This window comes from Phyllostomus discolor, chromosome 11, assembly GCF_004126475.2.
Source record: "Phyllostomus discolor isolate MPI-MPIP mPhyDis1 chromosome 11, mPhyDis1.pri.v3, whole genome shotgun sequence".
In the NCBI taxonomy this organism is placed as follows: domain Eukaryota; kingdom Metazoa; phylum Chordata; class Mammalia; order Chiroptera; family Phyllostomidae; genus Phyllostomus; species Phyllostomus discolor.
The window spans coordinates 49,918,420-49,990,508 of record NC_040913.2 but is presented as its reverse complement, the minus strand read 5'-3'; the positions used below and the strand labels follow the sequence as shown (position 1 = coordinate 49,990,508).

Here is a 72,089-nt window from a genome sequence, read left to right as displayed (position 1 = left end):
AACCACTCAGCCTTGACAGAGTGGAGACTCCTGCAGCCCTGAGAGAGAGAATCACCATGCGGCTTTAGCAGAGAACCGCCACTTGACTTTGGCAGAGTGGCGACCCCTCCCTCCCCCTTGCAGTCATTGTGCAGGGGGAGAAGCACACGGCTCTGGCAGAGTGGGGACTCCTGTGGCCTGGGGAGAGAGGACCACATGCCTTTGCCAGAGTGGGGACCCCTGCAGCTTTAGAAGGGGGAACCACCGCCTGGTTTTAGCAGAGATCCCGGCGACTCAGCTGAGGGTGCCAGGAACCCAGGGAGGTCTCCAGTCGAGATGGAGTACTAACTGGGAATAACCAGAGGACTGCCTGAGCCATGGACTTCTATTTCCTTTCCTGAGATATGGTACTCTGGACTGGGCAAAGGGGGAAGGAAGGAAGGACTGTGTCTGTTTGTGGGTGTTTTAAGGACTTGAGGATTTTTGATAAAGACATTAGGCCACTACTTTAAGTTTGTATAGCATTAAATAAACATTTCCATTCCTTTTCATGAATCTCTGGCATTGAGAGACGTCTTTCCTCTGGTGGCAGACATAACGGACCTGGGGGCTTCTTTCAGTAATAGTATATCGTCCCAGGCCCCCCTTGTTTGCTCTGTAACACTCCCTCGGTTCCTGGCACCATCAGCTGTGTTGCTGGGATCTCTCCTAAAGCCGCATGGTGATTCTCTCTCACAGGGTCATGGGAGTCTCCACTCTGGCAAACCTGCATGGTTCTCCCGACACAATGGCTGCAGGAGTCTCCACTCTGCTAAAGACCGAGTGGTTCTCCCTGCACTACCCCAGCTGCATGGTCCTCCCTCCAATGGCTGCTAGAAGCGGGGGGGGGGGGTCTCCACTCTGCCAAAACTGCGTGGTTCTTCCCCTTGTTGGGTTGGACAGGATATGAAAAGGTTAATTAATGCCCACAGCAGGTGCCAAAGAAAACTGCAAACTAAGCAACCACCAAAATCTTCCCAGCAACAAGTGCTTAAGTGGTCAGCCATTCTCAGTCTGCCCTGGAGACTGCAGTGCCCAATCCACCTAAGACACAAGCCTTACCCACCCAGATGTATAAAAAATCTTCCCACTTTACCCCGGGTGCAACTTCTCTGGCCCCCCTTACTCTGGACCAGAGAACCTCACCTGGAAGCGCAGCCCCAATAAAATCCTGATTTTGCCCCCTTTGTGGCTGATTTGACTTTCTTCCTCAGTGGAAAAATCTGACACCCCCAATGGCTGCCACGTCTTGGGTTAAATCCTCATGCCAATCTTCCTCTGCAGCCCCATTTCTGAGTCCTTCCACAATTGGCTACACTTGCCAGCACTCTCATATCCTTCCAGATTTACTGGGCTGCCATCATGAATCTCGGCAGGCATGGCCCCATGTCATGAAGCCAATCTTCTCCACACTCCCACACAGGTGTTGTAACTCAGGGGACCTGCCCCCAGTTACATCTTGGTGGCAAAGTTACTTCCATTCCCCTGGCTCAGAGCCTGGCCACAGCTATTTAACATATCTATGTAACCAGTTAAAGGTTACATAGATATGTTAAATGACCATGCCAGAGGTTAGCTGTCAAGCTGTTGCTATGCAAAACAGCTCTCAATGGCTCTGCTCCATTTGTCCCTTCCCCCAACCCATACCTGTGGGAGGGGGGCGGTGCGGGGATGTGAGGACATCCTAATATTTCCTGAACACCTTGAGTTCTGGACCCCATTCCAGATCCCTATTTGGGGCCTCCCTCTTGGCTGCACTTTGTTACAATTTCTACTTTTTAGAGACCCAAAGCAGCCTTACCTAAGTTTGCTTCTGTTGCTTATTCTATCTTAAGCCCTTAATTTGTTTCACTGTCTCCAGCTTTAATAAACATACTCTTAAAAAATCACCTGGGCTTTTGTTGTGAAATCTTTCCTACACAAAGTCAAGAACCCACATGTGGGATGAGAAAAATGGTGGCAAGGTAGGCGGGAGCAGAGCCCAGTTCTCCCTATGCCCAGCTGGAACACCTAGCGAATCTTCTGAGGAACAGAGAGAATAGCCAATGGAATCCCAGCTTATCTTAAGTTTGGAGGCTAAAAATTGTAGAGGACATTGAAAAACAGATGGTGAGGAGATTGTGTTGGGATGCTAAGGTTCCTGGGATCTGTGCAGGGACCTAGGCTGCTGTGGTACACCCTCACCCCGACACAACCTAGTGCCTGCCGCAGGATACAGGGTGGATCATTAGATCACCAGCTGTCTCCTCTACCAAAGTAGGGAGGGAAGCCTGGGCCCAGGAGGGACCTGGATACTGGAAGTCGCTGGAGGGAATAGAGACAAAGTGGGAGACACACAAAGGTGGTGTACACCTGCTGGGACTGTGGATGCCGGCTAGGCCATTACCAGAGAAATTGGGGAGCCAGGTGACACCTTGAGAAGGGAGAAGAATTGGGACATGTCGGACCCTAACCTGGATAGTCTCCAGTCTGGTTAGAAAATTGGGCTCTGTAAAAAGCCGGGCACTTGTTAAGAACAGTGGGCTTTAGCAAGAGACTTTTACTCCAAAAAAAAAAAAAAAAAGAAAGAAAAGAAAAAATAGGCTCTTAGCCTCTTTGTAAGGGTGATACAGGGTGTAGCCAAGGGACCTCTGAATAGGGATTTGTAATGGGGGCCAGAACTCAGGGTGTCCAGGAAATATTAAAAAATATATATAGAATGTCCTCACCCCCACAAGTCTGAATTGGGGGATGGTGCGCATGAAGCAGGGTCATTGAGAGCTGCTTTGCATAGCAACAGTTTTGCAGCCAACTTCTGGCATGCTCATTTAATATAGCTACAACCTTTAACTAGTTTGGTGGATATGTTAAATAGCTGGGGCCATGCTTTGAGAAAGGGAGATGGGAGTGACTTCATTCCATGAGGAAAGTGGGAGGCAACTCCCTTGGATTACAGCACCTGCATGAGAGAGAAAAGAAGGAAGGTTGGGGACCATGCAGCTTTGGGGTGCTCCCTTTTGCCACATGGCTTATGAAGCAGGAGAGACCTTGCTGGAAAGGAAAGGGGTGAAAGGATGTTTGCTGGTGGGCCATTAGAAGGTGCCACATGGTTTTGGATTAACTGAGGATCACAGCAGTGACACAGTTGCTGGTGCCAGGAACTGAGGGGCTACCTGAGCCATGGAATTCTACTTCTTTTCCTGAGATAGGGTACACCTGACAGAGGGAAAAGGAAGGACAGTGTGCATTTGTGGGTATTCTAAAAGACTTTAGTATTTTAAAGAAGACATTAAGTCATTACTCTAAGTCTGTATAACTTTTTGAATAAATAATTCCTTTCCTTTTCACCAATCTCTGGCAGACATCTCTTAAGAGATGTCTTTCCCTGGCAGCGGGCAAGGCAAACCTGCAAACCCAGTAAGGGGGGGAGGGACCCCTGGAGTACAAAGAGCGGGTCCATTTGGTAATAGTATATTGTTCATTCCCTCCCTGCCTCTGTTCTGTAACATAAGGAACTCTCCTGCACAGTGACTGGCTCGCCCCAGGGTGATTTGAACTATCTGCCTACACTTGGCTCAGGCAGCTGATTCAACCTGCTCCCCAGAGGCTGATTTGAGATGCGTGCCCAAGCTTGACTTGCACTGCTTGCCCAGATGCTAAGTGGTGTAGCTTGCCTGGTGGCTGACTACTGCTGCTTGCTGGTGGTAGGCTCCTATCATGGGGGAGGGGCTGGCAAAGAGCAAGGAGGTGGTGTACCGCACAGACCTCTGTGTAACTGGTGGATTAAAGGTGTAGACCTGGCCTTGGTTGGTGTGGCTCAGTGGATTGAGCGCTGGCCTGTGAACCAAAGGGTTGTTTGTTCAATTCCCAGTCAGGGCCATATGGCTGGGTTGCAGGCCAGGTCCCCGGTAGGGTTAGTGTGAGGGGCAACCACACATTGCTGCTTCTCTCCCTCTCTAAAAATAAATAAATAAAATCTCTTTTTTTAAAAAAAAAAAGGGGTAGGCCTCGCTCAGATGGACAGTGGGAGCCTGGTAGCTCACAGAGGACCTGGACTGGAGACTGGGCAACTGAATATTGTGGCCCAGACCTGGTCCCCATCTTCCCAAAACCATAGGAAGGGAGAAAAGCCCAGGCCAGCCCCCCTCTTCCTGTCACATCCAAGATGACCAGCAGAACTCACTCAACCAGTTTAAAGTCAGCAGGAGGCTTATTTTTTGTCTTTCCTCTTTCTTTTTTTTTTTTTTTCTGCCCCCAAGTGAGACAATAAGACCTGGATTTGGGAAATGTCTAGAGACAGATCCAAAGAGGGAGCACAAGGCTAACCCCCAAAACTGAGAAACTGAGACAAATTTCACTTGCTATCCCATAGAACTATCATTTTATTGTATATTTGTATTACTATTATTTTTTCATTATTTGTACTTCTCTTATTAGTTTTTATTTCTCTTCTTTTTATTTAGTTTTCTTCATTTTATTTCACTGTTTACTTGCATTGCGTAACTGGTTTTCCTTATCCTTTCATATTGTTTTTCATTTAATTTTTTTATTGTTGTTCAAGTACAGTTTTCTGCCATTCTGCTTTTCCTCACCCCAGACCTCTCACCTCCCTCCCCCATTTCCACACCCCCTTGTTATTGTCCATATGTCCTTTATAATTGTTGCTGTAAGCCCTTCACCATTTTCACCCATTATCCCTTCCCCTCTCCCTTCTGATCACTGTCAACCTGTTCTCAATTTCAATGTCTTTGGCTATACTTTGCTTGCTTGTTCATTTTGTGGTTAGGTTCCTGGTAATAGTGAGATCATATGGTATTTGTGTTTCACTGCCTGGCTTATTTCACTGAGCATAATGCTCTCCAGTTTCATCCATGCTGTCACAAAGGGTAGGAGCTCCTTCTTTCTTTCTGCTGCATAGAATTCCATTGTGTAAATGTACCATAGTTTTTTGATCCATTCATTTACTGATGGGCACTTGGGTTGCTTCCAGCATTTGGGTATTGTAAATTATGCTGCTGTGAACATTGGGGTGCATAGGTTTTTCTTGGACTGGTGTTTCATGGTTTTAGAATATAATCCTAGCAGTGAAATTGCCAGGTCAAAAGGCAGTTCCATTTTTAGTTTTCTGAGGAAATCCATACTGTTTTCCATAGTGGTTGCTTCCTGTTTCTCCTGTTGCTTCCTGTTTCTCCCTTGCTGCTTTTAAGATTCTCTCTTTGTCTTGGTATGTTGCCATTTTAATTATGGTATGTCTTGAAGTGGGCCTCTTTGGGTTCCTCTTCATTGGGACTCTCTGTGTTGCCTGAATTTGTGTGACTTTTTCTCTTATCAAATTAGGGAAGTTTTCCATCATTACTTTTTCAAATAGGTTTTCTATCCCTTGCTGTTCTTCTTTTCCTCTGGTATTACTATTATACGGATATTATTACATTTCATATTGTCTTGCATTTCTCTTAATCCCTCTTTATTCTTTCTGAGCCTCTTTTCCTTTTCTTGCTCTTTCTGGGTGTTTTCTTCTACTTTGTCCTCTAGGTTGCTGATCCAATGTTCTGCTACATTGCTCCTGCTTTTGATTCCTTCTACTGTGTTCTTCAGTTCAGAAATTGTATTCTTCTTCATTTCCTCTTGGCCCTTGTTGATAGTTTCTATTTCCTTTTTCGTGTTGATATAGTTTTCAGTGAGTTCATTGTAGCTTCCCTGTAGTTTCTGGTAGCTCATTGTGAGCTCATCGAGCTTCCTGACAATCATTGCTTTGAACTCAATATCTGATGGTTGAGTTGCCTGTATTTCATTTAGCATTCTTTCTGAGGCTTTCTCCTTTCCTTTCATTTGGGGATTATTTTTTTGTCTTCCCATTGTTTGTGAGACTCTTCTTGTTAGCCTCAGCTTCTCAAATTGATCTGTTCTGGCTCCCTGGGTTTATGGTGTGAACTTCTGTGGTAGAATACCAGGGAGACTCAGTGGTGCTGTTTCCTTGATCTCCCGAACTTACTGGTCTTGGGTTGTCATTTAAGTTGGCTCTGTATTTGTCTTTGGGTTTTCATTGTTTTTGGGTCTTTTTTTGGTGGGTCCTTCCCACCAGCTGGTTAACTGAGAGTCACTCTGTCCACCACCTCTTGTACTTTGTTGTGCTGGTGAGGGCAGGTTGTGTTGAAGCTGGTTCTTCTGTGTGTACAAGGTTTTGAGGATTCTCTCTTGCTCTTGTTCAGTTGTTTGTCCTTGGTAGTTTCTCCACTATTTAGTTGTATTTCCAGATAAGTCCTCGATTGAGGTTTGTGTGGTTTCCACTCTTTCCTTCACCTTCTTCTGTTGTCATCTGTTAGTGGTTCCTTTGTTCTTGGGTTTCCTCTTCCAGAGGGTATTCTGGTGTTCATTGCTTCCCCCTACTCTTTTTTGTGGAGGGGAAGGCAAAATGGTTTAAGACAACAAGAGAGTATTCTATGATATTTAGCAGCCAATAGAGAAGAGATAGGAGATCCTCTGGCTTTGTATAGTGTTAACTGTGATCTTCCACCCAAATAGCTGATTTTTAGAAAGGATGGAAAGAAGATAAGGCTCTTGTTGGGGAAGGAAGAATTGTGAGTTGGATCTAGAAAGCAGTGAGGTTGTGGGAGGTCAGATTCTGAGGTAAGGTGAGAGTAAAGGATAGTAAATAGGTGTAGTGTGTGAGAGAGCAGAGTTAACCACTACAGTAATAGAGTTCAGGAAATTGTGAAGTGGGCTAAGATCTGGGAGGGGTGTTGTGAAGTATTTACAATTACATGAAACAGCAATTATTTACAGTAATATTAGAGCAACAATCATATGACAGAATCTATGAGATCTACATAACAAGAATAGGGAGTATAGAATCTTGAGTAGTGTGCTAAAGAGACACAGGTGAAGTGAAGGACAGGAAAGTAGCAATATACTATGAAAGAGAGATAAGAGGAAACCTGTCAAGTGACACCATATAACCAGCCAAGACTATACAGCAGACTATACAGAAAGCAGACTATACAGAAAGAAGAGGAATACAAAAATACTATTAAAATAAAAGATGTAAGAATAATGAAAAAATAATAATACAAATATGCAATAACTTGCAGGTTCTGTGTAGTAGCAAAGTGAAATTTGTCTATCTCAGCTGTTGTGTTGCCCCTTCCTTGGGTCCAACTCTAGTCTTTTCACAGTTCCAGGTGTTGTTTTTTTTGTTTTTGTTTTTGTTTTGTCTCACTTGTAGGTATTTTAAAAAAAAAGCAAAGAAGAAGGGAAGAAGAGATAAAATTGGAAAGAAAGGAAGATGGAATAAAACAAGAAAGAAGGAAAGAGGAAAAAGAAATGGAAATGTAAAAAAATAATAAGTAAAAATAAAATATTATTAAAAATAAAATAAAATAAAATAAAATAAAATAAAATAAAATAAAATAAAATAAAATAAAATTTAAAAAGCCTCTTGGTTTCAAAGTGGCCAGACCAGTTTTTCTGGTCTTGCTGGCTGCAGCAGGATGAGAGGCTATTGGTATAGTTTTTCCTCCTTCCTGATCTGCAGTCCGTCAGCCTCATGCTCACTCCCCAGAGCTATCCTGGCACCTCTCTCCAGGGCCTTGGGTGTGGGATCCAGGCCTTTCCCTGGGGTTTCTGCTGTGGGTTGTGGTGCAGGCATGTGCGCTTGACCAGGCTGCCTCCATCCTGTGGGTGCACACCCTTCCCAGTGCTATGGGGGTGCGCAGGGTCTTCCACACAACCTTGTGCAAACCTTGAAATCGCTGCCTGGCTGGGTGGCAGGGAGGCCAGAGTGACTACTGCAGGAGAATTTCCCAAACAGTGTCTGTCTTTTCACTTTTTCATTTTGAGAAATTCCACCTACTCAAGCCTGCTGCTCCATACAATGGCCTGACCTCTCCCACAGCCCAACTGTCAGGCCAGGCTGGTGACTATCGAGGTCAAGGCCCGTCACTGTGTGACTCTCAACTCTCCTCAGCCATATCCACAGACTCTGTGGGTGTTCACAGGCCCTGTGTGTTTGCCACTTAGTCCTTATTTCCCTCTTTGCAACTTCAAGCAACCAGGTCTCTCGCGGTGCTGCTCAGACCTTGTTTGGCTGGGGAGGGAGAAGTTGCCCCAGCTCTCTCCCAAGAGCCCTGTGGCAGACCCTGGGAGTGCCAGGCCTGGGGCTGCAGCTGCCCTGGTCCCCATGCCTGTTCCTGGGACCTTATTGTCCTGAAGCATTCTCCTTACTGTCTGTTTTTTTGGTGTCCACTACAATTCTTGGTCTCTTATTTTCATATATGCTGAGGTACTGTTGGCTGTTTGCTCTTTTACTCCATACATCAGCTAGGATTTTCTCCTGTGTGTAGGGAAATGTGGAATCTGCTCCCTCCTACCCCGATGTCATCTTCCCAGATTCTCAATATGGACATTTTGATGATGTCAATTCTTCCCATCCATGAACATAGTACATGCTTCCATTTGCTGGTGTCTTCCTTAGTTTCTTTCTTCAGTGTCATGTAGTTTTCTGAGTACAGGTCTTTTACCTCCTTGGTTAGGTTTATTCATAGGTACTTTATTTTTCTTGTTGCTATATCAAATAGGATTTTTTTCCTATTTCTGTTTCTGACATTTCATTGTTGGTGTATAAAACATGCCTTTGACTTCTGAATATTGACTTTGTTTCCCACTGTTTTGCCAATTCGTTTATTAGGCTGAGCAGTTTTTTGGTGGAGTCTATAGAATTTTCTGTGTACATTATCATGTCATTTGCAAACAATGACAGCTTTGTTTCCTGTTTTCCAATTTGGATGCCTTTTATTTCCCTTTCTCATTTGATTGCTGTGGCTAGGACTTCCAAAACTATGTTGAATACAAGTGGTGAGAGTGGACAACCTTGTCTTGTTTCTGATCATAGTGGGAAAGTTTTTAGTTTTTGCCCATTGAGTATGATGTTGGATGTAGGTCTCCTATAAATGGCCTTTATTATGTTGAGGAATGCTCCCTCTAGTCCCACTTTACTGAATGTTTTTATCATAAATGGGTGGTGTACCTTATCAAGTGCTTTTTCCACATCTGTTGATATCATCATGTGATTTTTGTTTTCTTTTATTTTATGTAAGGTATTATGTTTATTGATTTGCAAATATTGTACCATCCTTGCATCCCTGGGATGAATCCTACCTAGTCATGGTGTATAATATTTTTCATGTATTGCCGGATGCCATTTGCAAATATTTTGTTGAGGATTTTAGCGTGTAGTTCATCAGCGATATTAGCCTGAAATTATTTTTCTTTGTTGTGTCTTTATCTGGTTTTGGGATTAGCATGGTACTGGCTTCATAAAAACAGTTTGGGATCTTCCATCATTTTGGATTTGTTGGAATAGTCTGTGAAGGAAAAGGATTAGCTCTTCCTTAAATGCTTTGTAAAATTCTCCTGTGAAACCATCTGGGCCAGGGCCTTTGTGTGTCAGATGAATTTTAATTACTGTCTCAATTTTTCTGCTGTTATTGGTCTGTTTAGGCTTTCTGCTTCTTCTTCACTGAGTTTTGCAAGATTATATTTTTCTAGAAATTTGTCCACTTCACCTAGTCTTTCAAATTTCTGGCATATAGTTCTTTGTAGTAATTTCTTACAGTGCTTTGTATTCCTGTGGTATCCGTTGTAATCTCTCCTCTTTCATTTCTGATTGTTTTTATTTGGGTCCTCTATCTTTTTCCTTCATAAGCCTGCTTAAAGGCTAGTTTATTTTGCTTAGCTTTTCAAAGAACCAGCTCCTGGATTTAGTGATCCTTAGAACTGTGCATTAGTCTCTATGTCATTTAATTCTGCTCTGATCTTGGTTATTTCCTTCCTTCTACTTGCTCTAGGCTGTCTTTGTTGTTGTTCTATCAGTTCTTGTAGGTGTATGGTTAGGTTGTTATTTGAAATGTTTCTATTTTTTTTCTGGTAGGCCTCCATCACTATAAACTTCCCTCTCAGGATTGCCTTTGCTGTGTCCCATAAGTTTTAGATTGTTGTGAGTTCATTTTCATTTGTTTCCAGGAAGTTTTTGATTTCTTCCTTGATCTCATTCTGACCCATACATTGTTTAATAGTCTGGTATTCAATGTCCATGAGTTTGAGTGTTTTTTAGTTTTTTCTTTAAGGTTGGTTTGTAGTTTCAGTTCCTTGTGGTCAGAGAAAATGCTGACATGATTTCAATTATCTTGAATTTGTTGAGGCTTGTTTTGTGTCCTACCATGTGGCCTATCTTTGAAAATGTTCCATGTGTATTTGAAAAGAATGTGTATTTTGCTTCTTTGGGATGAAAAGCTGTATATATATCAGTTAAGTCCTTTTGATTAAGACATTGTTCAATGCCACAATATTTTGTTGATATTTTGTTTGGAAGATCTGTCCATTTTTGATAGTGGAGTGTTAAAATCCTTTACTATAATTGTGTTGGTGTCAATATTTTTTTGAAGTCCTCCAAGATTTTCTTTATGTATTTGATTGCTCCTATATTGCATACACATATATTTACAATATTTATATCTTCTTGATGGATTCTTTCCTTGAGTATTATGAAGTGACCTTCTGTGTCTCTTTTTGTGGCTCTTGTTTTGAAGTCTGTTTTGTCCAATATGAGTATTGCTACCCTGGCTTATTTTTCCTGTCTGTTTGCTTGGAAAATTTGTTTCCAACCTTTCACTTTCAGTCTGTGTATGTCTTTTGTTCTGATCTGGGTCTCTTGTAGGCAGCATACATGTGGGTCATGATTTCTTATGCATGCAGGTATTCTATGTTTTTTGATTAAAGCATTTAATTTGTTTAGGTTTAAGGTTATTATTGATAGGTACTTATTCATTGCTATTTTTTTATATCTGCGTTCCTCTCTCTCACTCTTTTCCTTTCTTTTCTTAAAGCACTCCCTTTAGCATCTCTTGCAGAGGTAGTTTGGAGGACGTGTTATCTTTGAGGTTTCTTTTGTCTGGAAACTCCTTAGTTGGCCTTCCATTTTAATTGAGAGCTTGCTGGATAAAGTAGCCTTGGTTGCAGGCCTCTGGTTTTCATTACTTGGAATATTTGTTGCCATTCTCTTCTGGCTTGGAATGATTACACTGAGAAGTCAGCTGCTAGCCTTATTGGTGCTCCCTGGTATGTTACTTTCTGTTTTTTCCCTTGCTGCCTTTAAGATTCTCTTTTGTCTTGGAATTTTGCCATTTTAATGATGATATATCTTGAAGTGGGCCTCTTTGTTTTCCTCTTGATTGGGACTCTCTGTGTTTCCTGGATTTGTGTGATTTTTTCTCTCATCAAATTAGGGAAATTTTCCATCATCACTTTTTCAAATAGGTTTCTATCCCTTGTTCTTCTTCTCCTTCTGGTTCCCTATCATATGGATAGTATTACGTTTCATGTTGTCTTGCAGTTCCCTTAACACCTTTTTATTCTTTCTGGTCTCTTTTCAGTTTCTTGCTCTTTCTGGGTAGTTTTTTTACCTTGTCTTGTAGCTCACTGATGTGATCTTCTGCTTTATCTAGCCTGCTTTTGATTCTTCCCACTGTGTTCTTCAGCTCAGAAATTGTATTCTTCATTTCCTCTTATCCCTTGTTGATAGTTTCTATTTCCTTTTTCATATTGATATAGTTTTCAGTGAGTTCATCGTAGCTTCCCTGTAGTTTCTGGTAGCTCATTGTGAGCTCATTGAGCTTCCTGACAATCATTGCTTTGAACTCAATATCTGATGGTTGAGTTGCCTGTATTTCATTTAGCATTCTTTCTGAGGCTTTCTTCTTTCCTTTCATTTGGGGATTATTTTTTTGTCTTCCCATTGTTTGTGAGACTCTTCTTGTTAGCCTCTGCTTCTTAAATTGATCTGTTCTGCCTCCCTGGGTTTATGGTGTGAACTTTTGTGGTAGAACACCTGTGATATTCAGTAGTGCAGTCTCCTTGATCTCCTGAGCTTACTGGTCTTGGGCTGTCATTTATGCTGGCTTTCTGTATGTCTTTGGGTTTTGAAGGTTGTTGGGTCTTTCTTTGGTGTGTCTTTCCCTCCAGGTGGTTAACTGAGGGTCATTTCATCCACCACATCTTGTATTCTGTTGTGTAGGTGAGGACAGGTTGTGTTAAAGCTGGTTCTTCTGTCTGCACAAGGTTTTGAGGCTTCTCTCTCATTATCATCTAGTTGTTCGTTCTGAGTAATTTCTCCACAATTTAGTTGTATTTTCAGATCAGTCCTGTGTTGAGGTTAGTGTGGCTTCTGCTGCCTCCTTCACCTTCTTCTATTGTTATCTGTTGGTGGTTTTTTTGTTGATGGGTTTCCGTATCCTCTTCTAGCAGGAATACTGGTGTTCATTGATCCCACCTACTCTTTTTTTGTGATCAGTTGGAAGGGGAAGGAAAAAATGGTTTAGACAGTGGGAGTGTATTCTGTCGTATTTAAAGTACCAACACATAGAGTAGGGATAGATCCTTTGGATATGTATAGTGTTAACCTTGATATTTCACCCAACTAGCCACTTTTTAGAAAGGGTGGAAAGGAGATAAGACTCTTGTTAGAGGGAGGATGGATTGTGAGCTGAATCCAGAAAACAGTGAGCTTGTGAGAAGTCAGATTATGAGATAAAGTGAGGACAAAGAATAGAAAGTAGGTGTAGTGTATGAGAGAAAATAGTTAACCACAACAGTAATAAAGTTGTGGGAGACAGTTAAATGGGATAAGATTTTGGAGGGGTGCTGTGTAGTATTTACAATTGTATGGAACAACAATTATGTAAAATAATACTGGAACGACAATCATACAGCTGAATCTATGTGAACTGAATAACTAGAATAGGAATAACTAGAATACAACCTAGAGTAGGGTGCTATTGTAACACAAGGGAAGTGAAAGCAAGAAAATTAAAAATACACTGTTAAAGAAGGAACAAGGAAAACCAGTCCAACAATGCAATTAAACAAACATATAAAACAAGAAAACTAAACAGAAAGAAGAGAAATAAAAAGTACTAATAAAATAAAAAATGTAAGAATAATGAAAAAATAATAATAGTACAAATATACAATAACTTGCAAGTTCTCTGGAGTAGTAAAGTGAAATTTGTCTCACTGTCACAGTTGTTGGGATATCCTTCTTTGGGTCTAACTGTTGTCTTTTCACAGCTCCAGGTTTTATTGTGTCACTTGTGGGAATTAAAAAAAATGAAGGAAGGAAAAAGGAATAAAAAAAGAAAGAAAGGAAGAAGGAGTTAAAAAAAAAAAAACAGCCTTTGCTGGCTTTAAACCTGCCAAGCCAGTTCTGCTGGACTTCCTGGCTGCAGCAGGCTGAGGGGGATTGGTTTTGCTTTTCTCCCTTCCTGAGCTGCACTAATCACACTCTTTGCAGTTACCCAGCCTCCAGCCTAGTTCCTCAGTTGGCTCCTGGGCCCCCAATGCACTTCTGTATCCAGCCTATGCCTTCAGTCCACCAGTTGTGCTGTCCTTGAGGTGCATCAGTTAGGGGCAACTCCCACACCATCTTCTCTCTCTTTGCCGTCCTAGATAATAGGGACTCTCAGAGTCTCTTCAGGGTAGTTCAGCCCCTCCACTGAGTTAAGTCTTTCTGGGGATTGCTTGATCCCTGCAACTCTCCTCTGCAGGGGCATCTCCGCCTTCTTATTAAAGAGCCAGTTGGCCCTGTAGGGTGGGTGCGCCGCTGTGGATGCTGTTGCAGATGCTGGTGCGCACCTCCTTGACTGCTGTGCCTGGGGCGCTGGGGTTGGGTGCGAGATGCCTCTGGGCAATGGGGTCAGGGGTGTGCCGTCCCTGGGGCTGCCTGTGGGCATGAGCACTGGGCATCTGCTGTTGGGATGGGATTGGTAGCCACTGGGCTGGGCCTAGAGTTCCGGTGCACACCATCCCCAGGGCTTCAGGTGTGAGCATGCAGCTTCCTCTGCTGCTGTTGCCAGGTCAGGTGCATTTTGGTGGGTGTAGGGGTGCAGGAGGCAGGGACAGCTGCTGTGGGAGAATTCCCTAAACAGCCACTGAATGCCTCTTTTTTATTTTTATTTTTGAAAAATTCCTCCTATTCAAGCCTGCCACTCCAAACAAGTGCCTGGCTTTCTCACATAGCCCAACTCTCCAATCAGACTGGGTACTATTCACATCAGGGTCCGTCACTGCCCAACTCTTCCCAGCCAGCATCCACAGTCTCAATGGGTGCACATCATCCCTGTGTTTGCCACTTCATCCTTATAGCCCCCCTGCAATTTCAAGCATCCAGGTCCTTCCTCGTGCTGCTCAAACCTTGTTTCACAGGGGAGGGAGTCATTGACCTGGCTCTCTCCCAAGAATCCTTTGACAGACCCAGCAGGTACTGGGCCTGGGCTTTAGCTGCCCTGGTCCACATGCTGGTCCCAGGGACCTTATTGTTTTGAAGCACTCTCCTTACCTTCTGATTTTTCAATGTCCTGTACAATTTTTGGTCTCCAATCTTCATATAAGCTGTGATACTGTTGGCTGTTCACTCTATTCCTCAGAAGATTGGCTAGGTGTTTCACCAGCGTGGAGAGAGAAGTGGACTCCACTCCCACCTATTTCACCACCATCTCTCTTGCTTCTTGATGTAGGCCCATAATGCTTTGAATTTCCCTCTCAGGACTATTTTCTCTGTGTCCCATAGGTTTTGGGTTGTTGTGTGCACATTTTCATTTGTTTCAAGGTTGTTTTTTATTTATTCCTTGATTTCATTGTTAATCCATTCAATGTTAATGTTAATCCATGTTATCCATGGATTATCCATCTATGTTAATCCAATGTTAATCCATGTTATTTAACTCCATGTGTTTTTTTTAAGTTTTTTTTTTTTTTAACTGAGGTTGATTTCTACTTTCATGCTGTTGGATCTGAGAAAATGTTTGATAGGATTTCTATTTTCTTGAACTTGTTAAGACTTATTTTGTGTCCTAACATGTGGTTTATCTATGAGAATGATCCATCTGCACTTGTGAAGAATGGGTATTCTATTGCTTTCAGATGAACTGTTCTGTAAATATTAATTAAATCCAATCAATCTTATGTGTCATTTAAGGTTGTTGTTCCTTGTTGACTTTTTGTCTGGAAGATCTATCCATTGGTGACAGTGGATCATTAAAATCCCTTTCTATGACTATATAGCTATTGATGTCTTCTTAAAATCTACAAAGATTTTCCCTACATATTTAGGTGTTCCTCTACTGGGTACACATATATTTACAAGGGTTATATCCTCTTGTTGGATCAATCCCTTTAGTATTATGTAGTGATCTTCTTTGTCTCTTGTTATGGCCTTTGTTTTGAAGTCTATTTTTTGGATGTAAGTATCATTGCCCAAGATTAATTTTTCATGTCCATGTGCATGGAATATTTTTTCCATCCTTTCACAATATATATATTCCTTTCACAATATGTACATGATATATATATATATATATATCATGTTTTCTTATGCTTTCAGCCACTTTATGTCTTTTGATTAGAGTATTCAGTCCATTTACTTTTAATGTTATTATTGATAGGTACTTATTCATTGCCATATTTTTCTTTATACCTATGTTCCTCTCACTCTAGTTCTTCTTCTTAAAGTGGTTCCTTTAATGTCTCTTGTAATGCTGATTTGTTGGTAATGAACTTCTTTAGCCTTGTTTTTTTGTCTGGGAAACTATATTTTACCTTCTATTTAATATTTCAGTAATATCCTTGTTGGATGGAGTAGTCTTGGTTGCAGGTCTTTCCTTTTCATTGCTTTGAATACTTCACGCCAATCTCTTTTTTGCTAAAGTGTTTCTGTTGAGAAAGCTGACAGCCTTTCAGAAACTCTCTTGTAGGTAACTGTTTCTCTCTTGCTGCCTTTATGATTCTCTCTTTGTATTTAAACTTTGTCATTTTAATTATCATGTGTTTTTGTGTGGGTCTCTTCATGTTCATCCTGACTGGGACTCTCTGTGTTTCCTGAAGTTGTGTGACTTTTTTCTTCTGTAAGTTAGGAAAGTTTTCTTTCATTATTTCTTCAACCTTGTTTTTCATCTTTCGATGATTTTCTTCTCCTTCTGGTACACTTACAATGCAGATATTGTTATGTTTTATGTTATATTTTATGTTATGTTTTATATTGTTATGTTTTATGTTGTCTGAAAGTTCTCTTAAGGTATCTTTGTTCTTTTTAAGTCTCATTTTTGTTGCTCTCATTTTTCTTTTTTGCTAATCATTTTCCAACTCACAGATTTGATCTTATGCTTCATCTAATCTACTTTTAATACCTTCTAGTGTATTCCTCATTTCAGATATGGTACTCTTCATTTCTAACTGGTTCTTATTCATAATTTCTATGTCTTTTTTCATGCTGATATAGTTCCCACTAAGTTCCTTATTCTCATAAATTTCCTTGTAGTGCTCCCTAAGTTCCTTGAGCATCCTTATAACCATCACTTTGAATTCTATGTCTGATAAATTGTCTCAATTTTATTTACATCTTTTTCTGGAGATTCCTTCTTTAATTTTGTTTGGGAGTTGCCTCTTTGTATTTCTTTCTATATATTAGAAAGATCTGCTCACAATGTTCACATGATCTTCACAATTTGACTCACAATCTTTATAGGGTGACCTTATGTGGTAACAGTCTTATGGGACCAAGTGGTAAAATTTCCTTGATCTCCTGAGTTGGATGTTCTAGGAATGTATGTTGTGTGAGTCAGGTGGACTCTCTATTATAACTGAGTCTTGATTATTGTTTGCCCTTTTGTTTGTGGAATGTGCCTTCCTGCTTGCTTACTGAGAGGCTCATCACCAACCATATGTTGTAAGATGTTGTACAGTTGTTGATAGAACAAAACAAAACAACATGAACAAACAAACCGAAACAGGCAAAAAACCTTCCAACCACAACAGCAAAACCAACAATCAGTGAGAAAAGAATAAGAAAATAGACATATAATACTAAAGGGAAAAAAAAAAAAACAAATATGAGAAGACAAAAGGAAAGAAAAAGCATCCTGAGAGAAGAAATGGGAAAGAAACAATAAGAATAAAGAGTAGAAAGCTTAAAACAGAAAAAAGAAGAAAGAGAAATAAAAAAATAAGAAAAGGAAGAAAGAAGAAAAAGAAAAGAGAATAAAATAAGAAATATGAAAGAAAAATAGAGGGAGAAATAGAGGGAAAAGAAAAAATGTAATAATAAATCTATGAAAAAGAAAGAATAACCTAAATAATGAAAAAGAACAAAGTGGAATCTGTCTCCACAGAATTTAGTGCCTGCCTGCTGGGACCTCCCTTTAGATAATGCTCTGATGTTTTCTGAAGCTGGTGTAAGCCAATATCAGATGCCATCAGAATTCTGGCCTTTGGCAGCTTTTTCAAAGATACAAGCAATCCAGTTTGTGGTTCCCTCTACTGCATTTGGCTACACATGTGAGGGGCCAACCAATGCTGCAAGTCTGGCTTTTACCAACATAGGGATCTCTGGTGGAATAGCAAACACCCAAAAACATCATAGAATTCATCTCTGCCTGATTCTGCCTGCTGTCCTGCTGTCCTGCTGTCCTGCTGTCAGTCTTAGTCACTGAACCTATTCTTTCTGAAAGGGCTTCTGGCAGAATTGTGAGGGATCCCTGGATCTCCTGTGGGAGGGAGGTACTGTTTAGACTTCAGGGGAAATGTTGGTTGTGTTCCCCCACCCCAGAGTCACACATCTGAATCTGTCCAGCTTTATTCCCCTGAACTTGGCAGGTCAGAGCCCCTAGTGAACAAGTAGGTAGGTAGGGCCTCTGGAGTCCAGAGTTTTGGTTTGCTGAAGACCAGGAGGGTGTTTCTATCAGGTATTTCTACCAGCTCTCCCACAATGGGGAAGTACTAGTCTTTTTCCCAGGAAAGTGTAGGGAATGACTATGCCTTAAAGCCTGTCTCTGACATAACCTGAGTCTGCCTAAGTTGTTGTCTACTCAGCATGGCTAAGATGCAGGGTGGTGGGGGAAAATGCAGGGTGAAGCAAGCAGGATTTCAGAGGGGTGGTGTGTGGATTTCCAGAGGGTAGGGCAAGTGGTATCCCTCAGGGTGGCGTAATTGTTTTTCCCTAAACTGATTCTCCTCAGAGGGGCTTGTTCTTCTTAAGAAAAAGTCTGCCATGATATGGGGGGATGTCCCTGCTCAGGGATCCTGGCAGACACTCCCCTACATCTCTTCCCAGTGCCTCTCACTCCAGACTCTCCTCAGTCAACTCCAGTCTGCACCCACCTCCCTTCACCTGAGCCCAGAGTGAGTGGATGTGAAACTAGAAAAGCCAGCATTCATGCTACCAGTCACTACCAGAACCAATAAGCAGAGATGGGGATTGACTCTTTATGGGTACTTTATTCAGATGGCCAGTAACCCAAGAAGATGAAAGGTTATAAACCTTAACAGACTGCCTTACATCCCATTTCAAACTGACCCTTTCATATAGAGAAGTAGAGTGTAGCTAAGGGGTTTGGAATTCAGTGAAAATATTAATCAGATAAGAAGCTGCAACATACTTACATCTGTTGACCCATGATTCTTAATCTGTGTTCTGGGTGGTGGTTATCTCTCCCTGAGCACAGTGGTTCACATATCAAATTGATTGCAGTCCTCTTGGGGCATAAAGGTGGAACTGCTTGTGGTCTCCTGGAGTCAGGGTGGGTCATTTCTTCAGTTCCTGAAACAATAGCTTTTTACATGCATTAATTACTAAGCTTATTGACTATTACCTAAAACTAAAATTTTCCGATCCTTAAGTCCCCCACCATTCCCCCCATCAGCTGTGAACGGAAAAATTTGTACTTTGGCCCCTTATAAAAAACAGTGGCTCTGTCTCCTATGAACTCCATCTCTGGCAGACAGAAACCTACCAACTTTCACTGTTGGGTGCTATGTGGGCAGCTGATCCTGGCTCTGGTGTTCTATGCTGGAGAGCCCAGTCTGGAGTCCATGCTTCACTCCTCTCAGGGGGAAGCTTTCACAGCCAGGCTTCTCCGCAACTTCAGCCTGCTATCCGTGGGAACAGGGCTGGCCCCTTTCACAACCTCTCCCTTTTTACCTGTCTCAAGGTAGTTTCTGTCCATCCTTGGTTAAAAGTCTCCTCTTCAGGTAGTCTTCAATTGGTGACTATTCCCTTCTTTAGTTTTATTTACAGTTTGATTTCTGAGAGGAGTTGCAAAAAAGATCCTCCTACTCCACTGCCATTTTGTGACACCCTCCTCCCTTTCTCCTAGAAGTGCTGTTCTAGGAGTGCATTGAGTTCCTTGGTCAGCCAAAACAGCCACCTAGATTCTGCCAGGTGAGGGGGGTCTCCCTTGTCCATTGACTCCATGGTACTCTCTATAGGGACATTGGGGAGGATGCTGCATGCTTTTGCCTTAACTCATATCCTATTGGTGATTGATGGGCACATAAAATTGCACAATCACAGATTTCTTTTTGCCAGGCTTAGGGTTTTATGGCAATACATCTCCTGATAAACCCTGCTTAACTGTCTTTCAATTTCATTTTAAGGAGATTTTTTTTTTTAGCTAATAATACTAGAAATTTTGCTGAGTCATGAGACCCAACTTGTGTGTTTTTCCACTGTCAATGAAAGCTCTAGTTGCATCAGTTTTTGTCGTTTGCTATAGATGGCACTTCAGATAGGATGGTATAAAGTCTGGAGTGTGTGCTAAGACAGGCAATGGTGTCTCAAATGTGGGATGGAGGTTATTTTCATTGAGAAGAAACTTTGATGTACAGGGAAGGGACCAGGCTTCCCAATCCCAGGCTACTCCTCATGTTCTCTTTCCTAGCCATAATGTTACATATAGTAAGGGGTAGTGTGACAAAGATTTTAAAATGTTGTTTAAGATTCTGAAAAAAAAAAAGTTAAAGTATAATTGCTATTAAAAGTGAATGGACATTCGACTTCCGGCAAGATGGAGGAATAGGTGGACGCACCGTGCCTCCTCGCACAATCAAGATTAGAAAACCAATAATTTACAACAATAATTTACTATCAGAATAACACCCAGATCTGGCAGAGGATTTATCTGAATGGAAGTCGGGCAGCCAAGAAGTTGAAGTAGACGCGTTCATCCAGACTGGTAGGAGAAGACAAGCCGGTGGGCGCGGGGCTGGCTCGGGTCGGAGGCGCGCGGAGGTCGGGGGAAGGTTTGGCGCGAAATCGGCGCAAAAGCTATCTGGCGTGCAAGAAGGCAGCGGTGATCCCTGAGTACGCAAGCTGCGGCTGGCAGACCCAGAGGGGTAGCGATTGTGGACCAGGGCAGAACTCTCAGCCCAGAAGCCCAGACAAGGGTCTGAGTCCAGGGGAACGGAACTACCGCCATTGTTTTCTCCCGCCCCGCCCCCACATATAACGTCACAATCTAGCGACTGGAGTGCCCAGCCCCGGTGAGCACCTAAGGCTCTGCCCCCCACCGTAACAAGAGCAACCAGACCGGAAAAAAAAAAAAAAAAGGAGAGATAGGGGAAAAAAAAAAACAACAAAAAACTATGTTTTCAACAGAGCAGATCAGTCCCCCAGGACTCATCCTTTTGAGCGACCAAGAACTAGCCAATCTATCAGATGCGCAGTTCAAAACACTGGTGATCAGAAAGCTCACGGAACTGGTTGATTTTGAATGAAATTTAGATGAAAGAATGCAGATTACCATAAAACAGATGCAGGAAGACACGCGGAGGAGAGCCAATAGTGAAAGGAAGGAATATGAGTCTCAAAACAATACAGTGGACCAGAAGGAAGATAGAATCAACCAAGCAGGAAAGCATGATGAAATAAGAATTCAAAAAATTGAGGAAAAGATTAAGAGCATCCAAGACACCTTTAAACGTTCCAATATCCGAATTATAGGGGTACCAGAATCGGAAGGGGAAAAGCAACAGATTGAGCACATATTTGAACAAATAATAAATGAGAACTTCCCCAATCTGGCAAAGGGAACGGTCTTCCAAGAAATCCAAGAGGCTCAGAGAGCCCCAAAGAAGTTGGACCCAAGAAGAAACACACCAAGGCATATCATAATTACATTAGCCAAGGTAAAAACGAAGGAGAGAATCCTAGAAGCAGCAAGAGATAAGGGGACAGTAACCTACAAAGGAGTTCCCATCAGACTGTCAGCTGATTTCTCCAAAGAGACCTTACAGGCAAGAAGGGGCTGGAAAGAAATATTCCAAGTCATGAAAGACAAGGACCTACAACCCAGATTGCTCTATCCAGCAAAGCTTTCATTTAGAATGGAAGGGCAGATAAAGTGCTTCTCAGATAAGGTCAAGTTAAAGGAGTTCATCATCACCAAGCCCTTATTTTATGAAATGCTAAAGGGACTTATCTAAGAAAAGAAGATAAAGAAAAGACATGTATAGTAAAAGGACAGCAAACTCACAATTATGAACAACCACACCTAAAGCAAAACCAAAAGAAACTAAGTAAACAATTAGAACAGAAACAGAACCACAGAAATGGAGGGCACATGGAGGGTTAGCAGCAGGGGGGTGGGAGGAGGAGAGAGGGGGAAAAGGCATAGAGAATAAGTAGCATAGAATGTAGGTTGAAAATAGATAGGGGGAGGGCAAGAATAGTATGGGAAATGTAGAAACTAAAGAACTCATAAGTATGACACATGGACATGAACTAAAGGGGGAAATGTGGGTGGGAGGGGGGTACAGGGTGGAGGGGAGAGAAGGGGGGAAATGGGACAACTGTAATAGCATAATCAATAAAATATATTAAAAAAAATTTCCAGCCAAAAAAAAAAAAAGTGAATGGAAAAATAATTTACTCAGACTCTACTTTTTCTTATGTGACATTAGTACATCTGCAAATTGGCATGAAAGCACCTCATGTCCCAATGCACCATTTCACTGCCTTCCAACAGACTGCTGATATTTGCAAATGGTTCTCAAGTATATGTCAGGTTACCTACATAAGGCATTTATAAGGTATTCTTGTCAGATTATAAGTGGGCTGAATACAATTTAATTTTACTTTGTTGCCTTTAGTATTGCAGAAAAATGAAACTAGAACACCTTCTTATGCCACACACAAGGATAAATTCAAAACAGATCAAAGACTTAAATGTGTTTGGAACCATCCTTCCTGTTTTCAGAAACTGTAGCCTCGCCAACAGGCAAAAGGGTCCCACAGCTAGGGCTGAGTGAAGAGGCCTTGGGGTTATAAGCCACTAAGGAGACAGAACCTATCCTCTTGGCAGGGGTGCAGCTCCTGCCTCCCTCACATCACCCGGTTTGGCCCTGGAGGGTGACTGGATAGTCAATGATGGGAAATATTCCTCAAGGAAGGAACAACCCAAGACAGGCACACTCATGAAAGGGCCATCAGGGAAGGACTTAGGGGACTATAGAGAGGGGGCAAAAGACCCTCACCCCTTGGCTGAGGGGTGTCATAGCCTGAGTCCTCATTCTATCTGTAAGAAGTCTCCTAATCTCTTGGCTGCCTTGCTTTCCCTGCCTGACTCAAGCCTGAAACAATGCCAGAGGCAGGTACTGCAGGTACTGTGCTGGAATGGGTGGTTCCCAGGGGCAATTAGGTCTGAGAAAGAATGCATTAAATCCTGAGAAACTTGCTTGGCTAAGAATGCCCTCAAGTTAATATATACTAAATGTTCAGGGTCCAAGCACAAAATGAGTTTGTTTCCTCAGGTTTTATGGCCAATTGGCATCACTCTGTCTACCAGACCCTAACTCAGAAAGACCCTCGTGATCCCACAATTGTTATCTTTAAACCATATTTCCTTTCTTTGATCATTACTGTTTGACACTGATAGATGAGCTTTACATGTGTGCTATGTATCCCTATGTAAGCTAAACTCAATAAAAACTCAAGAAAAGAGGTGCTTGAGGTCCTTCTCTTCTGAGAGATTGGCCAGCCTTCCCTCCCCAAGTAGATTTTGTGTTGGGCATTTTTATTTCATCCATGCTACTGGGGGATTCTGCAGGTTAGAATTTACCTCATCTGGATCCTGAAACCATAAAACTCTTAGAAAAAAATATAGACAGTAAAATCTCAGACATTGCCCATAGTAATATTTTTTTTCTGGTATGTCTCCTGAAGCAAGGAAAGCAAAAGAAAAAATGAACAAATTGGACTGCATCAAATTAAAAAGCTTCTTCCCAGCAAAGGAAACCAACAAAATAAAAAGACAAACCACTAATGAGAGAACATATTTGCCAATACATCTGATAAGAAGTTAATATGCACAATTTATAAAGAACTTACAAAACTCAACACCAGAAAAAACAAATAATCCAATTAAAAATAAGCAAAGGACAGTTCTCAAAAAAGACATGTAGATGGCCAATAGATATCTGAAAAGATGCTCAATATCACTAAACATAAGGGAAATGCAAATTAAAACCACAAAGAGATATCTCACAGCTGTCAGAATGTCTATCATCAGTAAATTAACAGACAAGTGCTGGCATGAATGTTGAAAAAGGGGAACCCCTTTGCACTGTTGGTGGCAATGCAGATTGGTGCAGCTGCTAAAGAAAGCAGTATGCAGTTACTTCAAAAAATTAAAAATGGGCCCTGGCTGTTATGGCTCAGTGGATTGAGTGCCAGACTGAAAGGAAGGGCAAATGCCTGATTTCAAGTAAGGCTATATGCCTGGGTGGTGGGCCACATCCCCAGCAGGGGGCATACACAAGGCAACCACATATTGATGTTTCTTTCCCTCTCTTCCTCTCTCCCTTCCCCTTTCTATAAAAATAAATAAATAAAATATTTAAAAAATAAATAAATAGCCCTGACTGGTGTGGCTCAGTGGACTGAGCCCCAGCCTGAGAAGCAAAGGGTCATTGGTTCAACTCCCAGTCAGGGCATATGCCTGTGTTGCAGGCCCAGTCCCCAGTGAGGGGTGCACAAGAGGCAACCACACACTGATATTTCTCTCCTTCTCTTTCTCCCTCCCTTCCTCTCTCTCTAAAAATAAATAAACAAAATCTTAATAATTAAATAAATAAATAAAAATGGAACTGCCTTATAACCCATTGATTTCACTTCTGGGAATTTATACAAAGAAATCTGAAACACAAATTGGAAAGAACATAAGGGTGCATTTTATCATTATTTACAATAACCAAGATTTGGAAGCAGCCTAAGTGTCCATCAGTAGATGAATGGATGAAACAACCATGGGTGACTTACACAATGGAATACTACTCAGCTGTGAAAAAGAAGAAAATTTTATATTTTGTAACAGCATGAATGGACTTGGAGAGCAACATGCTAAGTGAACTAAGCCAGACAGAGAAAGACAAGCACCATATGATTTTACTCATATGTGGAATCTAATGAACAAACTGAACTATTAGAACATAGAGTCAGATTCATAGATAGTAGGGTGACAGCTTAGCGGGGATGGGGTTTGGGGGGGAAGGATGGAGAAAAAAATAACCCATGGAAACAGTCAACAGTGTGGTGATTGTGGGGCAGAGGATATTGTGTGGAGTGGAAAGGGTATAAGGGTGATAAATGGTATAGGAAAAATACAATAAAAATAAAATAACTAAAAAATAAAGATGAGCTTATTGGAACAGGGTCTAGAGAAAAATTTAGGAACACCAACTACAGAAGATATGTTGTAGTAAACTTCATTAAAGTATTGTGAACTTTCCAAGGCTTGATATACATAGTCCAATCTCATTACAACAGTATAAGCAGGGCCAAAAAAACAAGTGTTTTTTTGTAATTATCTGCCTTTGAGGAGGGCAAATCTCCATGTCTGCACATAATACAGGGATGACAATGGGTGAACCATTAACTATTGTATATTGGTGCTAATGAAGAGCTGTCACATAGGTAATCCAAAAGATAAATATTTATTTCGCCATTTCTGATACCAACCCCTAAGTAAATATAATAAAATGTGAATATATATAATGGTTTCTTGGGCCTTTATTCTGTCTCCAATAGTTACCGTATTTTTTGGACTATAAGACACACCATTTCCCTCCCCCAAATTTGGGAGGAATAGTGGTTGTTAATGCTGCTGTTGAGTTCTGTTTACATTTACATTGGTGAAGTATTATGTTATTTATGTTATTAAATACTTTACCACATTTTTTGCTTCAAAAATTTTTTTTTCTTATTTTCCTCCTCTAAAACCTAGGTGAGTCTTATGGTCCAAAAAATACGGTATATGAGGATATGTTTTGTATGATTGCCAAACTTTCATGCTGTCAATGTTAAAAGGGTATATTCCTAAATTTTTAGCTTCCATTAATGGAAGGAATTTAGAAATTGTTAATGGATTTATTTAATCACATGGCAGGGTAGAATGAACAGGGTGTGACAGAGTAAATGCTTATGTATATCTGGATCTTCCTAACCATCTCACTATGGCCAAGATACCTCTCTTTTGGCATGCTTTCTTCATGTGTAAAGTGAGGATTTGGGCAAATAGTTTCCAAGATGCTTTCTTGCTTAACAATTCAGTTTCAAAACTATGTCTTCCTATATCACCTCTGGGTAGAACAAATACTACTTCTTACATAGCATGTATAGGGAAAATAAAGTCAATCAGGCTCCCTCACCGGGATGTCTGGGCGACTGTGGCTTGGCAGTGTTCATGTGGCCTTGAGTAAGGACCCACATACATAGAATGAAGCTATGTTACATAACTAAAAGGCCAGTACTGGCACCTAGCTGGCTTTGTGTGTATTAGTATATAAGGGAGTCAGGACTTCCCACTTCGAGACTCTCAGCTTGCGGCACATGTGGATCATCACACTCAGTAATAAAGGCATGTCAGACATTCTGACAGCCCTGCGAATTTTCTTCCATCTGCCCAAATCCCATATGAACCTGCCTGGCCTTAAACAGCTGCAGGACAATTGATTTAGTCAGCAGGATTCATCACAGTACAGTATGGAGCCATCAGGACCCCCAGAGGAGGGATTAGAAGGTACTTGGTATGTAATATTCAGTGGCTGGGCTCCTTGCAGTTTGGGTTCCCCCCAGGACTGACCTGATGTTAGTGGTGCACCTGACATGATAGAGAAGGTCCTGTGGGTGGCAGGAAAGACCCTGGAGAAGCAGAGTACCCAGGTAGCTGCAGTGGTAGCTGCAGTGGGCTGGGTGTTCCTTACAGCTTTGCAAGCTCTGATGGAGACTGCACTTCATGATGAAGCAAAGTTACAAGAACTCAGTGGGGGAGAGGAGACTGGGCTTGGTGAGGAGGTGAAGCTTGGAGAGTTCTGAGAGGGAGCAGAAGACTTGGAGGCTCAAGTCTGTATCCTGGAGGAAGACCTCTGACCACTGGAGCTATGGCGGTCTCCCTCCATGATTGTAATGGACGATTTGGAGGTGGAGGAGGAACCAAGTTCCCTGTGGGCTCTCCCAGTCCTCATACAGAAGATGAAACCCCAGAGCCTATGGCATGGGGTGGGGTGGGGTGGAGTGGGTGGAATCCACTCTCTTTTGGCATGCTTTCTTCATGTGTAAAGTGAGCCCTGTCCAGACGGTTGAGCACATAAGGTACTGTCCACATACACACAGGGAGAACCTCTCAATCTGATGAAACAGTTTTGGCAGCAGACCAGGGAGCCCTTGGTGGTGTGGTTTTTCTGCCTTTGGGATTTATGGATGGATAGTATTATGTGTACCGATAACCAGATAGAAAATTTGGCTTCCATCATGGCTCACCCCTCCATGCACCAGTGGCTGCAAAATAACTGATGCAATGGGAGGGGCAGGTATCTCATTCTTTATTAGAATGGGTCATAGCTGTGATTCAAATGGTCTGGGCAGATGCAGGTAATGCATCAGATGCTGTGAGTAAATGGCAGTCCTAAACAGGCTTTGTGCAGATTCTCCTGGAGGTGGTCATGTGTCAGGTCATGTTTAATCTTAGTACTCATAGCTCTGATGATGAAAGCTTTACAGAAGGGATGAGGGATCTGGTGCTTCAGCATTCCCCTTCCACTTCTTTTGGACCCCTCATGGCTATTTTGGCCCTGTATGTTGGGTGCCATAATAATGATGTCACCACAATGGTGGTGAGTCTGGGAGAGGCAGAAAGTCAGTGGCAGAAAGGAGTTCAGATGGTGTCTCCCAACAGCCCCCTCTGTCCCTCAGTCAAACAACCCTGTGTAGGTGACCAAGACCCAGATGTGGGTGGATCTTTTGGGGGATGGAATAGATCAAAATAAAATTGATGGGAAGCCAAATGCTTACTTACTAGAACTGTGGAAACAGTTGTGAGCTGATCAACATTTCAACATTCAACATTTCAACATTTCAACATTCTTCTGTGGTCCCAGAAGAAGGAGGCACGGGAAAACCTGGGGGTGCAACTTGCGAGGCCCATCCTGTCAGTCTGGAAGACTACCTGGCTGTGCTAACCTCCCAAGAAGAGGGAGGAGATACCCTTTGGAACTTTGAATAGTGTGGGTCCAAGACTGGATGGCCAAGCTATGCAGTGGGATGGCCCAGATGACCACATTGGCTAAGTGGGGGCTTATCTGCAACAAAGAGGTACTCTTTCAGCTAGCCACTTACAGGATGAGTTGCAGGGAGTGTTAGGTCCTGTTATCTATGTAGATAAAAAATCTACATGTTCCTGCCACAATAGAAGAAGTGGAAGCTAGCCCCTTCAGTGAAGGGCAGATACCTATTCTCTCAGATACATGGTATACTGATGAGTCCAGCAGGGGCCAGCTCACCATGTGGACTGCTGTAGGGATTCAACCAGAAACAATGTGGTTTGACACTGGAGTTGGTCATAGTAGCCAATCGGCCATGTGGCTTATCGTTGCAATGAAGCACTGCTCTTGATTATTTGCACAGATAACTGGGCAGTGTACTGGGGACTAACATTATGGATCTCTACATGGCATACAAATAAATGGATGGTTATGCACAGGCCATTATGGGGACAGGCCTTGTGGCAAGACCTATGAAAATTAGGCCACCAGAAACAAATCACTGAATATCATGTGACCAGGCATGCACTCCTTCCACCACCACCCCCACAGAAATGATGAGGGTGATACTCTAGCCAAGGTGTCATGGCTGGAAATGGTGCCTGCTGGCTCATCAGGAAAATATGCATCCCAGTGGCTACACCATTACCTCTTACACGCTGGACAGAAGATCATGTGGTTTACTATAAAAGCTTGGGCATTAGCTGTCACGTTAGAGATACAGGAAGCTTGTAAGACCTGTGTTGTCTGCTCGTGAGAGCATCCCAGGAGGCCTACGGGAACTACCAGGCAGGTGGTGCAGGGAAGAGTACCACAGATTGATGTGATCAGACCCTTATCTAGTTCACATGGATATAAGCATGCAATCACATGTGTGGACATGGCAACTGGACTCTTAGCTGCATACCCTGTATGCCACCTGCATCAGAAAGCAATGATCACTGTGCTAGAGCATTTATGTGCTGCCTATCGATGACCCTTGATCATTGAAAGTGATCAGGGGAAGCACTTTACAAGGGCCTTGGTGCAACAATGTGCCTGAGACATGCAGATTGACTAGAAGTTCCATGTGGCCTAACACCCCTACGCTGCTGGAATGACCAAATGATACAATGGTCTTTTAAGCAGGACCTGTGAGCTACAGCTGCCACCACTATGTTGGAAAGCTGGATGAAATCCTTGTGGACTGTCCTCTGAATTCCAAATGAGAGGAGCCAGAGGGGCGGCCCAGCTCTAATGGAAGCATTATTCAACTGGACTGTAGTTCCAGTTCAGCTACAAGTTCAGACTAGGGATGCTTTGCTAAACCTAGGTATGGGGAAACAAGGAAACAGTCTGTTGCCTTCACCTGAGGGCCTGGAGCATGGACCTATTTAGAGAGAGAGAAACATTGATGTGAGGGAAAAACATTGACCAGTTGCCTTCTATATGTGCCCTGACTGGGGATTGAACCCACAACATTTTGGTGTATGGGACAGCAATCAAACTGAGCCACCTGGCCAGGAGTCCTCTTAGTTTTTAAAGTTATTTTTAACTACCAAAACAATACATGTTTATTGTATAAAATTTATTAGATAAATATAAAATAAAAACATATTTCTAAGATAAAAAATACAATATTTTGGTGTATATCATTTCATACATTTTTTCCTGTATATAAGGTTCTAGTTTTGATGTTTTTAGATATTATATATACAAATGTTTAACGACTTTCTTTTTTCATTTATAAATTTATCTTGAATCGATGGTCCGTGGGCTGCATGAGGTCCAGAATGGCTACAAATGTGGCCCAACAGAAAATCATAAACTTACTTAAAACATTATGAGATTTTTTTGTGATTTTGTGTCACAGTGTATTTAATGTGTAGCGCAGGACAACTCTTCCTCTTCCAGTATGGCCCAGGGATGCCAAAAGACTGGGCACCCCTGCTGGACCCTATTTTGGAATAAATTATAATTAACAGAGTTCCTTGAGGTCAGAGACTATCTTGTTTAAGTATTTATAAAACACATAGATTATTCAGTTGTTGAATGAGTGCATTGCAATGATTCCTATGTAACTACAGATTACATAGTCCAGCCAATGCTAGGAAAATTTTTCTTTTAAATTTTATTTTTAAGTATATTTCATTATTCTATTACAGTTGTTCCATTTTTTTCTCCCCTTTATCCCCCTTTATCTCCCCTTTATCCCCCTTTATCTCCCCTTTATCCACCCTGCATCCCCCTTTCCACCAGCATTCCCCTCACCCTGCTTAGTTCATGTCCATGGGTTGTATATATAAGTTCTTAAGCTTCTTCATTTCCTATACTATTTTAACCGCCCCCCTGTCTATTTTGTATCTACCCTTTATGCTTCTTATTCCCCATAACTTTTCTCCCATTCTTTGCCATGCCCCTCCCTACTGTAACTCACCATGTGATCTCAATTTCTGTGATTCTGTTCCTGTTATAGTTGTTTGCTTAGTTTTTGTTTTTGTTTTGTTTTTAGGTTCAGATGTTGATAGTTGTGAGTTTGTTGTCATTATATTTATTTATTTTCTCAACAATGTTTTAGTGTTTTTTTGAAAACAGTTCTCCAAACTTTACCACCACCACTTTCCTTTGCCCCACCAAACCCCAACTCCCACCCTCAATACTAACACCCTTTAGCTATGTACATGGGTCCTTTATACATGGTCTTTGATGATCCTTTCCCTTCTTGCCCCAGTTATTTCCATTCCCCCTCCCCTCTGGTTACTGTCATTTGTTCTTTATTTCTTTTTTTTTAGGGCAAATGTTTTCTTTTATTAATGTTAAAATACAGTTGTCTCCATTTTCCACCACCATCTTCCCCTGCCCCACTAACCAACACCTCCCACCCTCAATCCTATCACCCTTTGGCTTTGTCCATGGGTTCTTCATACATGTTCCTAGAGTCTCTTCTGCTCCTATTCCCCATTATCACCCTCCCTTACCCCTCTAGTTATTGTCAGTTTGTGTTTTATTTCAATGTCTCTGGATATATTTTGCTTGCTTGTTTGTTTTGTTGATGACATTCCACCTATATGTGAGATTGCATGATATTTGTCTTTCACCAGCTGGTTTACTTCACTTAGCATAGTGCTCTCCAGATCCATCCATGCTATTCTGAGGGATAGGAGCTCCTTCTTTCTTTCTGCTGCATAGTACGCTATTGTGTAAATGTACCACAGTTTTTTGATCCACTAATTTACTCATGGGCACCTGGGCTGCTTCCATAATTTCACTATACCTAATTGTGCTGTTAAGAACATTGGGGTACATAGATTCTTTTGAATGAAGTGTTTCAGGGTTTTTAGGGTATAATCCCAGAAGTGGAATTGCCAAGTCAAAAGCCAGTTCCATTTTCTTTCTTTTTAAAGAAAATTCCATACTGTTTTTCACAATAGCTGCACCAGTCTGCATTCCCACAAACAGTGTACTGGGGCTCCCTTTTCTCCATAACCTTGAGAGCACTTGTTGTTTAATAACTTATTAATAATGGCCATTCTCACCAGTGTGAAGTGGTATCCCATTGTGGTTTTAATGTACATCTCTGATGGCTAGTGATGTTCAGCATCCTTTCACATGTCTCTGGGCCCTCTGTATGTCCTGTTTGGAAAGTGTCTGCTCAGGTCCTTTGCCCATTTTTTAACAGTGTTGTTTGTCTTACTGGAGTGGAGTCATGTGAGTTCTTTATATATTTTTAAGTATTTTTTATTGATTATGCTATTACAGATTTCCTGATCTTCCCCTTTTCTCCCCCTTCAATCCTATCTCCCCAACCCTTTAGCACCCCCCTTAGTTCATGTCTATGGGTTGTACATATAACTTCTTTGAGTCCTCTGTTTTCTATACCATTTTTATTTCTCCCTGTCTATTTTATGTGTACTAATTATGCTTTTTTTCCCTATACCTTTTCCCCAATATTCCTCCCTTCCCCCTTCCCACTGAAATCCCTCCATGTGATGCCCATTTCTCTGATTCTGTTCCTGTTCCAGTTGTTTGCTTAGTTTTTGTTTTCATTGTTTTTCTTGTCTTTTAGGTTCATTTGTTGATAGTTGTGAGTTTGTTGTCATTTTATTGTTCATATTTTTTATCTTCTTTTTCTTAAATAAGTCTCTTTAACCTTTCATGTAGTAATGGCTTGGTGATGATGAACTCCTATAACTTCAACTTATCTAGGAAGTACTTTATCTGCCATTCCATTCTAAATGAAAGCTTTGCAGGATAGAATAATCTTGGATGTAGGTCCTTGCGTTTCATGACTTCAAAAACTGCTTTCCAGCCCCTTCTTCCCTGTAAGGTTTCTTTTGAGAAATCAGCTGATAGCCTTACAGGAACTCTTTGTACGTAATTGTCTCCTTTCCTTTTGCTTTTTTTTAGGATTCTCTCTATATTTAGTCTTGGCCAACTTAATGATGATGTGCCTTGGTGTGTTCCTCTTTGGGTCCAACTTCTTTGGGACTCTCTGAGCTTCTGGACTTTCTGGAAGTCTATTTCCTTGGCCAGATTCGGGAAGTTTCCCTTCATTATTTGTTCAAATAAGTTTTCGATTTCTTGCTCTTTCTCTTCTTCTGGCACCCCTATAATTTGGATATTGAAACATTTCAGATTGTCGCAGAGGTTTGTAAATCTCTCTTCATTTCTTTTTGAATTCTTGTTGCTTTATTCTATTCAGGTGGGATGTTTATTTTTCTCTTTTGTTCCAAATTGTTGCTTTGAGTCCTGGTTTCCTTCCTGTCACTATCGGTTCCCTGAATATTTTGCTTTATTTCATTTTGGGTATCTTTCATGTTTTTTTTTTTCACTTTTTAACCAAGCTCAATCAGTTCTGTGAGCATTTTGATTACCAGGGCTTTAAATTCTCCATCAGAATTTAGAGGTTGGCTATCCCCTCATTGCTTAGCTCTCTTCCTGGAGTTTTACTCTGTTCTTTTATTTGGGGTATATTTCTTTGTTTTGGCACACCTGATAAGTTTTCAGGGTATGGGTCCTTAGGTATTCCCCTGGGCAGGGCAACCCTCTTTACTTCACTGTGGTGCTGCCTGTGGGGGGAGGGACCAAAAAGGAAACAATGCAGGTCACCTGCTCATCTCTAGCACACTTTCCAACAGACTCTCATGTGAGACTGAGAGTTTCTCCCACCACAGCAATTCCCACCACAGTCCACAGTCAGCTCTGAGCCTGAGTTTTACCTTCAGCCAGGTCTGCCCTCTCAGTATACCTCCTTGCCTAGGTTTTTCTCAGCCAGCCCTCTCACACAGGCTTGCTGCAGGTTCTTAACAGTCTGGTTGTTCTGGGTGATTTTTTTTTAAATTCCTTGGTTGTCAGAGTTCCATGCAGTTTGATTTTCTGGCGCTTTTGGTTGGTTATTGATTTTAGATTGGTTGTTATCCTCCTTTTGGTAGTGTGAGGAAGCAAAGGGTTTCTACCCATGTCTCCATCTTGGCCAGAACTTCTTTATATATTTTGGACATCAAACCTGTGTCCAAAATATCATTGCCAAATATAGTTTCCCATACAGTTGGTTCCCTTTTCATTTTGCTAAGGTTTTCTTTAGCTGTGCAGGTGTTGCGCGTGGGTCACCGGCCAGCAGTGACCACGGAACGCTGTGGATGGCTCGCCGAAAAACACGCGAGAAACAAACATACACAGAGACAACCAGGTCCTGTGGGGAAGTAGGGACAGAATGGCCACCCCCCCTAGTGGGGAGGGCCCTGATTTACCGTCCATACATGCTTTTATTGGGCTCATTTTGCATAATAATTCAGGTAAAGTACAGTACTTATCAGGGGGAAGTAAGGAACTATAGAAAACAAGGAAGTCTGCTGGTCTATTGAGTGGGGGTCAAAGAGCTGTAAAACTTTGAGGAACAAACTTCCTCCTTGGACCCCTCTCATTCAACTGAGAGCATTCTAAACAAAGCAGGTTTCACAGTAATTTACTTGTTCTTTCTTAGGCCTGATCACCTGGGGAATCCGCCCCTTTTCAGCACAGAGCTGTACCACCCTGTCATTGTTTCAGGCTTAGCACGGGAACTGAGGCAACCAAGAGATAAGGAGTTTTTCTCCCAGATGATGAGAACTCTGGCTATGTCAAAGCCGAGGAGTGAGGGTCCATCACCCTCTTACACTGCAGCCCCCAAAGTCCTCCTTTTGGGGGGCTTCCCAAAGTGATCGTGCCTGGCTTAGGTCATTCCCCCCGTGGGGAATCTTACCTGTCTTTGGCTAACTGACCAAGCTTTTTGGGGTTCAGCAGCAGAAGCAGCATTCCTGTCAGGGAGACAAGCCCTTGTCTCTTTGCTGTCTTATGGTTCCAAGGGCGTTTCCCTTAGCCTTAGCCTAGGCGGGGGTTTCAGCTTCTGATACCAGTCAGGGCGGTTCCCAACATGCAGGAACTTTATTTTTTGAGATCCCATTTGTTTATTTTTTCCTTTATGTCCCTTGCTCAAGGGGACATACCAGTGAAAGTATTGCTACATGGAATATCTGAGATTTTTCTGCCTATGGTCTCCTCTAGGACCATAGAGGATATGGTGTCACAACTTATATGTAAGTCTTCTAACCATCTTGGGTTTATTTTTGTGTACAGTGTAAGTTGGTGATCCAGATTCATTTTTTTCCATGTAGATGTTCAGATCTCCTAACAGCATTTGTTGAAGAGGCTATTTTTACTCCATTTTATGCTTCTCCCCCTTTGTCAAATTTTAATTGACCATTGAGACTTAGGTTTATTTCTGGGTTCTCTATTCTGTTCCATTGATCTGTGTCTGTTCTTATGCCAGTACCAGGCTGTTTTGATTACTGTGACCTTGTAGTATAGTTTGATGTCATGTGTTCTGATCCATCATACTTAGTTTTTTCTCATAATTGCTGTGGCTATTTGGGGTCATTTATGGTTCCATATAAATTTCTGAAATGTTTGTTCTATATCTGTAAAATATATCATTGGTATTTTAATAGGGATTGCATTGAATCTGTAATGGCTTTGGGTAGTATGGACATTCTGAAGATTTTAATTCCTCTGATCCATGAACACTGTATATGTTTCCAATTATTTGTGTCTTCCTTAATTTCTTTCTTCAGCGTTGTGTAGTTTTCTGAGTAGAGGTCTTTTACCTGTTTGGTTAGGCTTATTCCTAGGTATTTTGTTTTTCTTGTTGCTATAGCAAACGAGATTTTTTTCTTGAATTCTGTTTCTTACATTTCATTGTTGGTGTGCAAAAATGCCTTTGATATCTGAACAGTGACTTTGTATCCCACTGTTTTGCCAAATTCACTTATTAGGTCAGGCAATTTTTTGTGGAGTCCACAGGATTTTCCATGTACATAATCATGTCATCTGCAAACAATGACAGCTTTGCTTCCTCCTTTCCAATTTGGATGCCTTTTATTTCTTCTTCCTATCTGATTGTTGTGACTAGGACTTCCAATACTATGTTGAATAGAAATGGTGAAAGTGGATGTCCTTGTCATGTTCCAGATCTTAGTGGGAAACCTTCCAGTTTTTGCTCTTTAAGAACGATATTGGCTGTAGGTTTTTCATATATGACCTTTATTTTGTCGAGGTATGCTCCCTCTACTCCCACTTTGCTGAGTGTTTTTATCACGAATGGGTGCTGTACCTTATCAAATGCTTTTCCTGCATCTATTGATATGATCATGTGATTTTTGTCTTTCCTTTTGTTTATGCGATGTATTACATTTATTGATTTGCAAATACTGTACCATCCTTGCATCCCTGGGCTGAATCTCACTTGATTATGGCGTATGATCATTTTTGATGTATTGCTGGATGTGGTTTGCCCATACTTTGTTGAGTATGTTCACCAGTGATATTGGCGTGTAGTTTTCTTTGTGTGTTATATATTTGTCTGTTTTGGGGATTAGGATGATGCTGATCTCATAAAAAATAGTTTGGTAGTCCCCCATCTCCTTTGATGTTTGGAATAGTTTGAGAAGTATAGGGGTTAGCTCTTCCATAAATGTTTTCTAAACTTCTCCTGTGAAATTGTCTGGACCAGGACTTCTTATGTGATGGGATTTTTTTTTTAATTACTGCTTCAATTTCACCAGCTGTTACAGGTCTGTTTAGGCTTTCTGCCTCCTCTTGGTTCAGTTTTGGAAGATTATATTTTTACTGAAGTTTGTCCATTTCATTCAGATTTTCAAATTTCTTGGCGTATAGTTCTTCATAGTAATTTCTTACAATCCTTTTTGTTTCTGTCATATCAGTTGTAATTTCTCCTCTTTCATTTCTGATTTTAATTATTTGGGTCCTCTCTATGTTTTTTTCTTAATTAATCTGTTTAAAGGCATGTTGATTTTTTCTGTCTTTTCAAAGAACCAGCTCCTGGATTTATTGATACTTTGGATTGTTGTTTTAGTCTCTATGTCATTTAATTCTGCTGTGATTTTGATTACTTCCTCCCTTCTACTCACTCTGGGCTTTCTTTATTGTTATTCCTCCAGTTCTTTCCATTGTAGGCTTAGGTTGTTTATTTGAAATGTTTGCCTTTTTTAGGTAGGCCTGTATTGGTATGAACTTCCCTTTCAGGACTGCCTTTGCTCTGTTCCGAAAGTTTTGGACTGCTGTGAATTCATCATCATTTTTTCCCAGAAACTTTTTGATTTCTTTCTTCATCTCATTCTTAACCCATCCATTGTTAAATAGCATGCTATTCAATCTCCATGAGTTTGAGTGTTTTTGAGTTTTTTCCTTGAGGTTGGTTTCTAGTGTAGGTCCCTGTGGTCTGAGAAGATGCTTGATAGGAGTTTAATTTTCTTGAATTTGTTGAGGGTTGTTTTGTGTCCTATCATGTGGTCTATCTTTGAAAATGTTCCATGTGCATTTGAAAAGAATGTGTATTTTGCTTCTTTGGGATGAAAGGTTCTATATATGTCAGTTAAAGCCATTTGATCTAGGGCATTGTTCAATGCTGCAATATCCTTGTTGATATTTTGTTGATATTTGGAAGATCTATTCATTTTTGACAGTGGAGTGTTAAAACTGCTTATTATAATTGTGTTGATATCAATATCTTTTTTGAAGTTCTCCAAAATTTCCTTTATGTATTTGGGTGCTCCTATGTTACATGCATATATATTTACAATGTTTATGTCTTCTTGATGTATTTTTCCCTTGAGTATTATGAAATGACCTTCTGTGTCTCTTTTTATGGCCTTCGTTTTGAAGTGTATTTAATCAGATATAAGTATTGATACCCCAGCTTTTTTTTCCTCTCTGTCTTCTTAGAATATTTGTTTCCAACCCTTCACTTTCAGTCTGTGTATGTCTTTTGTTCTTAGGTGGGACTCTTGTAGTCTGCATATGTGTGGGTTATGTTTTCTTATGCAGTCAGCTACAGTTTTGATTGAAACATTTAATCCATTTACATTTAAGGTTATTATTAATGAGTACTTATTTATTGACATTTCACTCCCTTTGTACCTGTGTTCTTCTCCTTCTCACTATTTTTCTTTGTCTTCTTAAAGCGATGCCTTTAGCCTATCTTGCAATGCTGATTTAATGGAGGTCTTTTAGCCTTCTGTTGTCCAGAAAGCTCCTTATGTTGCCTTCCATTTTAATTGAAAGCCTTGCTGGATAGTGTTGGTTGCAGATCCTTGGTTTTCATTACTTGGAATATTTCTGGCCATTCTCTTCTGGTTTGTAATGTTTCTATTGAGTCGTCAGCTGCTAGCCTTATCAGGGCTCCCTTATATGTTATTTCCTGTTTCTCCCTTGCTGCCTTTAAGATTCTCTCTTACCCTTTGAATATTGCCATTTTAATTATGAAGTGTCTTACAGTGGGTTTGGCATTCCTCTTTATTGGGATCCTCACTGCTTCCTGGTCTTCTATGGCTTTTTCTCTCATTAAATTAGGGAAGTTTTCCATCATTACTTTTTAAAACAGATTTCCTATTCCTTACTGCATTTCTTCTCCTTTTGGTATCTCTATGATATGGATATTATTTCATATTGTCGTGCTTCATGTTTCATGTTGTCGTGCATTTTCCTTAACTCCTTTTCATACTTTTTGAGTCTTTTTTCCTTTTCTTGCTCTTTTTGGAAGATTTTTCTACCTTGTTCTGAAGCTCCCTGATTTTATCCTCTGCTTCATCAAGCTTCCTTTTGATTACTTCTACTGTGTTCTTCCATTTACATATTGTATTCTTCATTTCCTCATGGCCCTTCATGATACTTTCTATGTCCTTTTTCACACTGGTGTAATTTGCAGTTAGTTCCTCATATTTCCCTGTAGTTTTTGGTAATTCAAATTAAGCTCATTGAGCTTCCTTATAACCATTGTTTTTAATGCAATATCTGATAGTTGACTTGTCGGTTTCATTCAGCATTAATTTTGATTCTTCCTTTCCTTTTGATAGGGGATTGTTTCTTTGTCTTGCTATTATTTGTGAGACTCTTCTCATTTGCTTCTGCTTCTTAAATTGATGTGTTTTGATTTCCTGACTTTGTGTGTGAACTTCTATGTTAGGAGGTCTGTGGTATTTAGTGGTGCCGAATCCTTGATCACCTGAACTAGATGCTCTTGGGATGCCTATTATGTCATTTATTTTGGTTCTCTGGATGCAATTGTGTTTTGATTATTGTTGGGTCATTCTTTGGTGGGTCCTTCCCTCCAGCTTGTTGACTGAAGTTCACTTTGCCCACCACATCTTGTGTGCTGTTCTGCAGATGCTGCCAAAAGAAAACTACAAAGCTCAGGAAACAAACCCACACTGGCAAAAATAACTCATCCCGACAACCCTACTATTAACAGCAAATGAACCTGTATTAATAAGGGCATAAAGATAATTATAAGAAAGAGAGGGGATAAGAGATGACCTACTGAAAGAAAAGTGATTTTGAGAGGGTAGAGCAAGGAGCACTAATAAGAGTTGGGAGTTAGAACAATGGAAAGAGAGAAGGTAAAATTTACATCATGAAGAAAAAAGGGAATGAAACATGTGGAATGGAGTATGAGAAAGGAAGCATATAGTATTAGGTTTAAACAGAAATTAAAATAATATAAAATAAAACGAGAGAAAGAAAAATGAAGGAAAAATAGTAAAGAATTAATAAAAATATAGGAGTCAAATTGAAGAGAAAGATCCACCACAGTACTATCAAGAATAAATGAGCTAAAATTACTATAGGTGGTATGGGAGTAAGAGGGAAAAAAGAAACAAAGAAAAGCCTAAGATATTTAGAGGAATGGGAAGTGATTCTGAAATGATAGAAGGAAAGGGAATACTAAGAATGAGGAACAAAATCCAGATTAAGGGAAAAATTAAAATTTAGGATGTAAGGAAAAAGAAAAAAGAGAAAAAGGAGAATAAAAAATTAAAGGGCCAGATGAAAGAGAAATAGAAGGCAAAAAAGAAAAAAATAGGCTAAGATGGCAAAATTAAAATTTGGGAAGGAAAAAAGAATATAAGAGGGGACCGGTGAAATCTGATATTTGAAATACAAAATCAGTGAAGTTCTAGAGATAAAATTGAAAAACAATGCAACAACCACTACCCTACCCACAACCAACTAGCAAAGATTGATAAAGGTGTAGAGAGAATGCTGGTATTTCAAGAGCAAGGAAAAAGGATGTGAGATGACCCTTGACAAGAAAATTGGTTTTGTGTGTCTGGATGGGGGAGAAATAGTAAGAGTATGGAACGGAAACAAGTTGTAGCTAGAGAGAAAAAATATTTGAAATGAAAATAATGCAAAGAAAGAGGAAGGTAAAATGTGGTTAAAGGAGGGAGGGAAAAACATATGAATTGAAATAACTATAGTATAAAATCCAGTGACTCAATATGTACAAACTTGATGGACAAGTATAGGAGACCATTCTGTGTGGTGTGGGCCCAACTCCCACTCTGAGATGCACAGGACCCACGCCCACAGATAGGTTTTCACATGGGGAATCAGGCTCGCATTTCACCTAGACCGCTTTGAGACTTGCTTTTTTGCTAAAACCTCCTCACCCTGAATTAAGGCAGCAAACGTTTACTGCATATCTTTAAAGTAACTTTCTAAAATCTATGCTAAGCCTTCCAAGGACAAGTGTAAGCAGTTCAACCACTTTTCCCTTTGCATTTGCAAATATCCTTTTTCTGTGATGTGATTAGCGGCACCCTCTCCTTCATTTTCTGTAAAAGGCAACCAACCACCTAAAGCAAACCTGTGCATAGTAAATGAGGACCATCATGTAATGTGCCCAGAAAAGCAATAAAAGCTTGTCAAGGCAAGGGTCGGGGCACTTGCTCCCTGATAAAGTGGCCGAGGCACTCCAAGGCACTCTACCCTTGAAAGAGTGGCCATGCCATCCCTTTTCTCCACAGGACTCAGTAGTCCATGTGAATTTGTCTTGTCTCTTCCACAATGTCATAGACCCCACAAGCGGGGATCCACATCAGACAAGAAATGAATGTTAAAAATCTTTGCAGGGAATAAAATATCACAAATCATGAATAAGACCACAGTGGATTTCATCTCAGTAGCCTCTAGTATTTACCAGTTTCTTTCTGGATCTGCCTCTGGCAACGTCATGTGTTGACCCTGTCTGACCTTAAGCAGCCTGTTCAATACTTCCAGGGAACTGCTGTCCCAGGCTGCCTCCTTCAGTTGTTAATCTAGACACTGCACTCAGCAGTCAGTTTTAAGCACCATAGGGCAGATTCAAATCCCTCCTGGGGTGGGGGCTATTGTTTCCCTTCAGACTGTAGCTGCTCAGAGGGGAGTGGTCTGCCTGAGCAGGATGGCTGCTGCCATATGGGAGTTGGCTCAGCACCAGGATCCCAGCAGCTACTCTCTCAGTTCTCTCCCCAATGCCTCCATCCCCACTGTATCCTCAAGTCTCTCTAGTCCATCCACTTTGCACTCCCTCCCTTTGCCAGGGATCCACTGTTTGTTGCTATCCCCTTTGGTTGTTAATCTAGGCCATCAGTACTCAGCAGTCAAGCTTAAGCACCACATGGCCATGACAGAGAACCTTCTGGGTTCAGGGCTATTGTTTCCCCTTAGGCTGCTGCTGCTGCTCAGAGGGGAGTGGTCTGCTTGAGCACGATGCATGGTAGATGACTCAAGCACTGGGATCCTGGCATCTACTCTCTGTTCTCTCCCCAAAGCTTCAGTCCTTAGTCTCTCCTGGAGTCACCAGCCCACTCTTCCCCTGCCTTTGCTAGAGCCCAGGGTAAGTGTCTGCAAATGAAAATTTGTGTTGGCCCTTTTAAATGGCCCTTGCATCTCCAACCATCTGTCTTTGCATCCCTGCTGCTTTTCACTACTGGATGTTATCTGTGTACTTTTTGGGCTCTGGTACTCTAAACTGGGAATCCTAGCTTAGGATTTAAACCCAATTCTTCTCAGGGGGGTTCCAACCAGCCACTCAATTATCCCTCCAGTGATGCCACCTGTGGGCACTTAGCCAGCCCTCTTGCGTCTCTACCACACTCCTTACCAGATAGGTTGTGCCAAAGCTGATTTTTCTGTCTGAGGCTATACAGTCTCTCTCTCATGACTGCTTAGTTTTTTGTTCTGGGTGGTTTCTCAGCATTGAGTTGTAATTCCAGATTGGCCCTGGGAGGAAGTTAGTGACTTCCATTCACTCCTCTGCCATCTTCTCCTTGTTGTCATTTTATTGTTCATATTTTTTATCATCTTCTTTTTCTTAGGTAAGTTTAACATTTCATGTAATAAGGGCTTGGTGATGATGAACTCCTTTAACTTGACCTTATCTGGGAAGCACTTTATCTGCCCTTCCATTCTAAATGATAGCTTTGCTGGATAGAGTAATCTTGGATGTAGGTCCTTGCCTTTCATGACTTTGAATACTTCTTTCCAGCCCCTTCTTGCCTGCAAGGTTTGAGAAATCAGCTGATAGTTGCTTGCTCTGCTCTAGCCCCACTTTCTGTCATTTCTCTCGCTTCCAACAAGCATAGTGTGCCCTTTCAGGTGCTGTTTCCCAGGTTTGTGGGTTTGTGTATATTCTAGGATCCTGTCAGCCTCTCCAACAAACTCTCCTGTCTCTCACCTTCAAAACCCCCACAGGTCTCTTTAGTCAGAGGTTTCGAGGCTTTATTTTCCGCACTGGAACCCTGGGTTGCTTGGTCTTGCTCCCCAGCTGTTCCTACCAATTTAATCACACACAAATTTGGGACCTCCTAGTCTGCCAGCCACTGCCGCCTTGCCATAGGTGTCCTTTCTGCCCCACCTACCAGTCTGAATGAATGTTTCTTAACTCTGGTTGTTGGACTTCCATACAGTTCAATTTTCTGGCAGTTTTGGGTTTTGTTTTTAAATTTGTTGTCCATCTTTTGGTTGTGCGATGAGGCAGTGTATCTATCTACACCTCCACCTTGGCCGGAAGTCCTAATGCCCATGTTTTTCTAATTCAATGTACTGTTCTCTTCTTCATGAAGGAGTGAAGTGTATGCATCTTTGCCATGTTCATTTAAAGAGGACTGTACCAAAGAGGTGTACAGTGAATAGTTTGGGCTAGTAGGGTGTAAACTAAAAGGTTTTACTGAAAATTAGGCCAAGGCTCAGGTCATGGGGAGGATTCACTTATCTCTGAACTTCTGAAATAATCGAGTGAAATGAAGTTATAATTAACAGAACAGGAAAAAATGTATTTAATATAGTAGTGAATATTCCTTAATTAGTATTAATTTTTACTATTCCTTACAGAGAAACACACATTTAAATAGAAGTCCTTAGAAGGATTATCTCATTCAGATTTAAGTTTAAAGGATTACACTATTTATTCTAAATGTCTGTTAGTGTGTGCTACACAAGGGTAGGCCCCCCCGCAAAAAACAGAATCTACTTATATAAAAAATTCTGTATTTATTCTACATGTTTAAACTTTAGTCATCTTCAAAGTACCCGCCATTTGATGCAATGCACTTATTGAGATGTTTTTTCCACTGCTGAAAACAGTGTTCAAACTCATCAATTTGATTCCTTTTAGTGCTTCCACCATTTTTTGTTTCTCCTCTTCCATATCAGCAACATGTTTCCCTTTAGGTCCTTTTTCATTCAGGGAAACAAAAAAAGAGATGCTCAGTGTGAAATCATGTGAATAAGGAGACTGGGCACAAGGATCATGCCCGTTTTTAGTCAAAAACTGCTGAATGCTCAGCACAATGTGAGAAGATATGCTCATAAATCATTCATTATAAAATGGGCAAATACATTGGACGAGTTTTCATAAAAAATTCGCTAAAGCTGAATGAAGCCACAACAATGCCAGCTGGTACACTGATACAGATGGGTTCCTAGAACACCCACCTAGTGGAGGAAGCCTGTATTACAAGGGGCCTGCCCTTCAGAAGAGAATCTGTTTTTATGGTGGTCCCCCCTTGTATCACCAATCAACCACTATTTACTCTGGTATTGAAGTAACACAGCATAATGGTCTTCAACAAAATAACAACTACTAAGACATTTATCTCCTTTCACAAAGCAAATCAAAAGCAATGATACACAAACAAAATAAGCAATTTAAATTTTAAGAAAAGTGATACATCCATTAGTAAATAAATTGCAAAAATTAAGGTTACCAATAATATAAATTTGTCAATTTGTTATAGTCTATATAAAAAAGACCATGAGACACAAAATTATTGGACTGCAGTCTTAAAATAGTTGATGAAATATAAACTTTAACAAAAACCCACGAACTCTGTCTCTATTAAAACAAATATTTTATGTAAGAAAGATTCCCTTTTAAATATCTATATACATATTTCCACTTAATACTGTTAATCATACCCTTAGTTATATTTATTTAAATAAAAATTAAATAAACAGCCCAAAGTGCTGATTTCATACCATAAAACATAAGTATTTTATATCATAATTTCTGGGTGGTACACTGAATATATTGCTTCCTTAAACAACATTAACAAGGATATTTTTAAGAATATATTTCATCTATAGCCAGGTAAAGCTTTATTAAATGTTAAACACTCAAAAGTGCAGAAATATAAGTTTCAAAAACAAATACATTCAGAAGATCTGTTGTTCAAATAGTATTTTTTCAAAACCAGGTGGAGGAGTATGATAAAATTCACTGAACTGGCAATCCAAAATTGCACTGTCATCAACTAGAGATAGAAAAAGAAAATAAATAAGTTAGAAGCAAATACCTTTAATTTTTATGAATACATAATTAAAAGTAAACTATTTCTAAAATATGACAGTATCAAAAGGCAAAAAGAATAAATGTATCTACTGTCCAGATTACAAAACATAATCCTATTGGGTAAAAATGTCCACAATGAAACCCAAAATCTGTCTACTAAACCATTACCATCCATAATTATTAATAACTATTAATATTATTATAAATATTAGTAATTATTATAATTATTAAATATCACTAAATGGTACACACACAGGTAATTTTAATTTTCCCTTATTTGCCAATTTTGTAAACTGTATACTATTGAGATTTATTTTTCAAAAGATCCATTACTTTAAAAAAATACTTTTTTCATTTTGAAAAAATTATAAATTCATATGAAATAGCAAAAATAATATAGTCTCTAGTGGTAACACCTTATAACTGCAGTACAATATGAAATCCAGAAAATTGACATTGATACAATACTGTCAACTAGACTTTAGAGTTTATTTAGTGTCTACATGTTTTTACCAGCATTTACCCAAAAGAAATGACTACATATAGCTAGCTATACAAAGACTTGTACATGAAATGTTTGTAACAGCTTTATTTTTAATAGCCAAAAACTAAAAACGACCTAACACAGATGAAAGGAAACACAAAAACTAAAAACAGCCATTAACAGATGAAAAGAAATACAAATTGTGATAAATCCACAGAATGAACTATACTATTTGGCCACACACACACACACACACACACACAAGACTGAATTATTGTTACTACATATTGTTAACACAATATGAATGAATCCTAAAGTAATTATACTGAGTGAAAGAAGCCAGATAAAAATTAATACAAACTACATGCTTCTATTTATTTAATACTCTACAAATGCAAGATAGTCTGCACTGACAGAAAGCAGATCAGTGGTTGCCTGATTGGGGCTAGGGTGGGAAGAGGTGAGCAGGAACAATCATAAGGGAGCAGAAGAAAACTTTTAAGGTTCATAAATAAGCTTGCTATCTTGACTGTGGTAATGACATAAGTGATCACTTTATAGCTATTGTCAAATTGCACAGATATATTTAATTAACAATATTAAATATTTTATATTTAATAAATGCTGAAAAAGTTAAATACTGTATTTGACATTTTTTAAGGTATTAGTGATTTTCACAAGGGTGGTTTCAGTGAAATATTGGTAAAGGCAGCCAAACTGGGTTGAAGAACAAATGAATGATGCAATAGAGACAGTGGTATAAGCTATTCTATAAGAAATGCAGCCATATAGAGAAGGATAAAGATAGGGCTAGTGAGGGGTATGAGTTTAAGGGAGGGTTTTTTCAGATGAGAATGACTCAGAATGTTTATAGGCACTGAAGACAGAAGTTGATGACACAAGACACAGATGAAACAGCTGAAAAAGTGAAGTCCCAGAGTTGGAGAGTTTGAAATACAGCTTATAGACTGAGTTTTCTAAACATGAAGGATATCGCTTACTCTGAGAAGGGATTAAAGGAGGCAAGATTGGAGTAGACCCAGAAAAGCTTCAGGAGGGTAAGGAAGGGAAGGCAGAATTCACTCCTGATAGTCTGTTCTCTATAAAGTAGAGGGTGAGGTCATCTGCAGAGAATTGAGTAGGAAATTCAAGAAGTACAGTGAAGGTCTGGATGTTTAGAGATATAAAGGAATTGCCAAAAATATTGAGAGTTTAGATTACACTGGAAGTAAACTTTGCCATGACTCTTTTCTTGAGTGTTATACAGTTTTTTTTTCTCTCCACAGACTGACTGTAAGAACAGACCAAATGAATGGCTGGATGATCTACATTTAGGGATGGGATGGAGGACAAAGATAAGGGAACTTAAGTTTTCTTTTTATCTGTGATAGTATCAGACTGTTAATATATTTGATTCAATTACATTGATTTATCAATTCCAATTTATAAAATATACTTTATATAACTTACTACCTATAACTTTATTACATTAAAAATAATGCAAAATCAATGAAACAATTTACAGTAATAATTTTACTTGCTACTCATTTGTATAACTCAGTCATTCTACTAATATGTATTTCACTTCTCAGGCTAAACTATTTTGAATATTAAGCTACACTTCCTTTTATTTAAGTAAATAAAGGAATGGATTTTAGGCTTACCTAATATGGAACAGAGAAGAATGAAGAAACAAGAATTCAAAAAAAATGAGGACAGGCTTAGGAAACTCTGGAACAACTTTAAACGTTCCAACATCTGAAACATAGGGATGCCAGAAGAAGAGGAAGAGCAAGAAGTTGAAAACTGATTTGAACAAATAATGAAGGAGAACTTCCTGAATCTGGCAAAGCAAATAGACTTCCAGGAAGTCCAGGAAGCTCAGAGAGTCCCAAAGAAATTGGACCAAAGGAAGCACATACCAAGACACATCATAATTACATTATCCAAGATTAAAGGAGAGAATCTTAAAAGCAGCAGAGAAAAGGAGACAATTACCTACAAAGGAGTTCCCATAAGACTGTCAGCTGATTTCTCAAAAAAAAAAACCTTGCCTATATAGGAATCAGAAAAAAGAAACTTTACAGGCAAGAAGAGGCTGGAAAGAAGTATTCAAAGTCATGAAAGGCAAGGACCTACATCCAAAATTACTCTATCCAGTAAGGCTATCATTTAGAATGTAAGGGCAGATAAAGTGCTTCCCAGATAAAGTCAAATTAAAGGAGTAACCAAGCCCTTATTACATGAAATGTTAAAGGGACATATCTGAGAAAAAGATGATAAAAAATATGAACAGTTAAATGACAACAAATTCACAACTATCAACAATTGAACCTAAAAAAAAAACAAAACAAAAACAAACTAAGCAAACAACTAGAACAGGAATAGAATCACAGAAATGGAGATCACATGGAGGGTTATCAGCAGGGAGGGGGTAAAAGGTACAGGGAATAAGCAGCATAAATGGTAGGTACAAAATAGACCGAGGGAGGTTAATAGTAATATAGGAAATATAGAAGCCAAAGAACCTATATATATGACCCATGGACATGAACCAAGGGTGGGGGGATGTGGGTGGGAGTGGGTGTGCCGGACAGAGGGGGATTAAAGGGGGTAAAATGGGACAACTGTAACAGCATAATCAATAAAATATATTTTTAAAAAACTTATCAAAATTAGTGAGTTTTTGTTGTAGCCTTCTTAATATTGCAGATGGGAGAAAATACACATTTTTGGCATACTGTACTTTATTATTTCAAGAAAGGTAAAACCACAACTGAAATAGAAAAAAAAAAAGAGTTGTGCAGTGTATGAAGAAGGTGTTGTGAGAGATTAAACATATCAAAAGTAGTCTGCGAAGTTTCGTGCTGGAGATTTCTTGCTGGATGATGCTCCACGGTCAGGTAGATTAGTTGAAGGTAACAGCGATCAAACAGACTTTAATTGAGAACGATCAACATTATATCACATGGAAGATGGCCAATATACCCCAAATATCCAAATCAATAAAGTTATTGGTGAAAATAAAAACGTGCCTTTGATTTTATGTAAAAAAAAAATATGGACAGTTTGGCCAACCCATTTTTTTCAGATACAATCTAGAAATTATTAAACAAAGAAATATTAAAACATAGAGAATAAAAATTTTTATTTTCAAATGATGGAAATATGGATATTGCTAAAAATACAAGCAAAAAAGTCTTTAACATTAATTAATCAGATTATTTGTAACATAATTATAAATTATTGCTTGTAATTATTTATTAACATTAATAATTCAATAGTTGGTTTTGTAAAACACTTGTAACAGTCATCTCAAATAATACTGCTATGCTCAAGGCATAAATACTTTTCACAACACTTGCAAAAATATTTTGATACGCAACTTGTTTTGGATGCACAGCACCTAACACATCCTTTTGTTTTCTGCTTGTTGGAAGAGTCGTTATGTATTACATCATTAGAATTTCCTTTAATTTGTGTTTGAAATTGATGAAATTTCAGATGTAGTGCCTTGTGCACACCTGTAGAGATTTCTGAATACCTTATTTGTTCAGGCACTAACTGCGTTATGAGATTTCTAATAAATACTGAGCCTTATTTTCATATTGCTGTTCAGCATATGAATAGTCTGAGAGTTTATTCCTACAATATTAAAAATTGTGTACAATATAACCATAGGCCATCTTCTGGTGTTCTTGGCCACATTATATGTGTCTATCTTTTGGTCCACAGTGTCAAGTCCTTACTTCGTTTGGTTGTAATATTCTATTATGTCAGGTTTTTGTGAATCTAAATTTACAGTGTCATAGAAATGCATACTTGAAATTAAATTTACATTTTATCCCTTTTGGGGTATATGAGACTCTTAATCATTCTCATCATTGGATTTGAGTAGCATTTGCTGAAGTTGCTCAACATCTCTTGGATTATTGAATCAATATATTTTTCCAGACATTTTAAATGGTAAAAAAGAAAAAAAAAAGACAATGACTGACTTTGTCGGGGAAAAACAACTACATTAACACTGACTAGAGTTCATGGTATCTCTCAGATATAATTTATATTGAACATGCACCCATATGAAACATGTATTATAAGCAAACTGACTGCTTAAATTTATGGCTTAACATTAGTCACACACAAACATGCAGCTAGTCATGACCTTGAACCTATGCACTGAATATATGTAACAATATTTAAGAAAAGTTTAAATCTCTCAGATCACCTGCAACCTCCACAGGACTGAAGGGCCCCTATAGAAAGTTGCACAGAGTCACTTCTTCTAAACTCCAGTGCAGATTAAAGCTCCTAAGCTGCAGATTAAAAGGCATCAGAGGCATACAGGGAAGAACTGAATTGGCTGGCATCAGAGGGAGAGCTGGGGCACAGCTCTTTTCCAGAAGGGCTGGAGGACGTCATTGTTCCTTTTCTGAACCCTCTCCCACCCTCACACAGCCAGCAGCTTAATGCTTTATCTCAGACTCCATCAACCTGGCTCTCACTGTTTGTCCTGACCCTGGTGATTCCTTGAAGCCAGCCCCATCCAACTTTTAGGGCCCAACCAAGCTGTTTCCAGTGGCTTTTTCATATAAATGGCTTGTGTTGGCCTGTGCTTCAGATTTTCCTAAATTTTCTCAAACAAGCAGCATTTGGCTTTAGTGAGTAACCCCTTTCTAAATTGCCCTTGGTCTGGCACTAGCACCAGTTAGCCTTGGATCACAATGTGGCCTCGCCTGGGCTCCTCCAAGCCCAAAAAAGTAGCAGTATCTGTAGACTGCTTTGTAGTTTATGCTGTGTGACCCTAACAGAACACAGTTGGTGTTTGATCTTGGACATGCCAACAGCCATCAAGGCTCAACTACAAGAGGAGGGTATACACAGCCCATACAGTGGACACACCTAGAGTACCCAGCTTGGACAACAGTATAGGCTATGCCTCCAGACTCTCTAGGACAGTAGGTGTCCTATACAGTTTGGTGGCCAATCTACCAAGCCTGGGACATGTAGCAGCTCGATCTGATATATAAAAACAAACACAGTGAGACTGCTAAAATAAGTAGATGAATGAAATGGCCCAAGTGAAAGAACAGAATTCCAGAAAAAGAACTAAACAAAATGGAGACGTGCAATCTATAGATGCAGAATTCAAAACATTGGTTATAATGATGCTCAAGGACTAATTGAGGACCTCAACAGCATAAAAAATCCAGTCATAAATGAAGGATACACTAATTGAAATAAAAAATGATTTGTGGGGAATCAACAGTAGAGTGGATGAAGCCAAGAATCAAACCAACGACTTGGAATATAAGAAAGCAAAAAACAGCCAATCAGAACAGCAAGAAGAAAAGAGAGTACAAATAAATTAAGGATAGTATAAGGAACCTCTGAGATAACTTCAAGCATACCAACATCTGCATCATAGGGGTATGTGAAGGAGAAGAGAGAAAACTATTTGAAAAAAGAATGAAAGAAAATTTCCCTAACGTGGTGAAGGAATGGACATGCAAGTCGAGGAAGCACAGAGAGTCCCAAACAAGATGAACCCAAAGTGGCCCACTCCAAGACACATCATAATTAAAATGCCAAAAAGTAATATAGAGAACCTTAAAAGCAGCAAGAGAAAAGCAGTTAGTTACCTATAAGCGGGCACTCATAAGACTGTCAGCTCATTTTTCAAAGAAACTATCCAGGCTAGAAGGAATTGGCAAGACATATTCAAAGTGATAAAAAGCAAGGACCTATAACCAAGATTACTCTACCTGGGAAAGTTATCATTTAGAATCGAAGGAAAGATAAAGAGCTTTCTAGACAAGAAAAAGCTAAAGCAGTTCATCATCACCAAACCAGTATCATATAAAATGTTACACGGTCTTCTTTAAAAAGAAGATAAAAAATATGAACAATAAAATGGTAATAAATACATATCTATCAGCAATTGAATCTAAATAACAAAATAAACAAACAAGAAACAGAAACAGAATCACAACATAGAGAACATTTTCATGTTGCCAGATGGCAAGGGCGTTGGGGGGATGGGTGAAAAAGGTGAAGGGATTCAGAAGTACAAATTGGTAGTTACAGTATAGTCATGGGGACATAAAGTACATCTTTGGCTACAACAGAGTAGCCAAAGGACGTATTGGTAGGAGTCATGGACATGGACATGGTGTGGGGATTGTCTGAGGGAGTGAGGGTGGGTGCAGGGTCAAGGAGGGCAAAGGAGGAAAATTTGGGACAACTGTAATAGCATAAACTATAAATTATAATAAAAAGTACACTTTTTACATGTAAAGATGCAGAAGGTAAAATCATTGAAAAGTAACTTTTTAGTGAAAAGGAGAGTAATAAAAACCTTAATTAAAACATAAAACACATGCTTTGGCTGTTAATATCACATTGTTAAATATTTATATTTGTAATTGCTTATTTTTCTGACATCCCAAACAGTATGTCCTCAATAACATTGCTAATTTTCTAGGAAATTATTGCAGAAAGTTAATAATTAGTTTTATTAAGGCTCAAATGTAGAACTTAGAATAGTTAAATGAGAAACTACTTTTAGATTTACTAAAACCATAGACAGAACAATCATATATCTGTTTATTTAGTTAGTAACAAAAAAAAAGCAGAATAGAGTGATAAAGTTACTTTGGCTATTTTTTTAGAGATACCTTATTTTTTTAGATATACACATAAAATATTTATGAGTAAAATGATTTGTCTCAAAATATTCCCAGGAGGGGAGGTCAAAAATAGTAGGAGTGTTGGGGTTAAATGAAATCTGATTGGCTACAAGTTAATAATTGTTTGAGGATAGGTGATGGGTACATGAGGGTTCATTATATCATTCTCTTTATTTTTAAACATTTTTGAAATTTTCTGTAATAAAAATTAATTAAATAGTATAGCGTTATCTCTAAGTAACCCAATTCTTATAAGACATACTTGTACAGAAACTACACTTACATACCTTTTCTTGGGAATAAAAACCTTCCTTAGTTCTGTAACAAGACTGTGATATGCTGCTGAACACATTCCCAATAAAAAAGTCCTTAGCAAAGCCCTGGCTGGTGTAGCTCAGTGGATTGAGCACGGACTGGGAACCAAAGTGTCCCAGGTTCGATTCCCAGCCAGGGTACATTCCTGGATTGCAGGCCATAACCCCCAGCAACCGCACAGTGATCTCTCTCTCTCCCCCTCCCTCCCTTCCCTCACTAAAAATAGATAAATAAAATCTTTAAAAAAAAAAAGTCCTTAGCAAAAGTTAACATATATCAAATAATATTTACAAATATTTTAGCTTACCATAAACAACTGGATACACTGTCCCTCTTATACCTGATGCTGGACAATGCATGTTTTTTCCATTCAAATATACATTTAATTCTACATGGTCATATGTAACACCCTAGAAACAAAAGGAAGTATTTTAAATGGTAAAAATATAAATGTTTCATAAAAAACTGACCAGTCAGAAAGTACTTATTGTGGAGCATGGTACACAGAATAACTAAATAGAAGGTCACAATAGCTTTCCTTAAGGGCTTACAATTTGGTAGACTTCTACTTGAACTGAGCTAAAAAGAAAAAAAAAAAAAAAAACGGTGGTGATTATGTGGGCCTGGGGTAGGTAAAATCTCAAGAGTCTACATCAGAGGTAAAACAAATGACACCTGTCTAAATCCTAGTATTACATTTAGATAATCTGGATTTTATATTTTGGATATTTAAGATGATATAACTACTGGCATACTGTCAACAGAGAGACCTTAATTTGATCTAAAGTGGGGGAAACAATAAAGTTTTCACCATTAGGGCTTACTGCCTTTCATTGTTTTCATATTGTGAAGAAGTGTCTTTATATAACTTATTTCCAAAAAGAAATCATATATTTCTGTATTTCTTTGCCTTGGTTTCAGATACATCAAGTGTATTATCAAAGTAAAACTTGGACTTAAAACTAAATATACAGTTGACCCTAGAACAATATGGTTTGCACTAAGCAGGTCTCTTATCTGCATACTTTCTTCAATAAATACTTGTAGTATTTTCAATCCATGGCTGGGAGTATGTGGAGAGTAAACTGTATGCATTGATCTATGCCATTTTATATGGGGGACTTGAGCATCCATGGCTTTTGGTATCCATGATAACCAGTCCCTGTGGATACTGACGGACAACTAAATGTTGGGGAAGTCAAAAGTTATACGTGGACTTCGAATGTGCAGGGGGTCGGTGCTCCTAACCTGTGTTGTGCAAGGATAACCACTATCAAGTCGAAAAACAGAAAAGCAACAGTTCAAAAGATTTTTTTTAAACATTGGAATAAAAACATTACTTTGTGCATTATTAGTGGTAATAAAATAATAATTAATAATAACTTATTATTTTAAAGATTTTATTCATTTATTTTTAGGCAGAGGGAAAGGGAGGGAGAAGGAGAGGGACAGAAACATCAATATGTGGTTGCCCCCTTGAGCACCCCCCTACTGCGGACCTGGCACAACCCAGGCATGTGCCCTGACTGGGAATCCAACTGGCGACCCTTTGGTTTGCAGCACAGGCCAGCACTCAATCCACTGAGCCACACCCAGCCAGGGCAATAACAATTATTATTATTATTAAAATGCTGAGAAGCAGATACCAAGCAGTATTCTAAGCACTTCATATTTTATTCATTAATCCTCACAACAAGTAAGGTACTATTATGGTCTGCATTTTACAACTATAGCACAAAGAGGTAAATATTTTACCTAGTGCTACACAGCTGGAAAGTGGCAGAAATGGGATTTACACCTATATAGTACAGTTTTGGAGTACTTACATAATTTTAAACTTTAATATGCTCTTTAAAACCTAAATACAATCATTACTGACTGATGACAAAAAAGAGAGCTTTCCTTGAAAAAATTAAGAATAGACAGCAGAGATTTTTCAATAGAGAAATGATCACAGATCAAGCAGCAACCACTTTAAGATTTCTGACTATAGATAAATTGTATCAATTTAAAATCTTTTAGGTAGAAAAAGATCTTATAGATGATCTAGTCCAGGGGTGTCAACTCATTTTCACTGCGGGCTACATCAGCCTCACGGTTGCCTTCAAAGGGCGGAAAGTAATTTCAACTCCTTGACAGTTAAGGACAGTTACACTGATACAGTCCTAAAATTATGAAGGCAACCACGAGGCTGATGTGGCCCCTGGTGAAAATGAGTTTGATATCCCTGATCTAGTCTTTACTCCCCCACTTTTGGCAAAGGCTCAGATAAATCAGTGTGTTAAAGGGTTTAAAATATTCTCTTCAAATCTTAGTAAATTCCAAGGTTAAAAATAATTTATTAAAAGCTAAGGAATATTGAGCCCTAGCTGGTGTGGCTCAGTGGATTGAGCACTGGCCTGCAAACCAAAGGGTTGAGGGTTGGATTCCCAGTCAGGGCCACAATACCTGGGTTGTGGGCCAGGTCCCCAGTAGAAGGCATATGAGAGGCACCTCACATTGATGTTTCTTTTCTTCTCTTTCATCCTCCCCTCCCCTCTGTCTAAATATAAATATAAATAAAATCTTCAAAAAAAAAGCTAAGGATTTTGAGAAAGATAAACTGATTGCCTTGGTTTCATTTCAGTTTTGGTATTTAAATATAATCATAAAGACAACTGATAGCTGGGGTTAGCTTTTAATGAAGAGGTCTGTTTCATTTAGAAAAAAAAACATAGCTACAAAAAGAGCAAAGTGTTATTCTCTTTATGAGACTGCAAGAAATTCTAGCAGTTCAGATCAGGTCATAACCCAGGCACCCTTCACCACCTGGTGGCAACATAACCTACTGCAAGCAAGCAAGCTTTAAACACAAGCCTCCAGCATTAACAGCAAAATTCCAATACATCCCAATACCAAAGAAAGGAGTGAGGAACTATTTGAGAACCCCAGCCCCCACCAGCAACATTTGGTTCAAGCGTTTTCTAACTTAATCTGTCCTCTTATATGATCTAGACCAAAGGTGGCAAACACAAGTCCCATGGGCTGAATCTAGCCCTCCATCTTGTTTTATCTAGCTGGCACCTTGTTTCTACCCAGTGGCAGCTGAACTCCTTGCCCCTAGTTAAGAAGTAATTACATTTATACAGTCTTAAAATTACATTTGGCCCTTTGAAAGCAACTGCAAGGCTTTTCATGTGGGCCCTGGTGAAAATGAGTTTGACACCCCTGATCTAGACATTAGGTTTGACTTTGACATAATGATGCACTTATTAATAATTGTGTGCAGGTAGTGAACAAACTCTGAAATTAAACTGCCTGTATTATAACCTGGGGATCATCCTGTAAAAGAAGTTGCATCTCCTAATCTGTAAAATGGTGATCATGATACTACTTATTTCATAAGGTCGTTATGAAGATTAAACAATTTAATCCCTGACAGGCACCTAAAACAGTGCCTGTCCCATAATAAATGCTAGAGAAGTGTTTATCAAACTTCTCCAAAATTAAACAGAAAAATGTAATTTCACAATGTAATTTGCATTTTTCAAAATTATTAAAAAATAAGCATAAACTGTTTCAGTTATGCCTTCCTAGTGCTATAGTAAGCCATTGATACATGATTATTATATGAATATAATCATTTGGTTGGATGTTAATAGCTTACTCTTTTTGATTTCTCCTCAGAGAATGGTATATGACTGAAATTCTACACATAGGAGAATTTTTCCAATTTTATAATCTATTCTACTTTTCCAATGACACTTTCAGCAATTTGATGAAATTTGTTCTCAAGTGTTTGAACTAGGAAGATAAACTTAAAATGGTAGGGTAATATTTTATTTTTCTTGATTCTGCATATATTTCAGCCTTTTTAGTCCTTTTACCAAAAGGGCATGAAAATCAAAGTCTAATTTAATGCTGACAGATGAAAAATGACATTCTTAAATTTGGCCATTTGTGGTATCAGTCATATCCATGAATGAAATAGAAAGACCAGAATAACAAACAGAACTTCAGTACATTAACAGAGAAAAACATTTGCTACAGTTTATCCTTTCTCACGTTCAAATTTTATCTGTTAGTGTAAACAGGTTGAGAGCATCAACTTGACTTCAAGATTCTCTCATAAGAAATAACTATTTGAATAATGGTGTTCCATATTATGAACATCTGGCAACGATCTACAAATACAGAGCTAATTGTTCAAACAAAATGGGGAAAAGCAGATTTAAAAAAAAAGTTTATGCCTTTTGTCTTCTTTTTTTCTTAGCCAATCTAGGGAAAAAATACTTTAACAATTTACCTATTTAGTAACCAAGTGTTCTTTATCTTTTTTTTTTTTTTTTTGCAGAAAATCTAAATTTCTACATCTTTCTTCATTCTCTCCAAAATACTGTGTATTTAATTCAATAACCTGACTTTACCTTGTCTGTATCACATTATTATTGGAAAATTTCCCACATTATTTACAGACTCCTTTCAACTTGGGACCAGAGCCAGGAACTCACAGTTCTGTGTATAAGGGCACCTTTGCTAAAGGAGACCTAAGTACTCTGTCCTCAATCAATAGTAAACAGCCTGAACCCAGTGTATAAGATTCTTGGATAACACTGTATGAGAGGAACTACCTGGAAAACACAGAAAGGGATCTTTGTTTTGTTTTAAATTATTTTATTGTTGTTCAAGTACAGTTGTCTGCATTCCCCTCCCCATCCCAGCCATCCACACCTCCCTCCCCTGATTCCACCCATTCTTGGTTTTGTCCATGTGTCCTTTATAGTTGTTCCTCAAAACCCTTTCCCCTTTCCTCCCATTATCCCTTCCCACTTACCCTCTGGTTACTGTCAGACTGTTCTTAATTTCAATGTCTCTGATTATATTTTGTTTGCTTGCTTGTTTTGTCAATGAGGTCCCACTTAAAGGTAAGATCATATAGTATTTGTCTTTCACTGCCTGGCTTATTTCACTAAGCATAATGCCCTCCAGTTCCAAGCACACTGTCACAAATGGTGGAAGCTCTTTCTTTTCTTTCTCCTCTCCCTCTCCTCTCTTTCTTCCTTCCTTTCCTTTTCTCTCTCTTTCTTTCTTTTCTTCCTTCCTTTCCTTCTCTCTTCCTTCCTTCCTCCTTTCCTTTCCTTTCCTTTCCCCTTCCTTCCTTCCTTTCTGTTGTATAGTATTCTATCTTGTAAATATACCATAGTTGTTTGATCCATTCATTTACTGATGGGCATTTAGGTTGCTTCTAACACTTAGCTATTGTAAATTGTGCTGCTATGAACATTGGGGTGCACAGGTTCTTATGGATTGGTGGGTGTCTCAGGGTTCTTAGGATATAATCCCAGCAGTGGAATTGCTGGGTCAAAAGGTAATTTCATTTTTATTTTTCCAAGGAAATTCCATTATGTTTTACACAGTGGCTGTACCAGACTGCACTCCCACCAACAATGCACTAGGGTTTCCTTTACTCCACATCTTCTCCAACACTTGTTTGTTGATTTGTTTTTGATGGCCATTCTCACTGGGGTAAAATGGTATCTCACGTGGTTTTCATTTGAATCTCTCCAATGGCTAGTGATGCTGAGCATCTTTTCACATGTCTCTGGGCCCACCGTATATCCTCCTTGGAAAAGTGTCTGTTCAAGTCCTTTGCCCACTTTTTAATTGGGTTACTTACTTATCTGTTTAGTGTGGAGTCATGTGAGTTCTTATATATTTTGGAGATCAAATCCTTGTCTGAGATATCATTGGCAAATATGTTTTCCCATACAGTTGGTTCTCTTTTCATTTGAATGCTGTTTTCTTTAGCCATGCAGCAGCTTTTTATTTTAATGAAATCCCATTTGTTTATTCTTTCCTTTATGTCCCTTGCTCTAGAGGACATATCAGTGAAGATATTACTACGTGAAATATCTGAGATTTTCCTGCCTATGTTTTCCTCTAGGACTTTTATTGTGTCATGACTTATATTTAAGTCTTTTATCCACCTTGAATTTATTTTTGTGTATGGTGTAAGTTGGTGATCAAGTTTAATTTTTTACATGTAGCTGTCCAGATCTCCCAACACCATTTGTTGAAGAGGCTATTTTTACTCTATTTTATGCTTCTTCCCCCTTGTCAAATATTAATTGACTAAAGAGACTTGGGTTTATTTCTGGGCTCTCTAATCTGTTTCGTTGGTCTGTGTGTCTGGTCTTAGGCCAGTACCAGGCTATTTTGATTACAGTGGCCCTGTAATACAGTTTGGTATCATATATTGTGATCCCTCCTACTTTGCTCTTCTTTCTCAAAATTGCTGCAGCTATTTGTGGTTGTTTATGGTTCCATATAAATTTCTGAAATGTCTGTCCTATTTCTGTGAAATGTCATTGACATAGGGATTGCATTGAATCTACAAATTGCTTTGGTGAGTACCGACATTTTGATGGTGTTAATTCTTCCCATCAGTGAACATGGTACATGCCACCATTTGTTTATGTCTTCCTAAATTTCTTTCTTCAGTGTTGCATAGTTTTCTGAGGACAGGTGTTTTACCTCCTTGGTTAGGTTTATTCCTAGGTACTTTATTTTTCTTGTTGCTATATCAAATGGGATTTTTTTCCTATTTCTGTTTCTGATATTTCATTGTCAGTGTACAAAAATGTCTTTGATTTCTGGATATTCACTTTGTACCCTGCTGTTTTGCCAAATTCACTTGTTAGGTTGAGTAGTTTTTTGGTGGAGAGTATAGGATTTTCTATGTACACTATCATGTTATCTGCAAACAATGACAGTTTTGCTTCCTCCTTTCCAATTTGGATACCTTTTATTTCTTTTTCTTGTCTGACTGCTGTGGCTAAAACTTCCAGTACTATATTGAATAGAAGTGGTGAAAGTGGACAGCCTTGTCTTGTTCCTGATCTTAGTGGAAAAGATTTTAATTTTGCCCATTGAGTATGATGTTGGCTGTAGGTCTCTCATATATGGCCTTTATTATGTTGAGGAATGCTCCCTCTATTCCCACTTTGCTAAGTGTTCTCATCATAATTGGATGCTGTACCTTATCAAACACTTTTCCCGCATCTATTGATATGATCATGTGATTTTTGTCTTTCCTTTTGTTTATGTGATGTATTACACTTATTAATTTGAGAATATTGGGCTATCCTTGCATCCCTGGGATGAATTCCACTTGTTCATGGTATATGATCTTTTTAAGGTACTGCTGGATGCGGTTTGCCAATATTTTGTTGAGGATTTTAGTATCTATGTTCAGCAGTGATATTGACCTTAAGCTTTCTTTCTTTTTTTTTTTTAAAGATTTTATTTATTTATTTGTAGAGAGGGGAAGGGAGGGAGAAAGAGAGAGAGAAATATCAATATGTGGTTGCCTCTCGAGTGGCCCCCACTGGGGACCTGGCCCGCAACCCAGGTATGTGCCCTGACTGGGAATCAAACCTGTTAAGCTTTCTTTCTTTGTTATGTCTTTATCTGGTTTTTGGATTAGGACGATGCTGGTTTCATAAAGTGTTTGGGAGTATTCTGTCTTCTTAAATTTTTTGGAATAGTCTGTGAAGGATAGGGGTTAGCTCTTCCTTAAATGTTTTGTAGAATTCTCCTGTGAAACCATCCAGTCCAGGGCTTTTGTGTGGCAGGATTTCTTTGATTACTGCTACAATTTCATGAGCTGTTATGGTCTGTTCAGGCTTTCTGCTTTGTCTTCATTCAGTTTGGGAAGATCATATTTTTCTAGAAATTTGTCCATGTTATTACCTAGGTTTTCAAATTTCTCAGCATGTAGTTTTTCATAGTAATTTCTTACAATCCTTTGTATTTCTGTGGTATCAGTTGTAATCTCTCAGAAGGGATCTTTGGATAACATTTTCAATAGGGTGGCTTTGGGAAAGCCTTAAGACAGAAGTATCCAACCTTTTGGTGTTTGGGCCACACTAGAGGAATTGTCTTGGGCCATACTAAATACAGAAACACTAGCAAAAACTGATGAGCGAAAAAAAGGTCCATGCATAATTTTCATGGTATCTGCCACCACCACAGATAAGCAAAAAAGTTCTCATATAATAACCCTAATTATGTAGCGGCCCTTTCAACAATGTTTTAAAATCGTCGAGCAAATCCCAAGTTTGGGATCACTAATATAGAAAATGTATATATCTAAGTAATATAAATTAGTATAAAACTTAGTAATAAAATTAAGTAATGTTTTAAGTAAAGTTATGATTTTGGGTTGGGCTGCATTTGTAGCCATCCTGGGCCACAATTGGACACCCCTGTATTAAGATTTTAAGTCCATTTCTTTGAAGTGTTCTGAATGTGAAGAAAGTTTAGTAAGGTTAAGTTTATTGAGGACCTACACTTGTGATAAGTTGTTATAATTCTTTAACAGAAGTTCATAACAAATTAAGTAATAAATGTCAAAATTTTCCCTAAGAGACCTCCAGCTGCAAAAATACCTACTATTTCCTAATTTAAGGGTGAGCAAACTTTCAAAATTGTGGGGTAAGATTTCTCTGATATAAAGATGCAGGAAATGTTGATCTGCTGCTTATCTTTCATTAATTCTCCTGAATGGAAATAAAGTCTTACAATGATATCCCTCACCAGTGACAGCTATAAAAAGAAAATAGTTCGTAAGGCATCCACTAATGCAGACATTGGCCTGCAGTGTCCATGTCATTATGGAAGAAATGAGATATTCACACGGATTACTGAATCCAGTGGGGGGAAAGGGAGGGACAGCATGACTTTTCTCTCGAGGGGAGCAAAAGCTGCAGCCTCCGCCATGACAGGCCTTTATTGGGTTTCTCCGCCCATTACATAATGGTCCTCATTTACCATGCACAGGTTCACTTTAGGTGGTTACCTTTTACAGAAAACAAAGGAGCCAATGCCACTAATCACATCACATAAGAGGAATATTTGCAAATGAAAAGGCAAAAGTGGTTGAACTGGTTACACTCATCCTTGGAAGGTTTAGCATGGATTTTATGAAGTTACTTTTCAGTAAATGTCCTCAATTCAGGGTGATGGAGTTTTGGCAAAAAGCAAGACTCATAGCAGCCTAGGTACATTGCAGGCCTGATTCCCCACAGGAGAACCTATCTATGGGCGTAGGTCCTGTGCACCTTTGAGTGGGAGCTGGGCCCATGCCATGCAGAATGGCCTCCTACCATCCATACCAAGTACTCTCTTTGGAAAATATAGATATAATCTCAGTGCTTTATAATTCAAACCACACACTCTCAGGCAAAAGTACATATACTAAAAGTAGTACAAGTGTAATAATGTATAGTGGAAGACAACTCCACAAAAAAACTCACCACCACATCTCCCTCCTGTGGAAGGCTGTTGGCTGGCAGTCTGTTTTTTTCCTCATTGTTGTGGTACAGAGCTCCATCATTTCTCACCACCAGGCTGTGTACATCTCGGCCAAGAGGAATCTGATTTAAGTTAACTTTCTGAGTTGCGACACCAACACCCCAGATTCCTAAAAATATAATGATATTCCTAAAAATATAATGAACTATTTGTTAATCTTTTTACCCCCCAAGAAATCTTTAAAAAGTAGTTTGCAAATTATACTATGTTCTCTGCAGACTTAGTATAGCCTAGGAGATAAGAGAGTGGGCTCTGGAGTTGTATTGCCTAGGTTTAAATCCTGATGTAGCTATGTCATCTTTGTTAAGTTACTTATTGTCTCTTTGCTTACTCACCTGTGCATTGTGGATTCCAATAGCACTCACCTTACAAGGTTATTATAAGCCATAGTGAGATAATTCAAGTAAAGCACTTGGAATGGTGTACATACTCCAAAAAAATGGGTAATAAAGCACAGAGTAAATATCTAAAAATATATAGCTATTTTCATTATTATTTTTCTCTAAAAGATTTTTTAGAAGCTACACATTGAATTTAAATGGCGTGGAGTTTGAAATCTAGCACTACCTTGAAGAGTGGGAAATTATTATCTTTAGTTTTTGCATCTATATTATATGACACATAATATATGACTTGGTCAACATCATGGAGAGGAGAAAATTATTGATAAAGTGTAAAATCATTTTCTATCCAACAGTTAAATCAGTGAGTTTAAAGCCTTTTGGCCTAAAAGTCAGCCTAAGCTGACTTTTAAAGTAAGCAGCTCTTCTCTTAACCAGCCAAAACAGAATACCTAGATCTCTAGATTTTGCCTCAAACTGTCTCCTTTCAGTTCTTATCAAAATCAGGATGGAATGTATAAATGGAAGAAGATATGAAGACCACCTTATCAATCAATTTTTCTGAATGAGTGAGTGAGACCATCAAACTGCTGCATGTCTGAACTTCACCGTATTGTCCTCTTAATAATTGACTATTATAATTTATCCTCCAAAGTGCGATAATTTTAAGAGTAACAAATGGAAATATAGTTAATTTCAAGGACAACAGTTCTAATAGGGTTATAGAGTCTCCCTACTGCTAAAGAACTGTGTATGCTGTAATACACTTTGGCACAATTGTCTCAAGCTTTCTTTGAGATCAATGCTACAAACCCCAGGAGCACATTTATCCTAGGGATATCATCCTTTACAGAAAATTCACATAAAAATTTGTGTTAGATTTAAGACTCAAGAAAATATTTGCTTCTCTTGAAAAAAGGTATGTTATACTTCAAAAGATCATAGTAACCAGAGACATTTTGCAGCCAGTGAACCAACTTATAATAACAATTAAATGCAGGACAGATTGTATTTATTGTATATGGGGGACACTTAAAATCATTATTTAAAAAGAATTAGAAAACAAGCCCCACAGGAACATTTTATATCATTCAAGCCAGTTGGATAAGAGTAGGATTGATTTACTCCACTCTAGTTTTCCTATTCTGTACCTATATTACTCATGCTATATTTTACAAAAAGTTTCTTCATAATAAAGTTTTTAAAAATGTTTTCCCTATATTCAAAAATGTCACAAGTTAAGTGATTATTAGCTATAATACTCATGTAGAATTGTTATACAATTCAAGAAACTCCATAAATTAAAAAAAAAAGCATAGACTTTAGATTTCTGTCAGAATCTAAATCTGCTGATTACTTCAGATAAGAGTGAGTCAGGGTATCTTAACAGGAGTTAAAGAGGAAAATTCAGGATCATAAGATTGACCTTATTCTAAGATAATAGTATCTACACCTTATATGTCAACCAAATGAAACAGTGCATCTAACTGCTATTAATAATTATATTAGTAATAATGTTAGAGCCTCACAATGCTCTAGTATGTCCTGTCTTTTAAACAACTTTCACAAAACATAGCTCATATAGATGAGAAAACTAATTTAATTAACTAATTAAATTAGAATCTCACAACAAGAGGTAAGAGAAATGTCTTCTAAGTAAGTTTAGAGCTTTTTTATTACCTCATTGACCTTTTTTAATATTGAAAATTACTCCTAGTAATTTTTAATAATTAGGACTTTAATAATAAAGTACCATTATACCAACTGTGGACTGGATTTTGAATTCAAAGTAGCTTTTGTTTTGATGTAAAGGTTGCACTGGCTAAACAACCCCTGTTCCACATATTCTTCTCCATTTTTTACAATAACAACATCTGTTCCTAAACAAAAAATTCAGACACTGTGTAAAGTTTCGTGTTTTCTTATTCAACAATTAAAGTTAATTCCTGTTTTACTTTTTTTAAAGATTTTATTTATTTATTTTTTAGGCAGAGAGGAAGGAAGGGGAGAAAGAGGGGAAACATCAATGCGTGGTTGCCTCTTGCACACCCCCACCAGGGACCTGACCCACAACCCAGGCATGTGCCCTGACTGGGAATTGAACCAGCAACCCATTGATTCACAGGCCGGTGCTCAATCCACTAAGCCACACCAGCCAGGGCCCTGTTTCACTTTTAACTCTTGGTCCACTAAAAAAACAAGGACACTAAGTGTACTCTGAAATATGGAAATAATAAATTATATTAAAATATTTAATTCACAATTTTTTTCAGAGAGAACATTTATACTTAATATTCATTTGTAGCCAGAAATCCTGTATAATTAGGCAGTTTCAAACTCTGAATTGTGCAGAATATTTAAATACTTTAAAAATAGAAATAAACTTTCTTTAATTTTTAGCCAATGAATCAATTTGATAGTTTCATAAATCTCTTAATTGAAATAAAAGCATAAACACTTAGAAAGTTTGGTAAATTGGTATACTTTTCAATTCAATCCAGATGAAATTAAAACAGTCTACTAAAAACTGGCTGAATATCTGCTAGGTACAAAGTACTATGCTAGTGCATTAGTCAAGTAGTATACAGAATATGGACAGAAACAGGTCTTTGTTCTTGAAATAGCTAACACTGAAAAATGCTAATTTTAGGATCTTAAAAATGTTTATAAGATAGCTTCTGTCAATCATATTGCAAATATGTAAAAAAGGTTTTAACATCACTAAAAGCACTTTATTCTCATAGAAATTTTAGTTCAAATAACATTTGATAAATGAGACTGAGAAAAATTGTCTCTTTTTTAAGGCAAAATATTGACATCTTTATTCTATTATTCATCTATTAATGCAATATGCATTTATTGAATACCTTTTATATAGGCATTGAGGTAAGAGCTACGGGAAATGCAAAGAATAAAGGTAGACTTGTTTTCAGATTTCATTCTGGTAAAATAAATATCAAAAATCAAAGTAGTACACATACAAACTAATGTTTTAGTGGCTATCACAGGTTATCATACATAATAATGATTTACAAAGACTTCATTTAATCTTCCAATAATCCTTCAAAATAGGCATAAGTAATCTAATTTCAGATAAGTATACAGAATCTCAGAAAGGTTAAGGTAAATCCAACAGACCAAACAGTTAATAAATGGCACAGGTAGTATTTTTCACCCAGCATGGCTCTAAAACTATCTGTTATGGTATGCCTTGTGTACAAAGCTGTCTTCCCTTAAGATAGATTCAAAGAAAATGTTATTAGTCTTTAGAAATAAGAAATAGTATGATCCATAGGGACGATTGAAAAAATTTGTAAAGATAAAGAAGATAGCATCACCAGATAGTTCACAGGTAAATTCTTTCTGTTAGGGAAAAGTGCAATTGAGTTTGAATTGCTCAATTGATTTTCTAGACTGATTCACTTTTCTTTAGTTAGGTCTATGTGTCTAAAGCCTGATAGAAAATTTTCATGTATTCTATAACCCTGCCCAATCTACATAGCATCTCCCAATTTGGGAGAGGCCAAAGTATCATTGCTTTTATAGTGGCAGTGGTTCTTATCATCCATAGTAAATAGAATCCAGTGAAATTTTTCAACTAGTGAACTTCTACTTCCATTAAGTACAAACAACTCAGTGAGCTATATGTTTTCTTTAGGGCCCTGAGAAAAATTGTGTCTTGATAATGTGAGCCCAATACCCAATTCTTTTTCTAACCTTGATTAGGTTAAGCATGTATATCAGGGAACATGAGGAGAATTAATCTTATTCTAATATCTAAGAAATATCCCATAATACCAAGGCATCTTGACTTCCCAGATCTGTGGCCAGCATTACCACTACACTGATACTAAGTGTATAAGGTAAGCAGATCTGGCTATTAGAACTACATGGGACTCCTACTGAGGGGGTTATATAAACTAGGGCACAGTAACAAAAAGTATGAGCAGGGAGGCAGTTATTCCCATCAACTCACTATTGAGTTCATGTTTAAATAAAAATTATTTGCAAGAAATGCATAATAGATATGCAAAATTTCACCACAATCACAATTCTAAATTTTCAGACTTTTATCATAGCCATTCTCTCTTAAATAAGGTACAACTAAAATCTTCTGATTATAAGCATTATTAAAAATTTACTAGCATCCTTTTTTTCTCATTATGTTAATCTCCAATTCTGAGTAAGTACCTTTAGAAATAATTTACATCTGGCTTCAAAATATACTTCCTGGTGAACTGGAGAGTACCCAGGGCCCAGCTCTTCCCTGATGACAAAGACTATGTAGGGCTTGGCATCTAGCAGACACTCAGCAAATAACTGATATAGAAATGAATGAATAAATATGCTCTGCTAAGAACTTTGGACGTGGACATGTAGCATCTGTTTTCCCTTTCCCAAAAGCCTTTCCTGTGGAGATCAAAACAGTTCCAAAGAAGCTGACTCAATCTCTTGTCTTCAGGAATACAGCTTTGACCTAGATTAAGTCAATCAGTGAGTTTCACATTTCTTGACCCACGGTGATGGAGTGAAAAATGGTTATGTGACCTAAGCCACTAAAATCAGAGATAGTCTCAAGACTTTTGCAGAAAATGAAGGGGTAAAGACATTCTCTCATTCTTGCTGGACCTGAATGAGGAAGCCCAGGGAGCTGCTGCAAATCATGGAAGCCAGTCTTCAGGAATAAACAGCACAGGGAAGAGAAGGAAAGCAACCCAGTCCTTGGCATCAGAGTCTTTCCTGAAGTTTGAGCTGCTTCTATACTTTTTTCAGTTACATGTATCAATAGATTTCACTCCTTGTTTAAGCTATTCTGAGATATAGTTTGTGTTACTTGTAACTGAAAGCATCCTAAGTGAAACACATTTTAAAGCATTATGCAAACAAATGGTATTTTTTTTTCTTAACTGACAAAGCTCTGTGGTTCCCATATATACTGAAACCTTCTAATACCAAGCTTCTACAGTAGATACCTTACCATCTTGGATATCATCCTAAGGTCTTAAGTTAATGGAAGTACCAGAAGACCCTCAATACATTATAGTCTACTCTCAGCTGGAACCACAAAACCAAATCTGAGCATAGTATTATTCTCTAACTTCAATATCATTTCATATCTCCAAGGCACTCTGCTAGGTAGAGATGTGTTATAGAGGGAGATATTCAGGGAACATTCTGGAGTGCTTGTGAATCATTAGGAAATTATTTTAAACATATTCCACTTCTTTAAATACAAAGATATCCTATATTTGGCTATGGAATTGTGTAGTTTTATTAATTAGAAATTCAAGGCAAATTTGAATACAGTCAGAGCACATATAAACACTATCAAAGAGTATGGTTTTAAGAAACATCAGACATTTACAAATAAGAGTCATCCTTTTCAAAGTAGCTACTTTGGGAGATATTCACTTCTAAAAAGTCAGTTGACAATTAAATACAGAAGATATGACAAAAATGCCAAATATTTACTATAATATGCCACAGAAAATGACAAAAGAGGAATTCCAAAATGGTTTTAAGCAATGCAACATCACCAAAATACGTGACAACTTTGGAAGAGAAAACATTCATTTGGATATAAAACGTACAGACTGTTTTTAAAAACAAGCAATCACATTCTGTAGGTTATTTTAATACAACCTTTCACATATCCAAATACATGCATACTTGCTCAGTGTGCTTCTCATATTTTCAAATTAAGATGAATTAAGGGTTGAAATGTACTCCTAACTCGACAAGTCTTTCCTTCCTTTCTAACAAGAAAGTTTCTAAATCAGAAATTATTTTCAGTTCCTAAAATCAGGTTCTTCTATGATTGAAGAATTTGAACTAACTGGAAGAATGGTTAAGAACATTATTTCATGCAGGTAGAAAATTTGGAGATGATATTATTCTACTGAAAATGCTAAACATCTTGGAAAAAGTTAGTTGAGTGAGTACAACTGACCAGCTCTTTAATGCTCCAAAGAGCAGACCACAGTAAATCAAAGCTTGGTAGTAGATAGAAAGAGCTAAGGCTGATCATAAGCTCCAGTAACTACACATGGTTGTCCTTTACTGTGTTCCCAGCAATACCTGCCACCTGATAGTGACTCACTAAATATCAGCTGAATGAATAGATGAAACGGAAACATTTTCTGTGGGAAATTGCAGGATTTGAACATCACTGTCTTAAATGATGATGAATAAGACACAATTTAAAAAGATATACATACATACCTACCTATATTATGTATTAAGGTTCTGTATCACAGTTGGAAAATCTAAGAATTAAAAATAAATACCCATGTACAAAATGGCATACAATGATCACATTTGTGGCTTAGTACATGGCTCCAGAAATACAAAAATATAAGAAAAATCTCTGCTTCTAGAACCAAACTCCAGAAGCATGGAAACTATATGGGAAAAGTCTAGGAACAGATATAACGTGGTGAAAGAGGCTACAGAGCGGAGAGGAAGAATGTTATAAGTTTTATTCCCATTTTCAATAGGGAGGTAAAAAACATAGATGCAAAGGAGCAAAGTGCTGTTTTATTTTAAATAGCCCAACCTGTTGGGAAGAAGCCAGTCAGGTGAAATTACACCACCTTTAACAGTGACTAAGAAGGAGTCAGGTAATAGGAGGTTTAGCTTGTAATGGCAGGCTGTGATCTGAGATGTGACTTCAGGCTTCTGCAATTTGTCCTGTTTCGACTTTAGGTGAGAGGAAAATCACTTCCAATAAAACAAGCTTCAATCTGTAAGTGATGGGCTAAAGAGAAAGCTGACTGCCAGAGCAGAAGGAGCGGGGACCAGACCTAAAGCACTCTGAAAATATATAGGTTTGATTGGAGCTCAACAGTAGAGCACTGTTGGAAGAACAGCACACCACTTCCTGCGCCCCACGCCTTGGCACCTCAGAAGAGCCTCAGGGGAGCGCAACACTGAAGAGATTCCTGCGAAATTCCAGAGAAAATGGGTAGGTCCATGCACCCACCTCCCAATCACAGGCGCTGTGTAACCTAGAACTGGTCGGAGGTGGAGGAGATCCAGGAGGCCAAGTGCTGTCAAGGCTGCGTTGCTGTGGGAAGGGGGGGTGGGGGGAGGAAGCGCTCAGCGGGGCGGGGTCGCACCGGTTTTGGTCCCCCACCCTACAGCCCTGAACCTCCAGTGGCGCCCGAGTGGGCCGTTGGGCCTGTGGAGTGGAAGGGAGGGGCCTTTACCCATGTGCTGTGTGTCCAACTGCACAGCCGGCATCTCCTTCAGAGGAATGTGTCCTGTTGCGCTGTCTCTGCAGCACCGCAGGCAGCAGAACACAGAGGCAGCCATCACGCTACCGACTCCACCGCCGCCGTAGACCCTAAACCGGTGAGACACCAACCTCCACCCCTTCTCTCTGCCTCCTGCCCCCGTTTGGAATGCGGAGGCGTCTGTGCGGAGCGCAGAGGCCGGTACAGCGACGCCACAGGCTAGGAGGGTGCAGCACAGGCTGAGGTGTAGCAAGCCTGGGCAGAAGAGCTGACGTCTGTCGGGTGCTGGGCGGGGCTGGAGTGGGGGGGGAGGCGGGGCTAGTGGCGGGGCGGGGCAAAGGGCTTGAAGGCGGGCGGGGGAGCGCGTGCGCCTCTGCGCGGAGGTTTTCTCTTTTTGGTGGCGCTTGAGTGTGCCCCAATATTGATCGGTTAGGGTGTCTGAGTCCTGTCCACAGTGAGGGGTACTCCAATGCTGTTTTTAAAACTGTGCTCCTTCCACTTCGACATTATCTTTAGAAATGTACTGACAAAGGCAAATCAGGCTAGGGGGCTGGGAGTTGCTAAGAAAGCCCCCAGGTATCCCCGCGTGTGGCCGAGTACTGAGAGAACTTTTCCTCCACAGGCAGCCTTCGTCCCTCTACGTGGCTGGTTTCTGAAGAATTTCCTCAAATCTTGAGTAGACACGGGTGCCCCAGAAGTAATACCTGTTAGTGACTGCACCGTGGATGCGCACCCGAGGCTCTAAGTCGGCCCTGATGCGTTTTAGGTGCAGAATGATGTTTTCCTTGGCCCTTGGTGTCGTGAGGTCAGAGGCGAGCAGTGGGCCTTTCCAGGAGCGGGACCAATCGGAGCGTGGTGGGAAGGTGATTTTTGAGCAGCCACTTCCAAGATCTACCCTCTTCGTGGACTGAGGGCTTCCAGGAGTATGAAGGGAACCTTGGAGACAGCAAGAAAGCTACCGAACCCCTAAGGGGAGTCTTCTGTTTCTACTACCTGCTCCTTTCTGCTTCCACATGAGAGGCTCACATAATGGTCACATTTCATCAACGTGCCATTTTATCATCCATCTCTGGACAATTTACCATCTTCCGATATCATTTGGCGTTTGAAATTGACAAGCTTAGTATTAACCTGGCTCAAACCTCTGTTCCTAAATAAGGTTTTCATCCTGAAGGTTTTCCCAGTGTTTAAGTCTTGGGAAACCTGACACAAAATGCCCACTTAATGGGTTCCTATATATAACTTTTAGTGACCTGAGTACAAATACCCTATTTTTTTCTTCACAGAATAAGAGAATTTCTTCAGGGTCTTGGGTCTCTTTGCTGTCAACACAAATGGTGTGGTTTCTTTACAACACTTAGGGAAACCTCCAAGTTTGTGTGCTTTGAAATTATTACTATAGAATTAATAATCAAGGTGATTATTAAACTGGTTGAAGGTAGACGCCCCCCCACCTCTAACGTACTATCTTGGTAATCCTTTTACACATGGAATTTATTTTTACCGAAACCCTTGACTATTATTCTGAGAATTTTTAGTGTTCTGCTTTTCCTCCCCACCCCTACCCACCAACTGGGAGGAAGGGGAAAGTTAAATACAATGTTGTAGAGAAAATTTTTCTGCCTGTCTGTGAGGTAGGCACTCTTTCACATATGTATCTAATTGGATTCTTGAAAGATTTCAGGGTGGACATCGTCCCCATTTTATAGGTGAAGAAACAGATTTAGAGGGATTAAATAACTTTTGTAGCTTCAGATGATAAGAAAATTAAAAAGGTAGGATTCAAAGCCATTGGTATGACTCCTAAAGCTTGAGTTTGCTCCATCAGATCATGCTGCTTCTCAAATTCTGAGATCTAACTCTTGTAATTAGTGCTACAATACTCTTAAATGTACTCTGTTCAAAGTGCAGATTTGCACTTATTTTTTGTGACTTATTAACCTCTATATTGGCTAAAAGATGCCATAACTCATGTGTAGACAATAAAATTAGTTTTATAAGGTGATACATTTGTTCAGAAATATTATTTAAGTAGTACATATATTAAATATAATAAACATTCAGGTCATTTAAATTAATCACATCTTCGATGAAAAGCCAGACTATTAGATGGTTGTGAATTTGCTATTACTGTACAGGCAGAATTGCCATAGTCTTCCCTGGCTAGAAAAGTAACCTGCTGGAGCAATGCCCAGAGCACTTTGGCCCCACTATAACAACTCAAATGCACTCAGCACAGGAAGCCAGCAAAACTGGTTAGTTCCAGAAACAGAATTCCCTGTCTTGCCAAATGAATTTCATCCATGAGCTCATAGATCTTATTCCTTTTTATATTTGGGGTTCTATTATCCTTTCATTACTATTTTCAAAGGAATTATCCTTGCTTTTTGAAAACTACAGTGCTAAAGTTATTTTGACAGTCTTTCACAGCTATCACTTTAGATAACAATTACAAAAGTTTTCAAATTGTTAGTTAGAATGTCATTTATCTAAGTCAAAAGCAATAACAGAGAATGACTGTTTAGAAAAAAAAAATCTGTCTACTTCAGTGACATATGCCAGGAACTCTAGAACTGATGGGACAATAATGTAAAGCATGTGTTTTCCAGCTGAGTTTAACATCATGTCAGGATCTCATTTTTATTTTTTAATTAAAAAATTAAATTACAGTTGACATTCAATATTATGTTAGTTTTAGGTGTACAGCATAGTGGTTAGACATTTGTATAACTTACAAAGTGATCCCCCTGATAAGTCCAGTACCCACCTGGCACCATACATTATTGACTATATTCTCTATGGTGTACTTTATATCCTGGTGACTATTTTGTAACTGCCCATGTATTTATTAATCCCTTCACCTTTTCTATCTAGCCCCCTCAACCCCCTCCCAACTGGCAACCATCAGTTTGTTCTCTGTATCTACAACTGTATTCAGTTTTGTTTGTTCATTAATTTTGTTCTTCAGATTCCACATGTAAATAAAATCATATATTATTTGTCTTTCTCTGACTTATTTCACTTAGCATAATGCCGTGTAGCTCCATCCATGTTGTCACAGATGGTAGGATTTCATTGTGGTTTTTTTATGGCAGAGTAATATTCCACTGTGTTTATGTACCATTTCTTTTCCAGTCATTCATTGATGGAACCTTAGATTGCTTCTGTATCTTGGCTATTGTATTCAATACATAATGCTGCAATGAACATAAGCATGCACGTATCTTTTCAAATTAGTGTTTTGATTTCTTTGAATATATACCAAGAAGTGGAATTGCTGAGTCATAAATAAGGTAGTTCTATTTTTAATTAATTAATTTTTATTTTTTGTTTTTTCCATTCTTTCTTTCCCTTTACTACCTTTTCACCCCCCCTTCCTTCTAGTAACCACCATACTGTAGTCTGTGTATGTGAGTTTTTGTTTATTTGTCTTGTTTGTTCATTTGTTACTTTTAGTTTTATATCCCACATATGAATGACATCATATGGTTCTTAACTTTTTCTGTCTGACTTATTTAACTTGGCATGATATTCTCAAGTGCCATCCATTTTGTCAGTGGGAATGCAAACTGATACAGCCTCAATGAAAACCAATATGAAGGAAACAATTTTTTAAGGAAAATTCATAATGTTTTCCATAGTGGCTGCATTAATCTGCATTCCCAGCAACAGTGTACTAGGGTTCCTTTTTCTCCACATCCTTGCCAACACTTGTCTGTTGATTTATTGATAATAGCCATTCTGACAGGTATGAGGTGATATTTCATTGAGGTTTTAATTAGAATATCTCTGATGATTAGTGACATTAACCACCTTTTCATAAGTGTATTGGTCATATAGATCCTCTTTGGAGAAGTGCCTGTCCAGGTCCTCTGCCCATTTTATCATTGGATTGTTTGGCTTTTTTGGATTTCAGTTGTATGAGCTCTTTATATATAGAGTCTGGCACAAATAACACCCCAATTTACTACAAAATCTTTTTTTAAGGATTTATTTATTTATTTTTAGAGAAGGAAGGGAGGGAGATAGAGAGAGAGAGAAACATCAATGTGTGGTTGCTGGGGGTCATGGCCTGCAACCCAGGCATGTACCCTGACTGGGAATCAAACCTGT

At 39.1% G+C, this 72,089-nt stretch overlaps 1 protein-coding gene across 1 annotated transcript; it reads right to left on the bottom strand.

Annotated features, from left to right (window-relative positions):
* Positions 1 to 42,014: 42,014 nt before the first annotated feature.
* Positions 42,015 to 68,252, bottom strand: SPRYD7 (SPRY domain containing 7). Its single transcript, XM_028527055.2, has 4 exons — positions 67,950 to 68,252; positions 60,343 to 60,509; positions 51,354 to 51,456; positions 42,015 to 43,520 (listed from the first exon to the last, which is right to left on the bottom strand). Exons 1-4 carry the CDS (start codon positions 68,053 to 68,055, stop codon positions 43,423 to 43,425), a joined length of 474 nt encoding a protein of 157 aa, XP_028382856.1. The 5' UTR covers positions 68,056 to 68,252; the 3' UTR covers positions 42,015 to 43,422.
* Positions 68,253 to 72,089: the final 3,837 nt, after the last annotated feature.

What these genes read in the sequence shown, in the direction of transcription:
- SPRYD7 (XM_028527055.2), bottom strand. Translation starts at nt 68,055, where the DNA reads ATGGCTGCCTCTGTGTTCTGCTGCCTGCGGTGCTGCAGAGACAGCGCA. An exon ending in GTTGGACACACAGCACATGG is followed by an intron (nt 60,510 to 67,949) that starts GTAAAGGCCCCT and finishes TTATATTTTTAG; the next exon opens with GAATCTGGGGTGTTGGTGTC. An exon ending in CACAGGAGGGAGATGTGGTG is followed by an intron (nt 51,457 to 60,342) that starts GTGAGTTTTTTT and finishes TTTTGTTTCTAG; the next exon opens with GGTGTTACATATGACCATGT.